At 40.7% G+C, this 72,089-nt stretch overlaps 2 protein-coding genes across 2 annotated transcripts in view; both read right to left on the reverse strand.

Moving 5' to 3' along the window:
- Positions 1 to 219: 219 nt before the first annotated feature.
- LOC133507380 (immunoglobulin-like and fibronectin type III domain-containing protein 1) lies at positions 220 to 26,916 on the reverse strand. The gene is given in 23 exon segments (XM_061832337.1): positions 220 to 318; positions 407 to 733; positions 797 to 1,093; positions 1,440 to 1,632; positions 1,728 to 1,813; positions 1,966 to 2,274; positions 2,364 to 2,492; positions 2,569 to 2,748; positions 4,462 to 4,755; positions 4,834 to 4,975; positions 5,052 to 5,191; positions 6,139 to 6,184; positions 11,766 to 11,917; positions 12,722 to 13,024; positions 14,028 to 14,139; positions 14,970 to 15,083; positions 15,972 to 16,148; positions 16,246 to 16,286; positions 17,506 to 17,623; positions 17,703 to 17,845; positions 17,919 to 18,038; positions 22,755 to 22,830; positions 26,814 to 26,916. Coding segments are annotated over 22 exon segments (3,477 nt in total). The 5' UTR covers positions 22,804 to 22,830; positions 26,814 to 26,916; the 3' UTR covers positions 220 to 313.
- A 32,541-nt stretch (positions 26,917 to 59,457) lies between these two features.
- LOC133507082 (metabotropic glutamate receptor 4-like) overlaps positions 59,458 to 72,089 on the reverse strand; it is a 149,158-nt gene continuing 136,526 nt past the window's right edge. The window contains exons 10-11 of the mRNA XM_061831697.1: positions 63,063 to 63,309; positions 59,458 to 59,866 (exon numbers count right to left, since the gene is read on the reverse strand). Of these exons, the coding sequence (XP_061687681.1) occupies positions 59,817 to 59,866; positions 63,063 to 63,309 (297 nt within the window). The 3' untranslated portion in view covers positions 59,458 to 59,816. The remainder of the gene's footprint in view (positions 59,867 to 63,062; positions 63,310 to 72,089) is intronic.

Raw genomic sequence — 72,089 nt, forward strand, 5'->3', positions numbered from 1 at the left:
TTTAATTTCTCCCGTGTGATGTTTGCTGTTAGACACACGTACTGTAACAACTTAAACGTTACTTTTTTTAATAATAGTATTATAATATAATATATAATTGTGTATGGTGCAATGATTTTTTTTTTTGCAATAAATAAATATCAAGTCAACATTTGTTGATCAAGTATTCAACATCACAAGGGGAAGATAATGTGCCAAAGAGGAGAGGGTTTTTTTTAATCACTGAAAATCAGCAGCAATGATTTGTGTGACAGCTTTACTTTTTTTGTGGTCAAAAGTCCTCCATCTTCTCCAGGTTTTTTTTTTACATTTTTTATTCTGAAATTTAAAAAAGGATGAGATATATGTAAATATTTTCATGACAGACTCACATACTGTATTGCCATCGCTACTGGTCAAGACTTACCCCTAACTGTCAACTTGGTGGAGCACTCTGCTCTCCCTCGGGGGTTTTCTGCCACCACCTTGTACTCTCCGGTGTCCTTGGGTCCGACCCTCAGTATGAGTAGAGAGCAGACTCCGCAGGTATTGGAGATGTAGTAGTTGGTGTTGGTATTCAGGCTTATGTTGTTGCGAAGCCACGTGACGTGAGGTGTCGGGTCACCCTTTAAAGCGCAACTCATGTAGCATTCGTATCCTTGGGGAGCGGTGTGCATTTTCAGCGGGACGAGGAACTTTGGGGGGCACTGGAGATCGCAGGTCTTGGATTCTGGTATATTCACTGTGAACTTCTCTGGAAAAAAAAGTGTGTATGTGAATTGTCTGATTTTGTGCAAAAAGCTGCTAGTGTACATACCTTTCTTGTTTGATACCAGCCACTTTGGTGATTCAGAGGGTTTGGAGGAGCCCATGTCATTCTTCGCGTAGACTCGGAACTGGTACTCGCAGCCCGGCATTATATTGCAGGCTGTGAACTTATTGTTAAAGATGTGATCTGCCACGGTCATCCATGTCCCCTTGCTGGAGTCTCTCTTCATAACCATGTAATGCAACCTGTCGTCACGTTTCTCATCTGGAGAAGGCGCCCATGAAATGGTCACCGTGCCTGGTACGTTTTCCTCGATTTCAACTGGACCTGGTGGCTTTGGTTCATCTAAAATTTAAAAAAAAACAAAACAAAAAAAAAAAAAAAAAACTTTTCTACTTTAATTACAACAGAAACTCTTTACAGGGTGTCCTTGTTTTCCTAAAACTGCGACATTTTGTGGTTACTAATTAGGTGCAGTAGACTAGTTTGTGCCTCTTGCTGTGTGAAGGCTAACTCCAGGAGTAAAGGTAAGACTTTTGTTCTTTTTCTTTTGTTTAAAATTTATACCCAAAACAGCAGTCCTTAACCCAGTTTTGAAGTAATAATTATAATCAAGTTTGTATTACATTTTCGTCATGGGAACAGAACTCCAACGTAAACTGAAGACACCCCCTAAATTACAAACACTCACCTGTGACTCTTATTTCAATGCTGAAGGTTTCTTGTCCCACAATGTTTTTGACAACAATGGTGTAGACACCGGAGTCTGAGCGCTCAGCGGAAGGAATCAGGAGCTGCGAAGTGCCTTCCGCATTGCTAATCGTCACTTTTTTAGTGACCGGCACGTCGTCTTTCAGCCACGTGACCTCGGGCCAGGGCGAGGCCTGCAGAGGATATAAAAAGATAATGAACATTAGATCACCCTGAATGAATGATTCCTGCTTTTCTCCCCCAAATGGTCCTCATTTAAGACAATTACCTCAAAGTTCATTGTAAGCCGTGCTGAATTTCCAGCTCGGACGACCATGAAGCTCTTGATTTTGGTGTCAGTGAAGCGTGGTCTCACTAGGTAAAAAAAAAAAAACAAAAATCCCAAATTATTATTTCTTTACAGAGACCGTCATTTTCCGAATGAAAGTCGTGCTTTGAATTTAGCGCAGCAGGCACGTCTTTTAAATTTAAACCAGTCTGACAAGAGGGAGAAAAAAGTTATTAACCGGGAGGCGGCATCGCAAGGACATAGTTATCCAGTTCCTGTGGTTCTCCCTCGCCGCCATCGTTGATCGCGATCACTCTCACCCAGTACATGGCCATTGACTTCATATTTTTCACCGTGTAGAAATTTGTGGTCACCAAGTTGGAATTGCAACGATTCCATTCTGTGCTCTCTGCGGGCCGGATCTCTACAAAGTAACCTTTGGCTTCATCCTGGACTTTCTCAATGTCCTTGGGTTTGGTCCAAGACAGGCATAGAGTTGTATAGCTGGAGTCTGTCACCTTCAAATCGATGACTTTTCCGGGAGGCTCTGAAAAGTATCATTTAATAATTAGGGTTCCAGTTTTCAGGATTGGCTTGATACTATAATTACCCTTAAATTTCCAATTTACCACTTACTTTTGGGATCTCTGGCAAAGACAAAATCGGAAGGTGTGCTGAATTCACCCGCTCCAGAGTTATTGATAGCTGACACACGAAATTCATATTCCATTCCCTCTACCACATCTTTAACAGCAAAGCCTTTCGCTGTGGGGGTGTAAAATGACAATTAAGAAGCAAACAAACATCAACACTTAATTTTCTTACAGACATATAAAGAAACCTCTTATCAACTCGTCTGGTGGGTTAACTTGACCCCACAGATTGCTTCCCTTTTTGCGCTTTTCAAGGTTGTATCCAAGAATATTGGTGCCTCCCGTATTGCCAGGAGGAGACCAAGAAAGGTTGATGCAGTCCTTGAAGGCACTGACAACCTTTGGTGTTGATGGAGGTCCAGGATATGCTGTGTACACAAACAATTCATACCGTTGTTAGAAATCTAATAGGTTTTCGCTTTGAATCCGTGTGCTATACACGAATCAACTGAACAAATTTAAGCATTTTACCTCCTCGCAGTCAAAGGGCGTAATTTATTGCAGGTTTGCACATCCAAAAATGGGAATGAACTTGGTAGCTCGCACAAACAGTGGATGGAAGCTGATGTGCAAACTGGGTGCACCCAGGACTGCATTGGTGAAATTCGCAAACATTTTGTGCAGTTAATTTAGCATGTTCTGGGATGAGTGTATATAATTAGATCAATTTACCACGCCATGTGTTTTCTCAAAGATATTACAAATTGTGATTGCTGAATTTACGTATATTAGATGCTGCATCTGAAAAGTTTCTCCAAACAGCAGTACCTTGTGTAATCTTGATGAAGAGGCACGGGCAAAATGTAGCTTTTCTATACATTTTTAACACCCAAAACAAAACATATATTTATTAAAATATTGTCTATACAACAGTGCAATTTCGGAGCTTCTGAATGATCTAAGGATTGACTTTTAGCCAGTCAACTATGACATATCTCCTGTCTCAAACGACCCAAGCCAGAGCAGTTTTTCAGGGGTGCAGTCTCAAGTTTTAAATACAGTTACACGTGTTTGGCACTAGTTATGAGCTAAATCAAACAAAAGTTGCCTTTTATGCTCTTGCTGGCTTCTCTAAAATTATTTGAGTGATAGATTTTTCTGTAATTCAATGGTTTGTCTTCCAGTAACACTACCAGTTCCATCACTTGAAGCTTCATATTGCTCTTATGCTGCCCTTCCAATTGTTCCATGGTGAAAGACATTAGTGCTACCTAGATCGTAAAAACCTGCTTTAAATACGCTTTTCTCTACCAGTTCTACGCCTGCTCTGAACAATTATTTTTATCCGATTTTATACACAAGCACATGAGGAAATATAAATGTTGTGTTGGAGGTTTTTATAAGTTGTTCACCACAGTAAAGCGCTTGCAATTACAAGTCCACCTAGTGTCTCCTGTCTTCTTCTACAACTGTATTTTCTCCCAGTCTGGATACCCTCTTGCACAAGTCTGCCCCTCACATGTCAGTCCCTGTACTACGACAGATATTATGGTATTTTTGTCGAATCACTGGTTTGTCTAGTTGTTTAAGTGAGAAACAGTTAAAAATTGTTGCATGTAGTGGATACGGATTTAACATATCCAACGATGGCATTACTTTACCTTTTGTCCCAGCTTGGATGTCCTCCGTTTCCATCAGCTCACTGGTGCCCATTTCAGTCTCCACTCTGATGCGGTAGCAGTACCTGCGGCCGTGGTCTACGTCAGGGTCCCGGTATTTCGCCAGCGGCCCGATAGGCCCAAGCTTCTTCCAAGTATTGCGTCCCACCTGTTGCCTCTCGAGAATATAGTTGCCTATGTTGCAGCCGCCGCTGTCTTTCGGTGGTCGCCATTTTATCTCGATTGCAGAGGAGGAAGCTTCCACGATCTCCACAGGTCCCATCGGGGGTGTGGGTTTATCTGTTCAGGAATGTTAGAGCCATTAGGTCGAAGTACTAAATACATTACAGTGGAATGTACAGTGTAACCATGGATGTTTAACGGCCCAGAAATCACACTATCGGGAGCTTTGACGTCAGAGGATGGATTGATTATAACTTTGGAGGCTTCACTGTATGTATTTTATTTCAATCCAGTACGTACCTAATACAATCAGTTCAGTTAAGGCCTCGGCAGCGCCAAACTCATTTTTGAGCTTCAGCTTGACTTCACCACTGTCCTTGCGCTGCAGCTTGATCAGAAGCAGACGTGTGCAGCCGTCCGAGGTTTCCAGCTTGATGTTGGCCTCGTCCGAAAGCTCTTCCCCTTCGAGGAACCACTGAACTTTTATAGGCTCCCGTCCCAGGTACGCTAACCTGAAGGTTGCTTTGTGCCCCTTTTTCACCATAACAGGATTGATAAAGGTTTCTAAGTCCTCTTGGTTGAATCTTGGGGGATCTAAAAATGTTTGTTTACACAGATATTTTAGGGAGTTTTGTTTTTTTAGTCCCATGACAACATTGTCTCTGGACTTACCTTCAACAACCACTAAGGCCTCCGTTTTCCGTCCGTCTGCTTCAAACTTATATTTTCCAGCAAATTCTTCCGGGACTTTGTGCAGTTTCAACTTATGGTAGCTTCCTTCTTTTATAATGGTCATAGCCTCTGTCGCCTTTATCTGGAAATAAATGCGGTCTCATTTGAAACTTAAGAAAAGAGATTAAAAACAATCATTAATTTCCAAAAGGATATACCTCTTCTCCATCTTTGTACCAGATGCCCTCACAGTCCTCGCTGCTGAGTTTACACATAAGCTCGGCCTCTTCCCCAATGATGGCTTTGCAGTCGGAGAGTCCGATGTGGAAGTGAACACCTGGGTCTGAAGATTAACCAACTTACAAGTTAGTGAAATAGACCCATCGGTGATGACCGTTGCATCTTGTGTTTATCTCACAGTACGTGTATATACGGTTGATAGTCACTCATGTGGTGGTGCATGCACATTTGAGCAGACTTACCTCATTACTCATTCAGTATTTCTATAAAATTTTGTTCTTCACACCAAAATTGAATTTTCATGTATTTGAAGAGGCTATGTTAGGCGTCTTGTCATTGTTTGGTTGGAAAGTGGCTGTCTTCATCCTTAAGATTCGAAAATGGCTTCCTTCTCTTCCTTAGTGGAAATTATAAACAACAAAAAAATAATCTCTTCTGAACAAAAACAGTTCAAGGGGCAGCTGAGTTGTCCTCCATCTTGAAATGATCAAAGAGCACGCCGGCACACAAGTGTTCCAGCTTCCGTCGAAAGAACACATGCCCGTTGGGTTCATTTGAGTCATCGCCCTCAACGCACTGACTCATCCGCAATTATGTTACGGAAAGCAAGCAAGATTGTTAACATGAATGCACAAAGAGCACAATTGTGCCCGCACTGTCTGCAAACACAGCACATGGATGAAATGGAGGTGAAAACACATACACATTAAACAGTACATTACCTCCCGTCATCCGGTCTAATTAAGACGCAGATGTATTGCGTGCCGCACGCGAGACCCCAATATGTTTTCATTCATTTGCCTATTAAGGCTGTAATTATATGGGGTGCCCTCACGAGTGCATCCAATTTGATTAGCATACCTCCAAGGCACTCAAAGGTGAAATGCACTCCTGTTGAGAAACAATGACTGGGAAAAGGTCATTTATTCAATTAGCGTTTGCACGCACACACTGCATTGTAAGGCCTCAAAGCACATTAAAAGTCATTTTCTTATCAAATGACTTCATCATAAAAATAAAAACTAATTCCCCATGCAGAAGGCACCGCGGTGCATGTCATCTTACCAATGATTGTGTCCTCGATCAGTGGGCCTTGCCTTACTCTGATGCGCTTGCCAGCTGCTGGCTCTGTCTCCTCTTCCTCACTCTCACCTGCATAGTCCAGTGCCCATATATCATAGTGTTTATTATTTTTTGCTTTTAGGTGACATCAAGGTCAGTACTGTCAGTCCAGTGTTTCTCATTGACTGCTGAGTATGCATCAAAACGAAACATTAACAACTATAATAATAGTGACAGTCAGGAGCAATGCAATGGCAATGCAACACCAGGAATTTAGTTAGCATAGCATATTTATATTTTATACAGACACACGTGTGTGTGTATATATATATATATATATACATTTACTAGAGAAAGGACCATCAGAAACAAACTGTTTCTACAGACCGTATTTCCACAAATAGTACTAGTGGAATAAATTAATTAACTGCATATGGAGGGAATTATTACATCCATCCATCTATCCATTTTCTTCGCCGCTTATCCTCACGAGGGTCGCGGGGAGTGCCGGAGCCTATCCCAGCTGTCAACGGGCAGGAGGCAGGGTTCAGTTTATTTTGGACTCAGTAGTTCTTAACATGTCTGTGTGTGAACAATAGCCATTGTGAGTTGACATTATTACAGGTTATACTCTTTATATATATATATCTATACTTTTTTCACCTTGATGCAATGTTTTAGGGACGCATTTATCTGTGAATGCCTATCTGGCTTTTTGTGAGATGGCTGCTAATTGAGTAAATACGGTCGTTCCATACACAAATAGACAATTCAGCCCCATGCTTAAATGCAAATTACCATTGGTACTTGAACTTAACTCCACTCATACTAAAAAAAAAAAAAAAAGTACACACAAAAAGCGCATGCCCAAATAACAAATTAGGTAGCAGTCGTTGGAGGTCACCATTTTCAAGAGTTCACAAACAATAATAATGATATGAGGCTTTTGCGATTATACCTTAAGTTGACCATGGCAAAGTACTTTGGGGACAAAAGCTATAATAAGATACTGTATAAAGGACAGTGTACAACCTCAGACATTTCTTACCAACATCAGCGTCTTTGTCGTCCACAATTTTCTCTTTGGGACAGTTTGTCCCAGACTTTTCACTGTTTTGCTCTGCAGTTTCTTCACCATGATCATTTCCTATTGGTGATAATAAATGGCATCTTTATCCAGATTATTGATTTGTTGATTGATATGCACTCAGACCAGAAATATTTCCAGGACAATACCTTCAGCTGTTAACGGCGCACTTATTGTTTCTTTGAAAAAATTCTGGACTTTGTTGATTAATTTAACCAACAATAGTGTTATATCCCGTTCATGAAACTATTTGAGAGCTTGATGTCAAATCGACCATAACAAAGTAGTAACGCAAGGTACAATTTTTTTTTAAAAGTTAAATGCTGCAGCTAAATGGGTACAAATATGAAGAGTTCCCCATTTACCACCCCATTTGACTGAAGGCTCTCTAAATGATCGCGACGTATTTTACAAGCTGTCATCTTATTTGCCTTGAGGATGCTCGTGGAAAAGTAGAGAGAAGGTCACAATGAGCTAAATTGTGTCTTTGTGGATCTATAGAAAGTCCATCACCGAGCACCAAGAGAGGAACTGTGGTACTGCATGTGTGAGTCTGATGTGGCGGAGAAATACAGTATGTTCGAATAGTACAGGACATGTATGAGGGCAGGAGAACAGTGGTGAGGTGTGACAGAAGAATTTAAAGTGGTGGTTGGACTGCATCATGGATCAACTCTGAGCCCCTTCCTGTTTGCTGAGGTAATGGATAGGCTAACAGATTAGGTTAGATTGAAATCCCCTTGGACCATGATGTTCGTAGATGACATTGTGATCTGCAGCGAAAGCAGGCAGCAGGTGGAGGATAAATTAGAAAGATGGAGGCATGCACTAGAAAGGAGAGGAATGAAGACTAGCTGAAGTAAAACAGAATGTGTGCACGGATGAGAGGGTGAAGGGGGAAGAGTGAGGGTCCAGAGAGAAGAGACAGCGAGGGTGCACAACTTCAAATACTTGGAGTCAGCAATCCAGAGCAATGGTGAGTGTGGTAAGGAAGTGAAGAAACGGGTCCAAGCAGGTTGGAACAGCTGGTGGAAGGTGTCTGGTGTGTTATGTGACAGAAGAGTTCTGATAGGATGAAGGGCAAAGTTTATAAAACAATGGTGAAGTGAGCCATGATGTACGAATGAGAGACAGTGGCACTGAAGAGACAACAGGAAGCAGAACTAGAGATGGCTGAAATGAAGATGCTGAAGTTCTCGCTAGGGGTAAGCAGGTTGGCTAGGATTAGAAATGAGCTCATTAGAGGGACAGCCAAAGGTGGATGTTCTAGAGACAAGGTTCGAGAGAGCAGATTTTGATGGTTTGGACATGTCCAGAGGCGAGAGAGCGAGTATATTGGTAGAAGGGTGCTGAGGAAGGAGCTGCCAGGCAAACGAGCAACCTGAAGACCACAGCCCTGAATTAAACACAATTTTAGCAAGTTTGGCTTCTAACAATCATGTAATCGAAACGTAGCCATCCCGTTTTCCAGATTTCGTCACTTGCCATTCCGCATTTTGTGGAATGGAAATCCGAAATGTTTTCACAGTCAAGAAAGTCTGAGCCACGGAGTATGTGAAGTGTGTGAACGAAATGATAGCCAATCAGGGAGCTTGCTGACTGAAACACAACGAGCAAATGTTTTCAGATTTTTGATTGGTTGACAGATTGAACGTGATGATTTTTCTTTCACAATATTAACTCATTATGTGCTTATCCCGCTTTTAGTCAGCATTTTCGCTGTTAAATGATTTATTGGTCATGAAAGTACCTATAGATGTTTTGTTACTAACAGCAGCGTCTTCCTCGTCCACAAATTTTTCATTTTTCCCCAGACTTTTCATTTTTTTTGGTTTGAGTTTCCTCTGCATGATCATTGTCTATTAGTTATATCTATTATTTATAAGCTCTCTTAATCACAAATCACAAAAACGCTCCAGTTGCACTTACAACCAGAAAACCAACAAATCTGTTGATTTGCTGAACAAATATGTCAGTTCTCAAACATTCTGTCCTTGAAGTAATATGAAGCCTTTGCGAAAATATTTCAAAATCAGTATGGTGGTCGACTTTGGAGTCAATACAGTGTACTGTATACCTACAGTGTATATATCATCAGTGCCACATTTATGTGAGTGTTTTTTTTTTTATTGTCAAATACTGTAGTTTAGCAGATATTTAATTATCTACAGGTGTTTCTTACCAGCAGCAGCATTTACAGCATCAGCAATTTTTACTTTGGGACGCTTTTCATTAGTCTCAGACTTTTCACTTTTTTTGCTTTGCTGTTTCCTCGCCATGATCATTTCCCGTTGGTGATGATGAATGGCAACTTCACGGCGAGAGGATGCTCTCGCATAGTGCTCGTTATGCACTTTGCTGTAAAAGAGACTCTTGGCATAGCTTCAACTGCTGAGCACAGCATCAGGACCATTTATTTCTGCTTTAGATTTAAGTATTTTTGAAAAAAAATCCATCAATTGCAGAATCAGGTGACTGACTTTTACCAGACAGTCTTTAAGGAGCCACATCCTAAAATTATTTAAGACTTTAAAATTCGACTTTGCAGACATTGCAGTGAATTGTTATGAAGTGTCGGGCCTGCATTAAACTCAGCCTTTCACAAACAATTTGTTGGCCGTGGAAAGCGTGCAACCTCAGAAATTTCTTACCGACAGCAGCGTCTTCGCCGTCCGTAATTTGGCTCGCAATCACTTCGGGAAGTGTTTCGTTTTTTCCAGACTTTTCATTTTCTGATTGTGAGGTTCCCTCGCCATGATCATTTCCTATTGGTGATAATCAGTGGGAGCTTTATGCAGAACATGATGTGTTGGTTAATATTTGCTCTCATATCTGTAATTAATATGCACTCTGGCTAAGAGTCACAAAAGATACTTACCTTTGACTTGTAACTGAGCGCCAGTTCCTCATTTTATTTTATCACATTTTTGGGTAAAAAAAAAAAAAATCAATCAATTTTTAGATACAATTGATTGATATTTTTTTCTCGGTTAAAAACATTTTTTTAGAACATGGATTGTTCTTTAAGGATAGTGCTGAAAATCCATGAAAAAGCATACAGTGTTATACGATAAGCATCATGATTATGCAACAGAAAGAGAAAACAACTTGAATCACAACAGTTGACATGAAGGAAGTACAATTTACAAAAAATGTACGGTAGATCATTTTGTAATAATCGCCATATTGCCAATTATTGCTGAGATAAACTATAATTTTTTTTTACTAGTTGTGTATAAATGAACTATCTTTAAGCTTATACTCAACTTAGTTTGTGATTTTTTTTTTTATTCCAGTTTTTCTTTTTTTTCAAGGGTTGAATGACATTCACTAGCAATAAAATTATTTTCTATAAGAATATGCAGGAACACGTCAAACGAGTGTGTTATGTGGCGTTTCGAGGATATTCAATAAAAATACACTAATGGAAAAGCATACTCGGACACGGTAGAACAAATTCAAAGGGGAATACAAAAAGAAATATGTGTGTCATGTTCGGTGTTGGGCATGATTAACCTCTGTGAAGCTCCTTTAAATTGTAAACTCTATATCCTTTTGAATATATATAGGTGGAATTTTGATAAACCAATACAATAATTTTCTCCATATTTGCGGTTCACGTTTCCCAAATTCGTCTGTTTGTGTTTTTTTTCCTGTGGGACCTGAAAAGACCTAAAATCTCACAAGTTGCCGGGAGGAAGGAAAGTAGTGTAGTAAAATAGTACAGTAATTGGTGTCAAATTAGTATGCTGAGGGGTTACATCTTAGCTGAGAAGACAAAATTTGCATTTTGGGGAGGAAGTTTTTTTTTTTTTTTTTTTAGCGGAAGTTACAGGGAGTGTTTGGCACACATTCCAGTTCAGTTTTTCACGATTAAATAAGCTATGTCAATTTTTAAAAAGAGGAATGTTGTACAATTAGTTTAGAAATTATATGAAACTTTTAATGGATCATAGTTTGTGGTTTAGTTACTAAACTACAGACATCAGCAATTCAAAATATTTTGTCTCAGGGGGTGTCAGTTATTTGCCTTTTTCTTTTTTTTTTTTTTTTGTCCGTTCATGGCGGGGCTTTTTTTCCCCCGTACTTTATTCCTGTATTATTATTATTATTATTTTTTTTTTACATGAAGCACATTTAATTTTGCTAGCCTAGGAGATGCTGTTAAATCTTCACATGATGTAGATTTTGGGTGAAAAAAAAAAAAAAATCATGTATTTTTGTACTTAAGAAACGTGTGCGTAAAATCCTTTCCAAACCAAAGTGTGTCTTCATAAATACCTTTACCTATGTCTTGCACATCTCCACCTATGACTTCATCTCCCTGAACCGATTCCATGAATAAGGAATTTTGCCCGGCTTCATTGTCTTCGCTCGGCTCTCCAAGGGCCACATCGGCAGCCTCTCCCGCTGCTTTGATGGAAGCTCTCCTCACAGGCTCTTCCACACTAGCTTCCATCTTTTTTGCACTGGCAGCCTTGGCCTCCGCGGACCGCTTTATAGCCGCTTGCGCTTCCTCAGCGGCGTCCCGCTCCGATTGAGCCTTCCTGGCAAGCTCCAGCTTCTCCTCCATTTCTTTCTGGTACCTTTCCTGCTGTTCCTTGGCAATCCTCAGCAAGTCTTCGTCATCACCACCCCCGGCCAAGGTATTTTTCCGAGCGGCTTTCGTTCCTTTGGTGCTACTCTCTTTATCCGCTGGAGGATTAAAATATAGACATGGATTTTACCTGGATGTTTTCTCAAGAGAATCCATTATTCGATAGAAAGGGGGGGAAAACCCCCAACAGCAACCAGTTCTATTCCGTGGAATCCAAAAATTGAAATATCTAATTTTTCCTTTTTAAGATCATGAAAAAAATGTCAGATTTTTCACATTTTATTTCAGGCTCTGATCAGAAACTGAAAATGGATCAACTGGCCACTGGACGGACTTGGGTTTTAGTTTGCAATTGGTTGGTTGGTTTACCTTGTCCAGACTTTTGATGACCAAAATTAGTTAAGATAAATTAACTTGTTTCCCACCACAATCGGTGTGGACCACAACCGTGATCCATCGAATGGTGCCTCAGCCATGTTGAATCAAGAACACGCGTTTCATGGGTGATGGTGATTGTTTTCATGTTTTATATCTGACATGATAGACCTGCTTAAATCGTTCTTTGTCCGTTTGCATACAGTATGGGGACTAGTAGACTTGGAACAAATCACTGCAACAGTAAAAGTCTCTTTTCATTCTTCTTTCAACTATTGCACAATGATACGTGTAGACCTGTGTTTTTGTCTTGGTTGACTTATTGATGCTGCCGACAAGCTAACTTGCTTTTTCCAAACATCCAGTTCGGCGACACAAGACCAATTGAATATTTAAATCAAACTCACTTTAGAATTGAAAAATCCGTATTTTTTCATTCATGTTTTAAGCTATATATATTTTTTATTTTGATTACTAAATGAAAATGAATTGGGGAAAAAAAATACAATACCATAATTGTTTCTCACCTTCAACCATAAGCCAGGCATTGCACGACTTGGCATCTGCCACAGCAGTGTAGGTTCCGGCGTCCAATGGCAGACAGTCATGCACGATCAGCTTGTGGATGAGCTTATCTTCCGAGACGGTGATTTCGAACTTTTCTCCATTTGACAGTGGGACATTCTTGCCCAACCACTTGATCTCATTCAGAGGCGCCGTCAGGATGCATGTAAACATTGCATCCTCTCTTTCGTCTGCCTTGACCTCTTGGATTTTGAGAGCAAAGTCGACATCAGGTGCTGCGGGATTATGCAAACACAGGAAACATTATTGTTATCAGTGCATCAGTTTATCAATTTGTATGTCATCGCAATTGAGTGATCTGTCAGCCTGGCTTCAGAGACAAGTTTGTTCTCTTTGTAAAATGCAATTATATGAATTAAAATGTTGGTTTTGGACTTCCTCTCTTAACATCTTGCATTTTACTATCTTTTTCCATTACTAATATTGATCTCATTAAGTAATGTCCATAGCAGGTCTTGTATTTGCAATCAAAGAACAGATTGCCTTTTGTTGGATTCTTTAGTCTCCTAAGAAAAAGAAGTTGGTGTATGATTCTAATGGTTATCTTACATACTAGATGTTCTTCAACCTTGGGCAAGTAAGTTCCTCAGTGCCGGTATTTGACAAGTCACTACCAAAATGTTTTGCATGTCACTATTTTCTCTCATTTGAAATGACAGTAATTACTTATATTGCAGTGTTTCTTTCTGAATTGCAATAATGTTTTTTTTTTTTTTTTTTTTTTTTTTTTACCAAGTCCACTGCAGAATTTCAGTTTGGCACTGATGGACAGTACCAAAACCTATGATTATAAATAATAGTTAAAATAAAATACTTTTCTTTGACTTTTGTAGCAACATAATAAAATGTAAAGGGAATCTGTGTAGCTGTTCCAGATGAATTTGTCCAATTCTATTAGACATTAGGCCCTAACAACGTCTATTTGCGTGTACAAACTGAGTACCAGCTCAACCTATCGGTGGTGCTGCTATAGTAAACTGACATCCATTTTTTTTCTCAACTGGTGGATCAACAGTGACTGAAAAGCCAAGCAATGATGGCAGTCACAAATATAAGGGGCAATATAAGATGACTGTCAGTTAATGGACTCATGGATTTTTAAAATCCAGGTGGGAAGCATTTCCTGGGTCAGAAATGTTGAATGGAAAGTTATGACTGCAATTATCTTAAATTGTACAATTACGACTACTATTCAGCAGCAGTAGCTCACCACCTGGTCGTAGATACATCACAGTCGTGAAAGCGTACCTTTAAAGTCGACAGTCGTATCCGTGGAGTAGAGCCCCGTGTCGTGTTTTTGCTTCAGAGAATATTTCATTTCGTCGCATTCTTCTTTTGTGTAGGCGACCATTTCGCCATCCTGCAATTATAACACACAAAGACACACGCATAGGCCAAGTGAGTTTGAAATTCTATTAACTCATTCAACTGGAATTCAACTATTTACTGCCACGACAAATTCATTTGTGAAGGAAGGCGTCGAAGAGAGTCTCGCCCAGGTTTGGTCAGCAACCGTAGTGACTAACGTATCCCATTGGATGGCAACGTCGTATCGATTTATGGTTCTAGCACAGCTTTTGAGTTGAAGATAAAAATTCGGGTAGCTTGTTGTCATTTGGAAATTGGCAACACGTTGGAAGTAGGGCAAGTTGAAGCATGTTACACTCAAACAAAGACTCTATGGTGTAAACGGAGTATGTGTCACGAAAATGAAAATGCCAGTGACGTTCAACTCGACACATGCGCTGAGTCACTGTCACTCACAGCGTGTTTCCTAGTTATATATATGTATAGATATGCCTATGAATTATTATTTTGCCGTCAAAAGCGCTTTCTCAGTCATTTTGTTTTATAGTTTGAAATGTCACAAAAATACTCGTGTCAAAGTCACTGTTCTGCACCACATTTCTTTCTACAAAAAGCTCATTTACTCAGCTTTTTGACAGAAAACAGGGGTTTTGATGCAACCAACCGATGTTCTAGTTTTGATTATCAAACAATGGAAAAAGAAAGAAGTCTACTCTTTCTTTTGGTAAGTTTGGTACTTGTATTCTCATAGAACAATCTTCTGTAGGTCTTGAAAGATCAGTGAAAATGCTTTGAAACAGTTGGCAACAAGGGGAACTCTGGCAGTGAATGAGTTAATGACTAAAGAATTCAACCTAAGCATTGCAGATCCTGGCATTTCACCTTATAACGGACTACTTTACTATTCAGTTCTCTGAGCTCCAAATCCAAGTCAATTGTAGCTTCACCGTCATCATCTTCCTCGATGTGTTTGCCATTATTCATGCGTGCAAGATACTATAGTACGAAAAAACAAGTCGTAATTAAAGCTGCAAGCGGATATGAATGGCCCCGTTGGACCCTTTTTTTATGGAAATGAAGTCTTGGAAATGATCATCCAAGTTTGACGCAACCCTCCGTCCATATTAAATGGCAAATGCAAAAAAAGTGTGGCAATTTAGCGTCATCTGTCAGTCTAGTACGGTGATTCCCAACCTTTGTGCCGAGGAAATGATCTTATTTTGATTATTTGGCCTGAATATCTCTGCCAGGTGTATATATCGTGACAGAAAGAACGAACAAATCACCTTCAACTAGATGGCAAAAGGCACACAATAATGTGTATTCAACCGAGATTCACACAGCAAAATAACTCATTCTTCAGACTGACAAGTGTATATCACATCATTGTTATTTCAGAATGTAGCATTTACTTTAATCACATTTTTGTTTAGTGGCCCTGACTTTTTTTTGTGCTAAATGTAAGTTAAAATGATTCACAATTATCATTGGCCTTGTATAGCTGATTCAGATTTGAGCCCATTTGGTGTGAATTTTCTGGTTGGAGGACTGGAATTCACCCAAAATGGCTGCTTCAACTCCAAACGACAGATGTCCTATCTAATTTTATCCACAGATGTAATTGGACACTTGCCGATGCAATTTCATACTGATTGGTGAATTTGCCATTTTTTAAAAATGTTCCAGATGGCATTATTGTGCGATTATGCAGGGTGTTGGACGCAGTACATATAATTTCACCAAGATGTGAGTATGTTGACAGGTCCATAAAAGGTGGAAGGATCATCACAAATGGAATTCCGCAGGGACAAATGAACCTAATCTATACAAAAATAAAAGACATCAGCAGTGTATTTAATGTCCAAGTAAATGAAGGCTTAATACCTCTGTAATATCTTCGCCGAGCTCTTGCTTCATCTTCTTCAGTTTCTTCAGCATCCCGCGGAAGTTGGTGATCCCGTATTCAGCACAGATGCGCTCGTAGTCTTTCTTATCGGCGCTCATGAGGATTTCCCACACCTTCTCCTCTGGCATCGCCATCTTTTCGTCTTGCACTCCCACCTGGGGAGTGCTATTGCGAGAAATCAACAATGAAACTTTTTTTTTTTTTTTTTAACGATATCATGAATATGAGTTTTTCATACGCAGACAAAGGTACCGACCGCTTTTTAAGCTTTTTCCGAAGAAAGTCTGGGATATCTGGACAGAAAAGGAAAGCAACAGAGATCACTCAGTCACGATTGTCTTTTCAAATAGACCAGACTTCGAATCTTTCTTTGTAAATAGTGGTTATGTGTGTGATGAGAAAATAGAGACGATAGAGAATAATCAATCCCCCGGCTATTCACAATTTGCTTTTCATAAATTCCCCGGTTTGTATTTTTAACCTCTTTGGAACCTCTCTTCAGGTATTAGCTGAAAAATTCAACGGCTCTTTCTGTGAAACCCCAACAGCTGCAAAGTGGTCCCCTGGCCGAAAGAAAATTCTAGACTTCTAGAATTCGTTTGTATTAGTAAGACATGGCCTTTGATTGGGGATAGCGAGGAGGACGAGAACCTAACTTGCTGCCTTTTGGTTTTGCGCACTGAAGATCTCCCACTTAAGGCAGCTTATATCCCGGATAGTGGAAGCAACAAAGAAACATATTTCTGAGTTACAGAATATAAATAGATCATAATTAGGGGTGAAGAAGCACCCTCATAAAAGCCAAGAGCTGTTTTGTCTACTGAAACGCTTTAATTGCGACAAATAATGTGTCTTTATTCAGCTTTCCTTGGCAGGTTTGACATAATTGCCACGGGATTGCCCATGCGTGGCGCTGACTACTTACATTTTGAAACATGACAAGAAATACCCAAAAATGACAGTCTGTCAAAATGCTGAGTGTGGTTGGGATGACAAGTTGTAGTTAAAAGTATCAATCGACCTGTCAAAATTACCATGACAAATGCTATCTCTTTTTCTAAACAATTCGACTTTAAAAGCGCAAAAGTCACATTATCTGTGAAAAGCGGGTATCATACGGTAGTCATCAATTAGTTATGTTTTATTGTCATCCATGTATTTGTTTTGGAGAATTTCAGAGTCCTCATTTCATGTGTATTTTTTTTTTTTTAGAAAATTTCATAAAGATGGTGGCCACTTGTCACGCTGTCATGAAAATGTGTTCATCAAATCATCAAAGCGAGCCCTAAAATTTAGTAATCTCTTCTTTAACAATTTGCAGCACGGACTAATCATTGCGATGTTTGTCCTGAAAAGGACACGAGTCATTTGTCATTTTTTTATGCCAACGTGCTGCAGTCTTACCGTCTCCAAATGTCTTTTGAAGTTCCTTGGTTTTAGAGAATCCCACTGTGAACAGATAATATATATATTTTTTTTCATTATCATAGTCACACAGGCTTCATAATTCACTTTCAATGTCCCAAATACCCTCAATAACGTTCAGGACGGCGGTGCAAACAGCTCTTCCGTAATCATTTGTTGCGTAACACTTGTAGGTGTCAGCATCCTCCGGAGCCACCTTGGGAAACTGATGAAAAGGCACTTTTTATTCTCGTCGAAAATTGTTTTGCTCTGGCCCCGTCCATACATTTTGATCAGCGCCGTACCTCCAGAGTATGCTCGTGAGAGGCTTCGCTGTAATTCTGCCGACAGGTGTCCGGGTGGAAAACGATGTCTCCATTTGCTCGCGTCCACGTGACTGTGGGTTTTGGATTCCCGATGACTATGGCTTTGAATAATGTACTCTTTCCTGGAACGTAGTATGACAAGCCATTAGTCAATATGATCGAGGCATTGTGTTTTGAGAAAGATCGAGCGCTAACCTTCTTGAATCGTGATCGCGATGGGTTTGCGGGAAAAATCCGGGGTTGTCATTCCCTCTGGAAGTTCCTCCTCAAACTGTGTTATCATTACACCCGGCACTTTGGACTTCTTCTTGATTCCTAATACCGTGGCGGAAAAAAAACAGTATTAAACAAGAGAAGTAGATTACTCACAAAAATCGAAGTACATTGGGCTATGGGGTGCTGTTTCAGGATGAACTTAAAATGGCACCATAATCTTTTACAGATGTATTAATTTGACATTTTTGAATGAACTGAAGCTTTTGAGACAAAGCTGACATCCCTTTTCTATGACTATCGTAAATTCTTCCAATTCTTAAGTAATTTAACTATCCGTCCGTCCATTTTCTTTGCCGCTTATCCTCACAAGGGTCACGGGAGTGCTGGAGCCTATCCCAGCCCTCTTCGGGCAGGAGAAAGGGTACACCCTGAACTGGTTGCCAGCCATTCGCAGGGCACGACAAACAGACGCACTCACAATCACGCCTAGGGGCTATTTAGAGTGTCAAATTAATGTTGCATGTTTTTGAGATATGGGAGGAAACCAGAGTGCCCACCCGGGGAAAACCCACCCAAGCACATGGAGAACATGCAAACTCCACACAGGCGGGTCCGGGATAGAACCCCGGGACCTCAGAACTGTGAGGCCAACGCTTAACCATCTGATCCACCGTGTCGCCCTAATTTACGGTAACTAATCTTTAGATTTTGTTTCCAATTTCAAGGTAATACGAACAAAAATTTTGAACAGGTGTGTGTTCTCAAACTGCAGTCGCTTGAATTAACTCGCCTTAACGAAATTTACAATGATTCTTCTTGCTACAAACACTTTAAAGAGAGAAACAAGTCCAATTGATTGGGCAGTCATTCATCGACTTAATCGTTGCAGACCTGATCACTACAAAGTACAGACCTACTTAAACAATAACATGAGGAATAAACACTGGCATCATGATTTTGAAAGTTTAGAGAAGCTCAAATTACACTTCCTGTAAAGTTTATTGAGCACTTTAGGTTTATCCTGAAATTTCACGTGAAAGGTGGATATCCCCTAGCATTTCGGGCCGCGTATGTGCAAAGAAAATCGTGGCAAGGGCTATAATTTAAAGACAAAGGGTGTAAACATTTGTGAGTTTAAATGTGGAAGCAGTTATAGGGGATAAAATGAGCCTTTTCTAAGAATGGCATTAATTACCATTTCAGCTGCCGGAAGGTTACAGTAAGTAGACAATTTATACAGGCTTTCTTCAAAAAAAAAAAAAAAAAAAAAGATCGACAGAAGAGACCAAATCTACACCCAAACTGATTTTCAAATATTACATTACTGGTGGCACGTCTTCATTTTGGAGGAATTCTCGTTGTCTTCTTTCAAAAACACACACACAAAAAAACAAGCATGTTAATTCACATTGAAACCACGCAACATGTCATTACAGCGCGGTGACAGCGCTGTGACCTCCCATCACATAATGAGCAATTCACTTTGTAAGGCCGACATCAGGGTCAAGAAATACTGTTTGTGCAGTATTTCTCCTGCATTATCATCATCATCTAGTTTTGGACTATGTTGTCTTATTTTGTGTAACATTTTATTTTAACAACAGTTAAAATAAAACTCTATTTCTCAACAAATCGCAGATGAGATTTGTTCATGGACATAAACATGCTAGTTTATGAGATATTTATAAGCACAGTTAGCTGCTTTGTTGTCTTACTATTATGTCGGTTTTGCAGACAGGGTGGGGTAACTGCATTGTTTTTTGGTAAAAAGGTAATTATAAGTGACTCTCAAAGTTTCCATAACTATAGCGCAGGTGCCTAACCTTGAGCAAAAAGTTGCTTTATTGTTTATATTCAGATATCAATTGTCGGTTGTGCACTGTAATCTAGTGAGTACCAAGTACTGTGCTGTGACAGATTATCAGCAGTGATGTGGGAAGTTATCTTTTGCTAAATCAGTCCAAAACATGTTTTTCCATTCATCTACGCCAAGCAAAATACAGTAACAGATGGAACAATTAAATACTCTTCCAGTAATTGGCAAAATGTACAATCATCCTGAAAAGGCACCTGTTGATGCCCTTCATAAAATAGAAGTATGAGTATCAGTTGCCATGATTCAAGAATATATTCTTTGCGATATTTAGACGGTGTGCTGTGATATTTTCCTCACGCAAAATACAACTCAATTAGCTTGGGAAACACTGCTTTGTTGTATCTTATTGCGTATCGCCAGCTGTTCGCACGCTGTGATTTCAAGTAGCACTGAGAGAATTAACAGGCTGCAAATTAATGTATATTACCGGGGAAATAGACAGTATGTCAACCTATTAATATAAACCGCCAGGCGAAGCCAGGTGTTATGTGAGTCACGGTCAAAAGACGTAATTGCCATACACTGAAATAGTTCCATCGTCTGTAAGCAGTTTAGTATGACTCATTTCAGGCTCTTGAAAAATTGAAATATGGCTGCTGAAATCATGTACACAAAGAGCCCAAGTCATTATTTAAAGTAGATGTGGTACCTTGTAGGGTTTCAAATGCTCCAGAAGTCATCAGAATACTTTGATTGATCGCTGGATGTAATTCGGTCATAGCTGCGCTTCAATTGTTATGGATATCTTAATATCGACGCTTTCCAATGACAATCACATCCCTCCATTTTTACGACAATTTCGAACTTTTTGAATGAAATGTGATTTCACTTCATTTACCAGCTTGTCATGTTGAAAATATTTGATAAAAACTTTTATAGTGTACTATATCTCGATTGGTGTCACTTTGTTTTATTGAACAAAATCTCAAAAACTTTTGTTGTTCACGTAAAGTGTGATTGAGAATAACCCTATGTACAGTATATCCCAAAACAAGAATGATTACATAAAATTTTGGAAGTCTGGAAACATGCAATTGTAGTTGTTTATGGTGTCTTTTTATGTAATATCTTGGTGTAAAAAAAAAAAAAAAAAATCCAAGAAAAATTTCCAGAATGCAGATTTCATCAGTTTATATACATATTTTATTTTAATTTGGATGATTATAGCTTTCATCATATGAAAACCTAAACTTCACCACCGTCATTAGAACATTACAATAAAAAAACAATCCAAATTCTTTTTGACAGTAGGAGGGAATTGACCTTCTCAAAAATATATGGCAATTTAATTAATCCTCATGTAATATGACATTACCTTCCTATAATAATGGCAATACTTTTTAAAAAATTGCCCCAATTGCTGAATATACAGTAATATACAGTATTTATTGTTAATTACAGTACAGTGTTTATTATTAATTTCATTTCAAGCTTATAATTGGACAATTTGTTCAACCGTGCACGTCAGCATTTTTAGCAGTGGTAGCCAGTATGATGAGATGATTAAGGCAAAATAATAATTTTGATAAAAAAAAAAAAAATACTTAGCTAGCTCGGCCCATCTTGTTTTTTTCAGGGAAATGACTGACCTTTTGAATTGAACTACTGAAATGAATGAACTTTTCTACCATGTTGAAATTTACTTCCATGATCTCAACATAAAAAGGAGAGAATTTAACTTAATTTCTATACCTCAACTTTGAGCATTGCAGCTTAATTTCACTGCTCATTAGTAGAAGGTATGGAGATCAAAAGCTGTCAAGATCTGCATCAGTCTTGAGGGCCTTCTGAATCTGACAACTGATAAAAACCCAATGCTTGTTGCTGTAGTATGTCTGGAGGATTTAGAGAAATCATGCCACCTGTTTGCAATATCACCACACAGCTCAAATCCCCGTGACGGAAAAATGGCAGCCAACCACAGCACCCGCTAGCAGCCAGCAACAGCTTTTAGCTTTGAATTCATTCTGAGGTTGGCGGAGGTTTTGCAAAGGACAGACCACGCAAAGGAAAGACCACGTCATACATGCGACCAACCAACACGGAGTCATGCGCTTACACAGAGTGAATTGTTTGTAGAATTTCATTCGCCCTTTCACGGCGCGTACCTTTGTCATCCAGGTGACCTTCGTCAGAAACGGCGATTTAACACACGACTGGACCGCATTAAGAAGAACAGGACAATATAGTATGAATCCTGACAAAAAGTTCCCAACGTGGTAGGGCTTTGGCAGGATTTTGGACACAAACAACACAAAATTCCGTACGGTCCGATAATGGGAGTCACGGAAACAGAACACGTTATTCAGAGACCTCAGACGTACAATGGTTAGTCACAAAATGACGACCATGGTGTCAGTGGCATGGCTTTGGATGAATGCGATGTTCAGCATCACGCAGGATGATTTCTTGACGGCGCTTGAGAGAAAACGACGACTTACTTTGTGTAAAAAGCAAATTATGTAACTGCAATTTCCACCTCATCCATTGTTTTCTCCTAACACGCCAAACTTTATTCATCTCGCTTGGATTTGCTCTTCCTTCCCGTGATGAATTTTCTGCTTTCGGATAAAGATGAAGTTGTGTCTTTTCTGGAGACTTTTACAGTGTGCATTTATTGGAGATTCATTCTTGTTTGTGTAATGTCTTCAAATACCCAAAAATGGAATCACAGGTCTTCAACTTGTAGATGTAGGGTCTTCTTGGGGTTAGCCTTCATTTCTTGCGGAAACACAAGATCTTTCCCACTGATTTGTCCTCACTGGTGGGACAAGAGTGCTTTGACACATGAAAAAAGATCTGCATAGGTTTCAGAAAAGACCTCTTCAACTTTTACAATGATGAGATCCTGTGAAACATTAGTGAAAAGACAGACTAACGCTAACCAAACAGCTGGGACGTATCCAACCTCGGGTGGGTGTCCTCCGTTCTGCACTTACCCTTCCGCCCGGCGGCAGTTTGATCTGTCACCTTTGAGTTTTTCAACATCTTGCCGTTGAGACGTTTCGAAGGTTTCTGTCACCAAAAAGAAGACGGACATCGTCAGCATGTCATAATGTAAATACTGAGAATTTGTATTTCATTTGCAAATCGACTCTTACACCACTAAAAGTAATGAAATGAAAACTATTCAGTGTTGGGAAATTTGAATTGCCAAGATTTCATAAAACAAATAAATATAGCTACCCCAAAGAAACCCTGGTGTCTTTTAAAGTATTCACACCAGAAGAATTTTGGTATTTCTTATTTTAAGCGAAACTTATGGTAGGTAGAAATTTCTTGGCAGAACAATCATATTTTGCCTACATTTGGGATATTTGATCTTGGTTAGATTTTAGTTTTTTCAATGTAGAAATTAGGTGAGGTTCAAGGGGCAATAAAATCAGGAGGTTAACATTTGGAGATGGCCACTTCCACTCACGATTTCCCCCCAGTCAGGAGTGCGTTAATTTGGTGAGACACTTGTTGAGGCCTTAAATAAACAAGGTGAAGAGCTCCGAGGCTTAGTGTGGCAACACGGACGCTGTTAAAGCCTCATAATGTCAGTGCACTTGAGACCTAGATTCAATTTGACCACTGAATTTGTTGTCTGTGTTGCATCTAAATAGTCAGACGAATTTGTATCAGCATGTAATTCACAAATTTAAAGCAACGTTACATTTAAGGCAAGTCTGTCACGAAACAGCGCAAGTCGTGACTCTTTATTAGGGTTCGTGAAATCTTTTGAATCTCTTAGAGTGAGCGACCGTACCCTTCTCGCTGAAGTGTCATTCAAGAATAGTTGCAGCTCTATGTATAGCTTTGCAAAATAATTGATTATTTTCAGTTCAGTTGGTGAGTGAATGTGGAGTGTGGAATAATGTAACTAACATGGATATCTGTTGGTAATTACTCTGTTTTTGCCGCTAACCACTTTGTTTTACAGTGGTACCTTGACCATGTTTAATTTATTTATGGACTAAGCTTATAACTGCATTTAGTCATATCTCAAATGCTCAAATTGTGAGACATGAGATGGTAGGTAGATGTTGTGGTATTCCTGAAGCACACTCACACCTGTGCTATGCCGCTGTTCGGAGTAGTGAGTTCTTCTAAACTATGGGTGGAAAACCCGTGGCTCTCGAGCCGCATACAGCTCTCGTGGAGACACGAAAACATCAAAGTTCTGTTTTTTTTTTTTTTTCAATGTGCGTTCGCGCGCTTTGTTTGAGTTCATTACGGTAGTTGTGGTATTGTGACAGCAAGCTCAGTGTGTGTGGACATGTGCGTTGATGGGTGAGTGGGAGGGTGAGAATGGGAGAAAAAACGCGATGGAGACCAGGGAAGAGTAGCTTCAATGTTTCCACAACCCAACTCAGGCGTGCAACAAGAGAAGGGAGGACGACCTTGGCCCCAGTCAAAAGTCCAGAGACGAACGCTTGCATCATATTAAGTGGCTTGGAACATTTCAAGGGCCAAAAAGCCATACAATGAACTATAATTTATTAAAAAAAAAATGCCTTGGCTATGTCGCTGAAATGTTGTTTCCTGAAAACAAAAACCTTAAACAATTGGTATCAGACCTTCAACTGTTCCACCACACTTGACCCAGCTACTAAATATTGACATACTGTACAATAATTTCAATGGTAAAATCAAACAAAGATTTGCCATTATATCAAAGTGACATTTTTTTTTCTAAAGCAAATATGGGTTGTTGTTGACAAGTACATCATTACACAGTACCAACGTGTCAAATAAATTAGCTGCAACACATCTGGTGGCAACACAGCTCACCTTGGCTTAATTTCCGGGTGGACAAATGTGCAGTTTGAGTAGTGTACAATGTTGCAGCAATGCTGGTTCTTGTTGGGGAAAAAAAACATGTTTGATGAATACAAAACATCGCACTAGGAAGAAATATCTTGGCAGTGGGCCTCTTTTCATTATATACACTCCGCCTTTTTACATTTTAAGTGTTTGGCTGAGGCTTCCATCTTTTTTTTTTTTTTTTTTTTCAAACATATTTTTTTCGATGAAGAGTGCTTTGCAGACAAAAATATATGCCAGCCACTTTTGCTTTGAATCCAAAGAGGCAATTTATATCCCGTCTTACTTCTCCTATTATATTATAATGGAGCCAGAAACAATGCAGCGGAAACTGCAAAGTCAAAACGCTCCCTAAATTTTTATTCACAGCAACATTTTCTGGAAAATGCGCCTTTAGTCAGTCGGATAAAACCATCATCATGTGTGATGAAACATTTAAGGATTTCACTTTATTTCCCTTTGGCTTTTTGTTTTCTGCGCAATCCCACTGCGAAAACACACATTCCAGCGTTCCTCACATTACGTCGGGTGTCTTTAAAGCCAGCTTTGTTTTTGTATTTTAGTCTTATTTTACAGCCTTGAACTTCAATTTGTACCTGTTATGACAGTTACATATTTTCAGTAAAACCTCACCTTTACGCTGAGTTAAGGTTTTGTGATGGTGCCGTAAGGAATGTTTTTTATAGTGCCGATAAAGCACTTGACACATCTTTATCCTCATGTACTATACATAAAAAGTGTTTGAATTATCATGCCATTTGTGCAGTATATGTGGAATGTTAAACTACAGTCGTTTGCCTCCGTGTTAAATTTCTAGCGATAGCTTTTTCCAATTTGTCACTAATAGAACGATTCTGGCATTTGAAAGTTGCATCATTCAGTGACTTATTTTTCTATCCCTCGTTTACCCTCTGATTGACTTGCAACGAGTTCGTGGTGCACCGAGCTTCTCACCCAAAGTCTCACAAACGGTTCTAAACGGGAGAATCGGTACAGAAAAGGGATCCTTTGTTGCAGGTCGAAATGATTCTTAAAAATCTGGGGAAAAAATACTTTCGAAAAGTAATGTTTTCTTTTCATTTTCTCATTAGTGTAATAATACAGTGCATAACTGCGAGAGAAAAAAAAAACATGAGAAATCGTAGCACTTGCACTGAATGTTGCCTTGAAAGTTACGAAAAGTGTTGTTTTGCATAAAGTTTACACAGTCACATTTACGAGACAACGATTATTTGCAGATGAGAATATATTTTATGACGTTTGTGGAAACACTGCCCCTCAGACGTCCAAACAATATGTAATGTCTTTGGCTCTCTCTACGTGACAAGTGCCATTGGTTCGGCCACCTGGTGACCGGAGCCCTGACCGCAAACGCTTGACACAGCATCTGCGGCGTCTCAAATGTCCAACAGCGCATTTCTTGGCTCGACGGAACTTGGCCTGGTGACAAGATGTCGCGGTGGTAAAGGAGCACTAATGGGTATTTTTTAGCTTCCCGGAGGATTTCCACATTTGGTTAATTGCGGAGGGCTGACAGACCGATCCAATGAGGACCACTTCGAACTGAGCGGAAAAAGCATGTTTTTTTTTTCTTTGTGGCTGTGAACTCCTGGCTTTGCTTTCAGAATGATGTTTGACTCCAGACCCAGTATTAGAACGCAACGTGCTTCATGTTTGCAACATCGGTGGTGTGAAAAGTATCAGCTGCTTGTTTGTTTTCGGTGCGCATCCCAACTCTAACCCTCCTCTCTGAAGGCCACGAATCAATTTGATACCGCCGTCTAAAGTTCATCAAGCCCTAACACCCTCGCAGCTCCTGACTGTCACACTCTCCGTTGCCTGGAAGCAATTTACCAGATTAGAAAGCGTGACATTCAATGTGTGAAAGACTGTGCGCATTTTTGTATTGATTTCACATTAAATCCATATAAAAAATCCTACCCTGAGTGTACATCGAAATGATCTCTCCGGGACCTGAAAGTCAATGTGCAGTATCACATAAAAACACTATGTAAATACTGCGAGTAGCTTTATTGGTCTTTTAAGATCAAGCGCCAGCTCGTATTCATCATCCAAGTGTTTTACAATGCAAGCTGTTTACGATGCCTATTTGTATACCTGCTGGACAAAACCCAGAAATGAAAAGCTAAGGTGCATTCTTCCCCAGCTTCACGTCGAAGGACACCTACCTGCTCACAATCCTTGCCGCTTCCAGCAAAGTTGCCCTCTGCTAATTTTTCACCGTAATAGATTCCCCCCCCCCGCCCTTGTTGGAGGCGGTGTGCTGCTCTGCGCTTGATCCTTCTGTTCCTGCCCACTGCCGCAAAGTCTTCAACCTTTTTTTGTATTTACTCCGGCAGAGGTAGACCGAGGTTGGCTGGGCGGCCATGCGGTGGGGAGGGGAACGCCCGTGAAAGGGCGGGTCAAAGAGCAAATTATACACCTCTTATGGAATCGTTTGTCCGATATGACCAACACACAAATGAAGGTGATCCCGTTTCCTCACCGGTATGTACCCTGTATTTGGGCACATTTTTAAACCGTACCGTACCGGAAGACACAAATTGAGTTCAGTTCATTCAAATTATTTTAAGATACTGTAGGGTTTGCTACATTAACTGGCAAATGCCAGAATTTGTCGCTAACTGTGTAGGATGTACAGGATAGTTAGGATAGGGTGAATTCCCTTGGAGGAGAATTTCCAAGTGCAACCACTGGAATCGGCCCACAATGGCAAAAAAACAAGCTCATCTGCATACATTTGTTTTGCTCAATCAATATTAGCGGTTTGGACTAAAATACATATGTATTAAGCGGTAAAACATGACCAACAAAACCAGAGAAAAAAACCAAACCAAAATGACCAACTTCCTGTTCAGTCTTGGTTGTGGGTCCTTGAGACATTTTCATGTGTCCTGTTATGTTCTATGTGTCGACCCAATTTTGTGTTGATCAATCAAACCTTCCACAGGGTGATACTGCATGAGTTTCTGGGAGTTGGGTTCGGAACCCCTATCTTTCAATGAAAAATAATACAGTACAGTATATGTGTGGTGTCAAAATCTTTCTGATAAGAATACCAGGGGATGCAGTTTTTTCTTCACATCGAGTCGGTATGTGTGCAAGGATCATTTGCCTGGCGTGTGGGTGTGAGTCGACAACTGTAATTTGTTTGTGATTACCCAGTTTTCTTGTGTTTGGCCATGTCTCTTGAGATGCTGTCGGCCTTACTTACTAAGTACATAGAAATATCTCCAAGATGCACATTCCTAATTTTTATATGACACGTAGAGGCCCCAACTGAAAGGTTATTCATTTGTCTAAAAAGATAATATTGCACACAGCTATTCCAAGAGGGCCTTTTGCTAAGACCCGAAACCTTAATTTTACAAAAAAGCACCACCTTTGCAATACTGATCCCTCCCAACATCCTTTATATAGCATATCTGGGGCATGGAGATCCCAGACGCCCTGCGGAGGCAGCTCATTTTGACCGCTTGTGTCTGTAATCTGGGCTCTTCCTTAGAGATAGGGTGAGAAGCTTGGTCATCCGGGAGGGGCTCGGTGTCGAGCCGCTGCTCCTCCGCATTGAGAGGAGCCAGATGAGGTGGCTTGGGCATCTGATCTGGATGCATCCCTGGTGAAGTGTTCCTGGTATGTCCCTCCGGAAAGAGACCCCGGGGACGACCCAGGACACGCCGGAGATGCTATGTCTCTGGGCTGGCCTGGGAACGCCTCGGGATCCCTCCAGAAGAGCTGGAAGAAGTGGCCGGGGAAAGGAAAGTCTGGCTATCCCTGCTGAAGCTACTTCCCCCTGCGACCCAACCCGGAGAAGCGGTAGAAAATGGATGGATGGATCTGGGGAATGCCATGCCGACCCTAATTAGAATGCATGCTGTGTAAAATGATGCCGTGACTTTTGCTCAGGGAGTAGGGTTCCCATTAACTCCTAACAAAACAACGGACTGCTCCAGATTTGAACTGGCATCACAACTATACACCTGTAAATCTGGGTTCAACGCTTCAACGTATTTTATTGCAGACTGTTAATCCATTTGGATGTTGAGCGTTGTCATGTATTATTTTTAGCAAGCTTTGCTCAGCATTGTCTGGAGACGCCAAGGTCCATATTGTTCTCAGCGGTGCAGCTGTTGAGGTTTTAGTCCTACGAACGTCTGAATTATGCTTGACAGCTAGCCAACTGTGGATATTGGCAACAAAAAAAAAAGGTCACAAATATACACGAGCAGATGAGTCTATTAGAGAATAGAATTCTAGAAATCACCCCTTCTTAAAGTTCCAATCTGGGTACGTGTTTTTCAGTAGCGAGCCCGCAAGCGCCTCGTCGAAATTGGCTAGTTAGCCAACAGTTCTCAGGCTGCTACTTGCCAACGCTTCCAGTTTTCCCTCAAGACTGTTTGGTTTTGGAGCCAAGTTGAGTTGGACTCATCGTCATTAAATGGATCAAAAGCGGCTGCACAAAATTATCTAGTGAGCTAACTGGCCCGTATTTGCCTACTCTCACAAATGTGTTGACATATTTATATATTTCAGTTTGCCTGTGATTTTTTTAAATAGCCACTTGTTTAGAATGAGAAGTTGTGATTATTTTTAACATTCCGATTTCTCCCCGAGCAATAATACGGTTAGACCAGATACTTAACCTAATCCCGGAAGAACTCACCACTCATAAACTTTTTCATAGACATCCATCCATTTTTTGAACCGCTTATCCTCACTACGGTCGTGGGAGTGCTGGAGCCTCTCCCAACTATTGGTTACCAGCCAATCCCAGGGCACTTTTTCATAAACACTGGTGTGTATATGTCATCAATTGATGTACAGTAATCCCTCATTTTTTTTTCAGTTTTGTTTGAATGTCCAATGTAAGTAGAATCTTGATATTTTAGCTACAGTTTATTTGATACACAACAGTACTGTAGTAAAAACACGCATCGTAGGAGCCTCCTGGATCGTAAGCGCCTAATGCTTGAGCATAAATGCATTTTCACCAGCTGCTTATCTGGCTCGCCCGCACGGAAAGTTGACCCCTCAGGCATGCGGGGCTTTGTTGGCCGCTTCCAAGCGGCCGTCACTCGATCAGCTCGGTGTCTGCATGGGATCCCGTTGGCGGAGGCCGGCATAAAAACAAGCTCATCTGCATACATTTGTTTTGCTCATATTAGCGGTTTGGACTAAAATACATATGTATTAAGCGGTAAAACATGACCAACAAAACCAGAGAAAAGTTTGAATTGAATTTCTCACGTGGAGGACTTTATATTGTACAACAGGAAACAACAGAGGGTGCAAAAATGAATTAAAAAACAAACGATAAACAGTCGCAAGGCTGTTTACCTTCCTGTTTTTTCTCCCCTGAAGTCAGTTTGTCTACTGATAGTTGACCCAAAAATGTCTTCTTTGGATTCAGTTACCTTTTGCTGACTCTCTCAAAAGAATATGAAGGAATAAATCAATACATGTGTTTAATGATGTGCTTTTTCTTCGGTGAAATGGTGAAAAGCATCCGCTTAAAAGTGATTTAAGATATTTTGTTATACCCGATTTGGGTTTTGTTCATTACACGCTCTTCAGAATCCAATTTGAATACTCATAGCGTTGTCTTTTTAACGATTGTTGAAAGATTTTAAGGTTCGGTGTAAATCAATCCAAAGAAAAGTTGATTAATTACTGGTGCAGAATTAGTTATGTATACGTATATTAAATGAGTTTTTCACAATGGAAGATGTTGCAGCCTTTTTCACAACTTGTCTTATATTCACATCATTGTACTGGATATTAATGATTTATTCAACTATGATCATACCAATTTAAATTAGAATTACAATATCTGTTCTTTTAATCTTGTTTTCATATCAATTTTATTGGAATAATCTTTTTTGTTCAATAATATTTTTTTGCATTTTTTAAAAAAATGAAAATGTAGCAGCACTTTTGAATTTTCTACATAGTTTTCCTTTCGTAGATTGGTTTGAAACGGTCCCATGCGGAAGTTTCCGCTTACTTTGAGAATTGAAGTCGTCCACAGAGACACATCGTAACATAACTGCAGATCCTTGTCAGCTCCACTGATGGACGACTTTTTCACAGCCAGCACTGAATCCTACACTAAATGTACGCTACATTCATTCGTATAGGCTTACATCCACTTTACAGATATTCTTTCCCCCGCCAAAGTAGCTGGAATTGTTTTACCGACTGATCGAATCCTTCACACTTGACCTCGTCCGGCTTCATGTTGCCTCAATACCTGCCAGCTTCTTGCACAAAAGAGTTCTTGACCCATTTTGCCCGAGCGAGACATTTCTCCTTGTCTCAGGTGCCAGCATCATTTTTATTTGGGTTGCGATGCTCGTATCAGATTCATAGGACATTTTTACCCACAGCGGTTGATGCTGAAGCTCATAAATCATTAAAATTAACCCATGAGTTGCCAATTCGTTTTTTTTTCCAACGGACCTAGTTCAAACAGGACACTGAAGTTGAGAACGGGCATTAGCTTGATCTACTGTAGTATATATCACATCAGCTGCACGCTTGTAACTATGTCTGACTCCATTGTTACTGACAAATCAATAGACATAATGCTCGTACATAAAGACATACATATTTGTTATTGTCAGCTAAACTAACTCATGTCCAATACTAAAATCTAAATAAAACGGAATAATTGTCTTGGCAGATAAAGAACAAGCACATCAACACCTTTTTTTTTTTTTTTTTGAAGCAGTTGATTTGAAAGAAAAAAATATTCTTCAAGCAAATATGCATGAACGCCATGATTTTTTTTTTATTGTATGCAGTGTAGATGTCACACAACAACAGATTCATTAACAATATTAAAATGGAAGCAAAAATCTACAATTTACACTTCAGCATCTAACAAGTCCTGCAAGTGGTACAAAAAGATGAAGGATTCGACGTGCTGGGGTACATTTGACGGGGTGTCGCGTCACGTGGTCTCACACGAGCGGATTGTATTCCCTCAGCCTCGCGTCGGTCCAGATGTGAGCAGCATGTTCCACGCGGTATTACTGGGCCCCGCTGATAAGGCCGACTTCCCCTGCGATACGATATTAAAGCAGAGACCAGGATCTTACCCGCCGGCTGCTGTTTATGTGTGACATACATGGATGCACACGTTCTTTTTTTGGGAGTCGGTTTTAAAGTCTTTTTGTTGTTGTTGTTGTTGTTTTAGTAAGATACAGGGACAATCTGTATAGCTAAGATTCTTAAATAAAATGACGACAGTAATCATCATCTTATTCACGTGTTTAAAAAAAAAAAAAATTAGGTAAACATGAATTTGAGTTCATCTGTTCACCGAGCTACGGTTTTTGGGTAATCTTTGTTTTATTCACCCTGCATTTCAAAAGCAAATTAAATATCACTTTACAGATTGATGATGAAAAACATTTTCCAGAAGTGAGCGTTGCAGATCCGGTAACGACACTGCAAATACCACCAACGACCCAGGCTAAACGCAGCTCTTCTCCGATCCGATTTAGAGTTTGCTCTCACTCAGGCTGTATCATTACAAGATACTTCTTTGACACCAATTCTCATTTAGACAGGTCGTTGGTGACATTGTGTGGAAATTCCTGGTACTAATAATTTGTTAAAGAACTTTGGATTGTTCCACTGATTCGAGACAACCGAGCAGATGGATCGTTACTGAAAAACTGAGAAAGACAATATATGTTGGTAACAAAGCATTTATTAATCAAACATAAAGGAAATAAAAAATGGCATCTCCTCAAATTTATGATTGAGTCTACTACATGTTTTTTTTAAGGGGAATGCAACATCCACTCACAACCTCCTTGAGATGGCCTTCGTCAGTTCGTCATGTTGTTTCACCCAATTGTATTATATGTCACTAATCGGCCATGATGATAATCTCATATTCACAGACAAAATATATATATTGTGTGGGGTATTTTTGTGTGTGTGTCAATGTAGTTAGCCCAATACTGTAATTACCTATTATTTTTAAATATTTTGAGACAATAAGAAACAAACAAGAACCAAGAATTGTCAAGTTATCCCAATTCAAGCTTTGCTGATTGGACCTAGAAGACGTTGAATGTACACAGACATTAATAAGAAACTTTTTTTAGCAAGCGCTTTGGTAGTTTGTACGGCTTATTAAAATAACTGAGTAATGACTTGGCAAAATAATGGCAATTAAGCTACTAGAATAAGAATTTGGGAAATTTTTTTGTGACATTAGCGCCAGTACACTTCACTCCCCGGACTTTTTTACAATGTGTGACGTTGACTATTTTCTAATTTAAAAGTCTGAAGAAGTCAATTGGATGTACTGTTGAATCAGAAGTAATGATGACGGAGCTTTTCCTACATCTGACCGACATTTGGCAAACATTCATATTTGTGCATGTTGTCCGTCACAGTCGGGGAGGCGAAGTTGTTAAAATGCAAGAATAACTTTCCATTTCACAGATTTTGCACAGAGGTGGATTCAACGCGCTCGCCGCGGTACGTTTACACGCGGGTTCTTCACGCTAATTTCACGGGACACTCGCAAAGATTTCATAGCTCGAGCGTCGCTCGGGATTATTTCGAGGTTTCATAGCCAAGGTCCTTCGGTGCTTCGGAAGGAGCACGGGGTCGAGATTTCGTGCGGCCTCCATGGAATTCACGTTTCATCATGTGCTCTAGAGGGATATGTAGGAACGTCGCTATTTTAAGCCAGGGAACATCCGGTGCCGTTTCCTCGTACCCTTATGCAGATAAGCGCTGCGCACGACTCATTCTAGTAAGTGTTTCTTATATTTTCTGTAAATGTTTTTCGCCTTCGCGCACTTTCACCATTACTCTCTCGTCTGATATTCAACTCATGTCGCCTTTGCCCTCGCCGCCGTCTCCCCTTGTAGGTGGTCATAAAGCGATGGCTGACGCCGTCACGCAAATCTCAGGGGAAGCTGATAAAGGTGCCACCTGTTGCTTGTGCGTGTCGAGACGCTACTTGGGATAGTGCAAACGTGGCCCTGCTCGGCCAATCCGCCGCTCCCACGCAGCCTGGGATCTTTTTACAAAGTGCTGTTGAAAAATAGTCAACCGGCTGTAATCGGGATCAACTATCATGGCTTGGCGTCTTCTACGGTCCCGTAGAACCTTCTAGATTGGACAAAAGCCCGATTCAGGTCCATTTGATACCTCATTTTCAAAGGGCAGAGGTTTTTCGGTTTCAGGGAGCCCTGACCCTCCACACAAGAATACCGCTCATCATGCTAACGATTAACCATTTAAAGTCGCATATTTTTAACCAAAAATTAATGTCATATCTCTGGAGAAAAAGTAAAAAAAGAGAGAAAGCCAAAGCTGTGTTGTCGTTTTAAATACGCAATGCGTAACTCTTTGTTTTATGCTTAATTTGACAATAAACTCAACCTTGGAGCGGCTTCAAACATATTGAAGCCTCTTTTTGGAAGAAATGTTCACCAGCTGCAGAAGTCATTAGTCATTGGAACCATGCAGAACTCATATCTCAAAATTTAGCTCGCAAGCCGAGACACAAAAAAAAACCCAAAAATTCTGAAAGATGGCTCAGATCCCGGAATCACAATAATGGTGGAGCTTTTCTTCGTCCCAAAGAAAAGGTAGGGAATTCGAATTGTTGTCTTTCGATGGCAGACAATTTGCAAATGGTGGTATGCAGTTTTGAAAATGATAAGTCATAATAATTTATTGTGAATGGTTCATTACCTCAAGCTATGAGCTATATAAGCCAGGGCATTTTAAGATCTGCGTGCTCTTCCTCAGGACTGGTTTCATCCACGGTCCTCGCTTCATATGGATACTTGGACAGATGTAATCACACTGCGGTTTCAGCAGTATTTTATTCAAATGCCCGTTTCAGGCTGATGACATTTCATCACCCGTGTTTGCTTTCATCCTCGTCCTGACCGAGGTCTCAATGCAGTCTTGATCGCAATTAAAATCTGCTTTAGCGCAGTTTCTTGCTCCGTCAGCTTGTATAAGTACCCGGCTGTTTTTGGAGCGCTTCAGTGTGGGGTAATCCACAGCAGGAGTGTTCGCCTCACAAGGGTACTCCAGCTTCTGTGCTGCATACACAAACAATGAACTATTTCACCTATTTCTCCTAAAAAGAACACAAACATGAGAAGATTATTTTCAGGAAATGTATACCTTAATTGTTGTAATTCATAATTTTGGCATGTAAAATATCCTGTAAATTAGTCTAAGACCTGAATGAAACATCAGAGAGACGCTGTTAAGGTTAGGTTCACTTTTCATTTTCCCTCTGAAGAAGTTCTTGATTGACCACCACTCATCCTTTTCTGTTTCAGGATACCGTTGAGCTAATTTGTTGATGTTTGAAGTGAGAATTTAAGGCTACTTGTACGCTAGCTTTTGCGTGTGCCTCTTCAGGTGGGTGTACAGAGCGCTCGTCCAGTTCCTATATTTAAAAGTGGACTTGCCACTTTTGCAAGTGATCATGCTACCGGTCTTATTTTTAGTAAATTATTTCCTCACGCTCGAGCCGCTGCCCTTTGGCGACTCCGACGGACTACCTGTCGATTTCAGGGAAGTGTCCGTGTTGTTAACCAACTTCAAGAGCTAACAGTCATTGCAGATTAGCAAAGTCCCCGCGTCTGCTAACCATTTTTTTTTTTTCAAACATTATAATAAATGTGTTAAAATACGACTTTAAGCATTGCCTTTGAATGGTCGAGTGATGGTAAGCGCAATAGGGAATTTTTATTTTCAAAGTGAACCAAATTGGTAGTTGACAGAACAAATTGCAGTGGACCTTTTGAAGCACCACTTTAACCATTTATATTCACACAAAAGGACAATTTAGCAGTAACAAAGAGTGGAAGCAGGAGTACCTTGAGAAAACCCACAAAGGCACAAAAGCGAAGTTCACGGAGAAAAGCCAGAGCCGAGATCGGAACCCAGAACCTCAGAACTGTGAGGCAGACCGTACTCTGCTGCCCAACTGTAGATCCAGTTCCTCCATTTGCCCATGCTAAAAAAATAAGAGGGAGGGAAGGGAATTGGCACTTCGCCGTGTGCCAGATTTCTCAAACATTAAACAATGAGCAATAAAAAGAAGAAACAAAGCCAACTGTTTGAGGATTTTTCTGGTTTGAACCTCACAAATGTTGTCCCATTATACCCCTAAGTATGAATTTTTAATTAGAGAGTACCACATTTTTGTCTCTCCGTGTTGATGTAAGAATAAAAGCCTCTTGTCAATGTATGAAGACCTCACAGCTTTCTGTTGACACAACAAGCATTGTTGATCTTTCTCATTGACTCGGTCCTCTGCGCCACTAATTGCAGCTGATTCCGTCATCATTATAAGCGTATTTACGACCGTCGTCGACCTCCCGGCCCCAAACAACTCATTCACCGAGGGCGAAATCCTTCTCCCCGCCGCTGATGATCATCGACGGCAAAATGTTTGCGTTTCGTCCTCGCCTGCCCGCTCGATGATGGGTGACTCGGCGGTCCAAAGGGTCTGACCCACTTCAACCTGACTCCCGCGTTACACCCGACAGCGTCGCCTTTTGACATTTGAGCTGGCGGTGCATTCAGACGCAGGCGACCTCCATTTTGTTTGAAGACCCCGCGACAGTGTTTCCACTTTGCATCCAACAAATAAATCCTTTTGGATACACGAACGTTCACGTCCCGCACGTCTCCTCCGTCAGGGATAAATAGACATGTAAGTCCATACTAGCTGGCTGTGTTGGACAGTTCACCTAAAATAGAAAAATAGGGAACGGGAAAACCCTGCAAGGTTCCGTTTTATCCTGTTGAGTTTAGCTTTGTGCTAAGTACTCATCGATCTGGCAGATTAAAATGGGAAATCCAAAGTCAAACTCACCAAAACTAGTCAAATTTGGTGAATCAGTCAGACATTTTCACGTGGGAAATTTTGTGAGAATGAACCTCATTGATCATCTAGCAGCGGGATCTAACGTGTATACCTCAAGGTCTGCTTCATGGAATATGGTTGCCTTCAGAGCTCTGTTATGCAAAGCATACAACCATCCATTTTCTTAGCTGCTTATTCTCACGAGGGTCGCAGGAGTGCTGCAGCCGATCCCAACTGTCAACGGGCAGGAGGCAGGGTACACCCTGAACTGGTTGGCAGCCAATCGGAGGGCACATGGAGACGGGCAAGTCGCACTCTCAATCACACCTCGGGGCAATGTAGAGTCTCCAATTAATGTTGTATGTTTTTGGGACGTGGGAGGAAACTGGAGTGTCTGGAGAAAACCCATGCAGAGGTTATGTTAAAACCCATGCATGGGTTTTCTCCGGGGAGAACATACAAACTCCACGTAGGCGAGACCAGGATTGAACCCTGGACCTCAGAACTGTGAGGCCAAGGCAAACCGCCCCCAACCTCCAAATCTTGTCTGTGCCACGGACCTGTTTCACTCAGACATATCTAACTGGTCAGGCATAGAAAAAAAAATGGAAGTGACGGCGTCATTCGTCACCTTCCATACATCAAACGCAAGGAAGAGGAGCTGCTGAGGTGTTAAGAAAGCGTGACGACGCTCTCTTTATTCTTGGCTTATTTGATGAAAGACAAGTCATGTTGATCGCCGATGGGCCGACAGTTGCTTTCATCAGCGGCAAATATGGCCACCCGAACCGGCACGTACAAGATATCTATCACCACCAGAAATGAGATGTGTATACGCTTTGTTTGTGTGTGCGCGCGCATGTGTTTGTGGCCGGCATGGTTTAAAATAGCCCTGAAACCGATGGCGGGGAGAAGCGGAGACTCGGATTCCTTCTCAGACAAAATGACGACAAGATTTTTATGAATGTACAGTGTTTTTAATTCTCTACTGATGCCACAAAATGGTACTCGGCCATATTTTTGGTGTATTAAATGAGGCTAAGACCAGACGAATGGAATATGCTCTCCTTGGTTTGACATTGCCCTTTGCCCTCAAAGCAATGTTGCTATTTTAGCCACAGCCTGAGTGGAAGAACAGCAAATAGGTGACTTTTTCTTTCAATGACGGAGGATAGCTGCGCCAAAACGATGCAAATTGATTAATTTGTGAGGATTCAGTGTAGCTCAGCATCATCTGGACTTTTTAAGTTTTAGATCAATCCTATTTTTTTTCAAATATTGGGGTGGGAGTTTGGGGGACTCAACAGCCACCTGACCTCGCAAATTCTTACAAACACTTTTATATTACGAATACTAACACTAATACTGATTGGACACACGCTCACAAAAAATGAATGCTACTTTTTTCATCATCTTTGTTGTGCAAACAACTAACTGTAACAATTTGAAGCCACGGAAATATCTGTTGTTTGCCTCCGTCGTTGGGGAGCCACACCATGACGAAGCCCCAGTCCATACGCTGACTGACAAATCAGACTTTTAAAAATATACCTTTACCCCTGCACATCGTTCTGCCTTTCTCTGAGTGGCGCTGACAACGAGGCGCTCTAAAGTGGTCACGGTAGGCATCCGTGGCGAGCTAGCTGCACGTCACATTTGCACCGGATAACCGCTGAAGCGGACGAAGGAGCTCAAGGTCTTATTTGGTGGGGGGGCGTGTGACTCGTGCCAGGCCCCTCATCCGGCCCTGTTTTAGCCCAAAAGAATGAGAAAAAATGAAATGGTGAAAAACAGTTGAAATGCTCTCCACAGGTCAGAACTCCGTGGTTCTCAATCTTTGCATGTTTTCAGAAGTTATCTCCAAACATGTGTGATGGATTTAGAAGCATGTCTTTGAATTGAATACGCCCTCAAACAAGTCACCTAGTGAGGGTCAGATTTCATCTTGGACAAAGCAACAGACACGTTGCAATCTGGACTCAGAATCATCTGATTATTATTATTATTATTGTTTTTTTTTTTTTTTTTTTTACATTTTACCTAGCCCCAATGGCCATCTCGCCATTCCTCGCCCATGACGTTTGACTCGGTTTCTCCACTGAAAGGCCACGTTTGGTTTCGTCCAGCCGCCAGATGGCACTGTGTCACTTGTGTGCCGCGTGTCAAGCGTTCATCACAGGCACAGATTAATACCTCAACATATCTAAAGTGCTGCAGGCGTGTGGAACTCCCGACGCCACCCCCTTGGATTTACAGAAACTGGATTAAGACGAGACTTTCTTTTGAGCCCTGTTGTGTTGACGTAGTCACCGCGACCGTGAAGTATTGATTGCATTATGAAATGTACTTGCATCACATCGCATGGCGTCTTGACGTATGATGATTCATGGACATAAAGACCTCCATTGCTTAATTGCAATGCTCTCTATAGTGCATTGTGTGAAGGGCCGAAATTGGATCGCATCGCCAAAGGGGGATGAGATTTTTTTTTTTTTTTTTCCTCCAGCCCTCTTGGAGAAGCAAACACACTTACCTCTTTGTGACTTTTGTACTTTCAATAGTAACCATTTTTGTGTGGATAATTAACAGGATGTGCCATTGAATACAGTCTATCGATTACAGTGGTGTTATTGAAAAGTTATCAATGTCGTGATCATTCAAAAGTTATTACAAGTTTCAAACAAGAGTGCAGGGATGACTGAATATTCTCATTCATCAAGGTCATTTCATTCTCAGGTTACTGAATAAGATTTTTTTTTCAATACTCATATGCAAAAATAAATGTATTATACCTTTGGATAGCCTTACATCCACTGATGTATTGGCTTAGTGTGTTAAATATATGAATTGCCTCCTTCAATTTTCTGTATGTGATGTTAAGTTTGGACGCCCTTGATTTAGTGTGACAGTTTAAGGATGATGTTTCATCTTTGAATTTTCATCTCAGCGTTCCTGTTGTAATATACAGAAAAAAAATATTTATCTGTATTAGTTAAAGCACGGCACGGTGGATCAGCTTTAAAGCGTTGGCCTCACAGTTCTGAAGTCCCAGGTTCAATCCTAGACCCACCAGTGTGGAGTTTACATGTTCTCCCCATGCTTGTGTGGGTTTTCTCCGGGTATTCCGGTTTCCTCCCACATCCCAAAAACATCCGTTAATTGGAGACTCTAATTTGTCCCGAGGTGTGATTGTGAGTGTGGTTGTTTGTCTCTATGTGCCCTGTGATTGGCTGGCGACCAGTTCAGGGTGTACCCCGCAGCTGGGATAGGCTCCAGCACTCCCACGACCCTCGTGAGGATAAACGGCGAAGAAAATGGATGGATGGATATTATTTAAAATACAAATTCTTGCACGCACACAAAAATAAGTTTTCATTTGTGTGAATGATTGGGCCCTCGCACCTTTTTGAATCATCGAAATGATCATAAAAATTTAGGGGCTAAGCAATAAAGCTTTATCATTTAGCATGGACCATCTGTCTCAGATACTTGGTTCTGATTGGGGTACATTTGGCCAAATTTTCTAGAAGGATGACTTTGTAGAGGTTCAAACAAAGATAGTTGACTTGTCATTCACTTTTTTGTGCGTCTTAGTATGCTATATGATACAGATACATAAACTAGCGTCAGGGCACGGCTCTACACTAACTTTTGCAATAGTAACATGATTTAGTCGCCCCATTTTTTTTTTTTTTTATTTTTTTTTTTGCAGCGGTTCAGCACGACCATGGCGTGCGATAATTTCAGTTGACAATGACTCGAGATATATTTGCCAAATATGTTATGTGGACAAGATGTCTGCAAGAAGCAGTAGCCGACAAAACAGATCAACAATAACAATATTCCTGCCACAACTTTATTTTTATTTGATAGTTTGTTCAGATTTCAGTGTTCATTAACATGGATTCCCCCCTCCCTGGAAAGTTATTAGCCGTCAATGCCAATTTCATTGTCGATTATAGCGGGATACAGAGAAAAGTCTCAAGGACCCTTGGTTGAAATTAAACATAATTTTGGGCAACTATCCAATTATTTTCTGCTGCCCCGACTTGGTGAACGTATCCTGGTGACACTCAATTACGAAGCTTTTATGCCGATGCCATTTCATGTTGACAAAGGATTGCGTCTAATTTTGATCATTTTGAGGAAAATGAATACATAACTAAAGGTTTATAAAACTCAAAACCTATCCCCAACATGCTCTTCTCTTTTGCCACTCCCTCTTTTCAGCCTCGGCACAGCCCGGTCCAAAAACCCGGCTAACAAACAAGCGGCAGGCGGGCTGTAATTCATCAACCAATGCCGTGGCGTTATTAATCTCTGTGTCTCAACCATCATAACTCTTCCTTATAGTAGCCATTTGAGTAGTGCAGTGTTGCCAGGGACAGGAGCGATAACTCTGCTGTAATAATGGACCTCAGCGCAGCCCGTCCTGATGGATGACGCTCCCTCGTTGGGAATGTGTTGGTGTTAAAAACACTTCTTTAATGAAAATTCCTTTCAGTTGAAAAAATGAGAACACCCCAAGCGTCCTTTAAACAGCCCCCGGGTATCACTGTGGAAAAGAATTTATCCAGAGGCTCTTGGGAAAAGACCAAAATGTGTTTGACACCCCCATGTGGGAGGCAAATCTCACCCTGAGTGTTTGCGTTTCGCATGCAAGACCTTTGTATTTCGACAGGATAAATACCTTAAAGTCATGCTCGTTCCAGGATGCTGCACTTTCTCTCCGCTCGCGTTAACGGTTTATCAAGCTAACATTAGCTGGAGGGTCAGTGGAGTTGCGGCACTCCTGCTGTGCCGGATGGATTCATTTAAGAGTTTGAAATCAAGCCATTTGAGAAGCATGGCTCGTTTGGATAAGTCAAAACAACATTTTGTCCCCCCCCCCCTCCCAAATAAAAAACAAAAAACTGTTAAACCCTCTGTGGCTATCATCCACCTTTCTTCCTATTTTGCAACCAATTAAATTGTACAACCCTTATTGTTTTCGGACGATTCAGGGAAAAAAAACCTGCACGTTGTACTCTTATATATTTTGTCATTCGGTCCATATATAGGCAATGTTGCATTTCCGATTTTGCATCTTGACCTTTGACGCAGTTCCACCGTTGGTTGCTTCGCGCTGGACACCACATTTCTACGAACAACGCTATCGATTATACGGGGAGTCCTCGGTCTACGACTGAGATCCGTTCCTACAGTCGCTACTTAAGTCGGATTACTCCATTAAAGTCAGAATTTACATCAAAATAGTTTGTATAAAAAAAAAAACAAATACATTGAAATAAATAAGATGATGTACTTACTTAGCATTACTGCTGAGAAGTGGATGGAGAAGAAGAAGAAGGGGAGGCTGTGCTTAGCTATTGCGAAGGAACCTGGTCCTCAATCCTCTCCGTCTCCATCTTGACAAGTATCAAAGAACCTTGTTTTTTGATCATTGTATCCGACATAGGAACGGAACCCTTCACATGTGCTAAAATACAGCCTTCGTCTTTGATAATTGTCACCACGGTCGAGCGACTGAAGCCTTGGTGGTGTTGATGTTTTCCTATTTCCAATCGTTTTATGATCTCGAGCTTCGTTTCCATGGCAATGGATTTTTTCTTGGCTACAGAAGCATTTCTAAAAGACACAGCTTTCTTCTTTGGGGGTGGTAATGTCTAAAAAGGAGGGCAAAAAATACGAAAATACTCCCGGCGCACAAACACGGACAAGCAATAGCCAGACAAAATGGCGGCCAGGGACGAGCGTTGTAAAGTCGAAACGTCTTAGCTCGAGACCGTTTTGACCCGAGGACTCCCTGTATTGGCCTTTGCAGGCTTAGTATCTTTGCTGTTCGCCATGACTATTGGCGATGTAAGCAAAATGTTTCCACATCTCCTCCTGTTCCTCTTTTTCCTCAGGCGAGTTCGAAAAAGTGACTGCCCACTGCAGACAGGGCAGACGCAACTGCTGCATGGTCCTGGGAAAAAAGAAACCAAAAACTTTTTTTGTTGTTTTTTTACATTATCTGTCCCGATATCCAATCATTTGATAGGATCATGACATCTCTAGCTTTCAAAAGCGGAATAAAAAAATCCACTCCCTCGTTTTAAATGAGGTCGAGCAGAGTATGATCAAAGTCTGAAAATACTGACGTCACCCATGCAGACCGTTTGACGGTTTGGCCAAACTCTAAATTTGACGACCTTTAAGGCGTTCCGCCTTTGAGGTAGCGTTGTTGTCCAATATCTGAACGCTCCTCAGGTTTTTGCGCTAAATGCCATCTGTCTGGTTGTTTCTGACGAGCGTGCCGATAAGCAGGAAAATAATAAGGCAGGTGGACACTTTGCCATCTCGCTCCTGATCAGGTGGAGAAAAGGGCAATTGGAATCTGACTGAGAAATTAGATGGCCTTTTGTTACTTGACCTGTGGTACCCATCCAACAGTTGAGTCACGTGAGAGTTTGAGTGGAGAACTTATGCAAATGCGTTGTGACGACGCTCGGTGACCCACGTGGTGTCTCGTTTCTTCTTTAAGTGCTCCTTCGCAACTGGAAATAAAGCGATAAGACAGAGGGGACTATTTGCACACGCAGCGGATCTCGGCGCACTGGTGGGTTGCCATTCGCAAATTCAAATTCTCGGAAAAACACATGTATTCATGATTTTCTGTACAGCTGTCTACAGTATGTATGATATTTCATTTTTCGTGTCATCTCTTAAATTGACAGCTGTCAGCTGTAACTGCAATTGTCAGTTTCCACCAAGCATTGAAGTTCTAGTCAGCTCGAGATGGCAGCATTTCCACTCAGATCCCAAAATACTGTTCCGTCCTGTTGTTGGCATCGGTTCTTTATTGTTTGTGCAATCCTGTCTGCTGATTGGTAGCCTACACATTTTAATTTTTTTGTGTTTCAATTGTGAAGAGTCCTAAAACAGCCAATGGTGCTGTACGCTTGGTACACTTATGAGCACATATTAGTGGACATACTGTATAATTGTCACTCCCACGTAACTTTGAATCTAAATTTATGATTGTTCTTATACATGAGATTGACGTTTCATCAGTTTTTCAAAATACTTATATGTAAACAATAGTTAATTGTCACTCCCGTGTTAAAATTGTAGCTGTTAATAGAACAAAAAACTGTTGATTGCATCCAATGTTGTCCTGTTCCATCTTTCGACGGGTGCTGCTAAGATTACAAATTGGATCAACAAAGCTAAACCGTGAATTTCTTAATCCATCTGGCTCGCATTGTTTCGTCACTTATGCACGTAAAACTGCATTAGCGTCATTAACTGTACAATACAACGGATTGGAGATTAGCGCCATTGTATCAAAACGGATACTATTTATGGGAATAATCCCCGAACTGCAACAGCACCAAAGGATTTTGTAGGCATACAAGCATCATTGCTAAAGTTATAATAAAAATATATATGTACTTATGTACAGTATTTTAACTGACTTCTGACTTAAAGAAATATCTTTCAAGAGTATTTTGTTTTGTAGAAATGAATCATCATCAACAACCAACCTGTCTTCTTTTTCGGATGACAGATTTTCCCAAGAATGATCGATAACTACGACATTCGTGCTTTGGGAGGTTCATCAAGTCAGGCTATTAGCACTTTTATTTTCTTAGCCAAAGCTCATTTCACGTTCTTTCTTTCTCCGTTTCCTTTTCGCTGCTCGCTCTGGCCAGGGAAACGGTCAAAAGGTGGTTTGGGTTTGGGGTGGTGAAAGAAGTGTTTGGACAGTCACGTTCAATCATAAAAGCTCTTTGTCAGGACAAATTTCACAGTATCAACTCAGCAGAACTTACTTGGAATCTTTAAGGAACACAGCGAATGTTGATTTTTCATTTACAAAAAAATTGCCGTCATTTTAGAGCATTTTGATTGGTCTTTCGAGAGCCACAGAATATGAGGCTCGTTAGCTTTTTTTCCCCCACATGGTGTCCTTCATTCTATCCATGAACGCCTTGTTTCTTACAATCGTGACACACACTCTTTCTATATCATTCCTATCCATAATTATATTTGAGCACGATTTAAAAAAAAATGTAATTTAATTTAAATTTGTCCCACTTCTAAAGTGTTGACATTTCTCTCCCTCTCACAAACCATGTGAATAGTCAATATTCACAACCTAATCTTTATCTTCTTCTTGAAGGCTGTGCGGCTCTCAAATCCAAAGCGGTGGAATGCCGCCATCTACAGCGATCTGTTCGTCATTCGTGTTTTCCAACCCTGAATTCACTGGGTGAGAATCTTTTCCATGGAAAAACATATTTGACAAAAAAAAAAAAACATACGTTCATGGCAGTAAATGCTTGAATTCCAGTTGATGACAATAAACTTTCTCTGCAGTGAATGAGCAAATGTACCCTGTGCCGTTTATTTATTTATTTTTTTCATCAAACAGTCAAAGTTGGAGAAATATTGAAACCTGTTTGAAAAATGTGTCCATCCTATATTATCCTGTAAATTTGGGGGATTCAATATCCCACCTCCTCCAAGCCCGGACCACGGGTAGTGCATTAGGCTAAAGAAGTATTCATGCGGTGCTGAAAATATTACCGCAGACTTATGAATGCTGTTATCATATATCATGTGTCCCCACCGCGCTCTCTCCCACTCTCCCAAAGAAGAAAATAGATCACTCCTGAGAGTAGAATTATCATATTCTACTGGGTGCCAGAAGTAACAGCATCCATCTCGGAGTCAAATAGACAATTTCCGATATTAAAGTAAAGTCGGCTCCAAGAATGCTATATTCTCCTCGCTGCTACCTTCTTGGCTGAATCAACGTAGCCATTAAATCAACAGTGTAGGAAAGTTGCACTTTGTCTCGGCAAGTCAAGTTTCCGCTTTCACTTTGCGGCTTATTACTCCCATACTGGGAACGGATTCAGTTTTGTTTGAAAGTCTTTGCGGGTTGGCCAAACAGTTTGTGGAGCAGTTGACACTACGTGAAGACGTAGATTGCTAGGTTAGCGTCTCCTGCTAACTCTTTTCTGTTCCTAAAACGATCTGGTTGTTTTCTTGGATGTTCCAAATCACGGGAATTGTTCAAATATATCCGAGGGATGACAGTGGTACAAACACATTGCACGTTGGCTTGCTGGAAATTTTTTAACGGTCGATAGATGTGAATGTTCTATACCCTCCAGCTGACCCGTAAATCTTGTAAGTAGCAGCGCTGCAGAGGATGTAATTCCTGCGACTTCTGAGGGACACACAGGAGCCGTTGAGGCATTTCTATACATCGAATCAGTCGTGTTCATCCATAACGATCTGGTTTGGTGCCGCCGTAAAAATGAAGAAACTCTGACTGCAACGGACAATCAAAAGTGCTGAAAAAATTGTTGGTACCCCACTGCCTGCCTTTCAAGACCGAGAACCAAGACAAGAGCATCCAGATGCTGGTCACCAACTCTTCCACCTCCTTCCCTCTTGTAGGCGCTATCGAGCAATGCTAATAAAAAACGAGCAAACATTCCAACATTTTCTTCCCTTTTGCCATGAACTTCTTAAGCATTTAACTTGCAATTCCATTGTAACACGACGGCAGTTTTTGTGTGGAAATTTTTTGTCGCATCTCTGTCGGGCCATTTCTCCAGAACTCCCTGCACCATTTGACTGATTTTACATTCTTCCAGATTATCACACTACTACTCACTTTGGACTGCGTGAATTTCTTGAAGTCTCTGCAGCTGATTCTTAGATCATTGCTGTATCAGTAATTTTAAACAGCTCTAAATTGCTAGAAGACTAAGTATCATTTGCACAGATGTCTAACAATAAAAGTGTATCGGCATTGCCACATTACTGGTAACCTTTAGTTGCTCAGTGACTCTTAATGCTTTTGTTTTTATATCTCAAAAGTACTTTCTTTCAAAAGGGTGTCCTTTGTTTTCCTAAGCCGCTCTAACTACATGAGACTAATTCTTTCTGTGTTTTTGACATACTTGACAAAGAAAGACGATTCTGAAAATGGATTAATGGATGGTTGTTTATCTTTATGTGTGTCCCAGAATAGGCTCCAGCTCACTTGAAGCATTTTCGAAACTAGGATGGATAGCCGTTGAGTTCTTTTCCACGTGAGCTTTCTACGTAAACTTGCCCAGACATCTCAGGGCCAGGGTCACCTCTTGGCTAAACACCCCAGGCTTGCGTCTTTATCAAGGCCAGCGTGATGATTATTTCTGCGGAAGGGACGATTTTACTCAATCCGTTTGGTCGCCTGCATTTAAAGACAGTTCGGTGAGGGCTACGAATGCGGGACAACGACAGCGGCCCTTCGTCCCTTCCCACGCTCTTTTCCTAGCGAAGCGGCTTGAATGGATGGCGTCAGCTTCGAGCGTCCGCCATTGTGCCGAATAGGGAACACACGCAGAGTTGTGTAAACAACGACAGGCTTGTTACAGCGATACACATCTTTTTTCCTTAGTCACAAACCCTTAAATCCTGCAAAGCCAACCCCACCCCACCCCTCCCTTCCCCTGTAAAAGATGGGAAAAAAACAGAGCGCTTGTGAATGATTTTCTTTTTGCCGTGCAGGTCAGCGGAAGCATTTTTTTTTTTGAATATCCAAAGGCCGCATGAACACGGCGTGTTCTTTGTAAAGGCTTTCAGCGCCTCTCTTTTTTGAAAAGCCTTGAACACCCTCACAATAGCCTTGGACACCTCCAATTCGAACTTCTGCTTGATAAGTATGAATTCAGCTGTTCATCTTGAAAAACATGCTTTCTTCTTCTATTTCATGTATCCGATCACAGGTTGGCGAACATTTAAACCAGCATGGAGCTGCTTTTATAATCATATCGTTCTTATCTATTTAATGGCTACTCTATACTTACTTGACTACAAGATAAGGGGTTGCTGTTCCCCCATATTTTTTTTTTAATTTACACATTGTTTTTTTTGTTTAGATTATTTATATGCCAGTAAATGACCCGTTTTCCAAACCGCTTATCCCCACAATGGTTGTGGGACATACCCTGAACACCTCACCAGGGTGTCTTCCGGAAGGCATCCGAATTAGGTGCCCCAGCCACCTCATCTAGCTCCTCTCAATGCGGAGGAGCAGCGACTCGACACTGAGCCCCTCCCTGATGACCGGGTTTCTCACCCGTTCTCTAAGGGAGAGCCCGGACACCCTGCGGAGGAAACTCATTTCGGCCTCTTGTATCCAGGATCTTGTTCTTTCGGTCACGACCCACAGCTCATGCCCATAGGTGAGAGTAGAAACGGAGATGGACTGGTAAATTGAGAGCTTCGCCTTTCGACTTAGCTCCCTCTTCACCACAAAGTCCACATCACTGCAGACCCTCCATCGATCCATTTGTCGAACTCCCGCTCCGTTCTTCCCTCCCTCGTGAACAAGACCCCAAGATACTTGAACTCCTCCACTTGGGGCAGGATCTCATCACTAACCCGGAGAGCGCACGCCACCCTTTTCCGACTAAGGACCATGGTCTCAGATTTGGAGATGCTGATTCTCATCGCAGTTTAATTTAGCCTATTTGTCTTTTAAAAACGTAAAACACCAACGACCAATCAAAAATATATGCCTGCAATTTGAGGATGCCTGACAACTACGTAACGTGGAGGGTTCAGAATAAGCATTTACGGAGGGACACTGTCACCTAGAGGCATTTTATAGGTATTGTGTGTTGGTCTTATGTCTCGGACGGTCTTTTTTTTTTGGTTTTGTTGAATTTAAACCTGCGGATTAAACCACTGCTGTACACTCAACTCGCCTGTTTGTGTTCGATTGGTTTGCTATTGCATTAGCTTTTCGGACAATGGTTGTGAAAAGGTTCCAAAGAATAAAAAAAGTAATTTCTGTTGGTAGTTTATAACAAAGTAGCATTTTGAAGTGATCCAGCTCAACAGGGACATGAGCTTTGTATCTGTGGGAGGAGCTAAGTTTAGCCCGGGTTGTTGACGGAAGAGGTTATATAGGTTAAAAAAAAATGAAAATCAGCTAAAAGCCATTTCTTTTTAACGGAAATTTTCCAAGAGAAGCTTGAAATGATGTTTTGATATCAGTTTGCGTTAATATTGGCAATTCTAAACATTTATTGGGTGCCCAGTCCCTGGTATTTTTGCCATATGAAAATACAAGTTAACCACTGTACATTTCAGACTTATGTCTGATATCAGTTTGTGTTAATATTGGCAATTCTAAACATTTATTGGGTGCCCAGTCCCTGGTATTTTTGCCATATGGAAATACAAGTTAACCACTGTACATTTCAGACTTATGTCAAAAAATCAAAATGAAAATTTTCTAAGGAAACAAAATAGTTCTTAGATTTGCTTTTTATCTCTCTAAATCAAACAAAATTTAAAATATTTTTTTTCCAAAATAAAAGAAATACTTTTTTTCCTTTACTGATTATCAAAATAAATACCAATGTTCAAATTATGGTATAAATATTGATGCATATTTTATCCAACCTGTGCATATTTTTAAAAAATGATTGAAGACAACTTTATTCATTATACCAAAATTAAGTGTATTTTGGGTATCTTTTCTTACATTCCGGAGTCAGTTTTGCCGTTTTCTTTTCTTTTGCTTCAGAGTATCACCAACAAAAATTAAATGTGATTTGTTGGCTCACGTACTTGAAAATGCTTTTTTTTTTTTTAAATCAGCGCTGCGCTGACCTTGAATGGGAAGTTAATTAATTAATGGTGCACTTGCCCCATTATGCCCGACACTGTAACTCATTTGTACTAATGCTACTCTCTGTATATTAATGTGCTTTAATGAAACATCAGCGCATTTAGAAAAGCCTTACAATGTGCTTTCCTGTAAAATGAGACACTCTTTGACTTCAAGCAGAATGAAGTAGTAGTAATAGTATCAGTAATCGCAAGAGTAGAAATTTGATGATGATGATTAGTTGTGGTTATGACAATCATAGTCGTAATAGTTGATGAAAGAATTGCAATATTGGGAATAATAATAGAAATCATTGTCATATTATTTGTCACAGTAGTAAAATTGGTAATAGTAGCAATGACAGCAGTTGTATGTGGCTTTTATAAGTCTGTGTGTGTGTGTGTGTGTATATATATATATATATATATACTTACATATATATGTATATATATATATATATATGTAAGTATATATATATATATATATACTTACATATATATGTATATATATGTAAGTATATATATATGTACATGTATGTATACACACATATATACACATATATGTAAGTATATGTATACATATATATGTATACATATATATATATATATATATATGTGTGTGTACATGTATATATGTATATATATACACACTTATAAAAGTCTTTGGATGTGACAAGACCACATACCAGTGACATGCGACTTTGTATTTTTTTGTGCGTAAACATCCCTCAAGGCCACTACTCCGACATTTTATGTTTGTTGATGAGCGTGGGGGCAGACCACGAGAAGACAGAAACTGTGATTTGTCATAGCTTGTTAACATACTGTACTTTATGTTTTGGTTGCATGTGGCTTCCATCTAGCGTACACTATGTTAAAGAAAAAAAATTTATTTATTCATCTGCCATCAACACTTAAAAACATCCGAGATGATGTCACTTTGGTTTGCGTTTGTCATGCACTCTGCTGGTGGACCATTGCGGAGTTTACATACTAAAACAGTAAATAAAGTCCGTGTTGAAAGGTCAGACGCTTCAGCGCTGATCTGAAAAGACAGTCGAGTATAGCACAAACTCACGAACAAAAGTTGGGAGTACTGTGTATCTTAAAACCGGCTCAGGCTGAAAACCGGGCTTCATAAAATGCATTGCATAACAATAGTAAAAACTGTTTGGTTTGGTCTACAAAAGGCAGCGGCGCTCACAAAATTCCATCCAACCATCTGTTTCCTTTGCCGCTTATCCTCACAAGTGCCACGGAGAGTGCTGGAGCCTATCCCAGCTGTCAATGGGCAGGAGGCAGGGTACACCCTGAACTGGTTGCCAGGGCACATGGAGACAGACAAGCAGCCTACACCCAGGGACAATTTAGAGTGTCCAGTTATTGTTGCATGTTTTGGGGAACGTGGGAGGTAAACGGAGTGCCCGGCGAAAAACCCACGCAGGCACGGGAAGAACATGCAAAACTCCACACAAGGGAGGGCTGGGATTGAACCTGGGTCCTCAGAACTGTGAGGCCAACGCTTTCCAGATGAGTCACCGTGCCGCCAAATCAAGATGAAGCTTTTTTTTTTTTTTTACGCTGTAGCACCGAGCCGCCATCTGCAAAAATACACCCCCGTGACATAAGCTTGGAAAAAAAAGATGAATTATTTATTATTGAAAAATCACTTCAGTTTACGTTTGGATAAATTTATTAAATTTCAATATTCAAATAAATTTTGAAAAAAAATTCAAAAATTTTAACTTCAGTTCAAAATATCTCAAGATTACAATTTAAAATCCTGACAAAGTACATTTTTGTTCTTCATGGGTCTCAAACTCACTCATACTTCCCGTGTGACTTTGAGGTAAATTATTTTCCCGTTTATGGGGTCCATTAGCGAATCTTCTGAACGAGCTTTTTTTTTTTTTTTTTTGGGATGCATTGACAAAGTTTGCCAAAGTATATTTCGATTTGAAAGTCAGTCCTTGGATGTTTTCTCCCGTATTAAAATTCACATCGCCGCTTGTTGAGATTTGGATCTGAGGCTTTGCATGCTGGGATTTCACCATACTTGCAGCGGCAGACAATCGAAACACTCGGGAGGTGTCTGGGGCTCAAATACAAGGACAAAGTGTCACAGAGGACATGACAGCAACCAATTTTTTGCGTGTTTATAATATCACTCGCAAATGGCAACATTTCTTGGAGGTTATAGATAATAATCCTAATTGGAATGACGGTTTAAGACCCAAATACTCGACCAGCCTTTCTGCTCATTGTGGTCTCGTCCCGATTGAGAGTGGACGCTCGGCTCCAAACATCTGTTATGTCGCTCCCGTTCTTTCAGTGACCCCAAACTTGTAGACGTATGAACAATTCACTTTTACCGACATTGCCCTTTCGTGTCACCACAAGCAGGCCAATAAATTACATTTTTTTTTCTTTTTTTTTCTTCTGAACACTCTTTCATGGATTGGGTTCACCACTTTGTTAACCCGACCCACTTCTGGGCGACGCCAATCCACACAAACGAACTTGTGCCGCTCACGTTTCCCTGGCGTCCATTTTGAGTTGAATTTGTTATGCGCACGCTCGCAAAAGTTCATTAGCAATTTTGTAAAATTTTATTTTCAAAATCATCTTGCTTTGAACCAGAATGCGCAGATGATACGCAACAAGTGCACTACAAATAGTTGAAGTTGTCCTTGGCGCTGCTGAATCAATAATTTCATTAGCAGATGTTGTCATATCAGGTGTTGGAGTAGCAGCTGGTAAAGCGTTGGCCTCACAGTTCCGAGGACCCGGGTTCGATCCCTGCCCCGCCTGTGTGGATTTTGCATGTTCTCCCCGTGCTTGCGTGGGTTTTCTCCAGGGTGGCACTCTGGTTTCCTCTCACATCCACAAAAAAACCTGCAACATTAATTGGACACCCTAAATTGCCCCTAGGTGTGATTGTGGGTGTGACTATTTGTCTCGATGTGCCCTGCGATTGGCTGGCAACCAGTTCAGGGTGTACCCCAGCCGCCTCCTGCCTGTTGACAGCTGGGATAGGCTACAGCATTCCCCGCGACCCTTGTGAGGATAAGCGGCTAAGGAAATGGATGGCTGGATAGTTGTAATATCACAAGGTGAAGTACCATTAGTGGTTGTCTAAGTACCCAAGTATTAATCTAATTGATAGTGCTAATTATATTATAGTCGTTAAAGTAATAGCAGTTGGATGTGTAGTAGTATTAGGAGTAGTAATATCAGTAGAAGTAATCATAATATGAGTCTAGTGATACTAATATTAGTGCTAGCATTGTTAGGGGTAGTATAAGTAGATGTAAAAGTACTGTAAATCATAGGACTGATATTATAATAGAAGTAGTGCCGTTAGATACGTAGTCACACTTATTGCAGTGATGGTTATAGCAGTAGAATTAGTACTAATACCAAGAACAAGTACATAAGTAGCTGTAATGGTGATCCCATAAAATTTGACCTAAATAGTAGTAATAATATCACAGTAGTCATCAAAATTGCATAAGTAGTCGTTAAACTATGAGTAGTAGTAGTAGAATGAATAGCAGCAGTAATTGTTGCTCTACTACTACTACTAGTAGAATTAGTAATGTAATCGCAGTAGTGTTAGTACTGTATAAGTAGTATTGGTAAATACAATAATAAGCAAATGTTTTAGTAGTCTTGAATGGGCCTTCACTTGTCGATAATGGATACAGGGTACCTCTACTTATGAAATTAATCCATTCCGGAAGTCGCTTCCTAACTTGAATTTTTCGTAAGTAGAAACGCATTTTCTATGTAAATAGCTTCATTGGTTCCAAGCCCTCCAGTAACCGCCACCGAAAATAAGTATTTAAAGTACATAATGAAAACAATATTAAAGAAAAAAATTGTTCATTTACCTTTGGCATTTGGCAACTATGTCCGCGGCTTCTGCCCGACGCTAGCGACCTGTATTTCTGTATGCTTACGAGCTACACTCGTTAAAAAGACATATTTAAATACTTCATAGGTAATTTTTTTTTGTTTTGTGATTATTTTCCATAAAAAAAGTGTAGGTTGAAAGTAAAATGCATGTATTTTAAGTAAGATGAGTATGAATAATTTAACAAAAAAATACAAATGATTTTCTCTTATGTATAGTCATTATCCCCAGTACTTACAAATATTATAACATAATATTAAAATATTGTCCATAGCATTATTTATTTTCTTCTGACAGCCGAGATTGAAAATAAGCAAGATTTAGATGAGTGAAAAAAAAATCATCATATTAATGTTCTGTCACTGTCTAGAATATGTAAAATATGTACATTACATTCTGCATTCTTTTTTAGCCTTAAAAACAGAAAGAAAATAGGATAGGATTGAAGACAAAAAAAAAAAATAAAATGAACATAATCCAGTATTAATCTAAATTTGTATTGTAAGTAAAAATCTACTTTTTGAGTCCTTTTAGTATTTTTCTGAGGGGACCGAAGAATTTCAATATTTTGCCATCTTTATGTGTTAACGTTCCTGTTGATCGTGAGCGTTGTTCATACAGAATATTCATGCCCTCCAGTTACTTAGCAACAGCGCGGCTTGTACACGAGACGTCTCTGATTATGCATACATCGCGACGTGAGACAAACGCCGAAATCTCGCGCAAGTCGGCTAACGTGCGTCAATCCCTACGTTGGCTTCAGGCCGTTCAGTCATGCGTCGGGCCGTAACGCCGCCTCTACATGCAGCCATTTTTTAATTTCTTCTCTTCTTCTCTGTTTATGAGCGCACTGAGAAACTGGTCCGAGAGCTCCTTCGAAGCACCCGCCAGCCACCCATGAACGCGATACGCGTTCTCCGTCCCGGGTAATGTTGGTGCTCGGGCTCGGACGGGTGCGCCGCCCGTGCCCCGATCTGTCACCCGAGGCCCGTTGCATTTACTTCAGGTGCGTGTTGGAAGAGGACATTTGTTTGTCGCTCGCTTTGGTCACCGCTCACGAGGTGGAGACGGCTTGTCCGCGCCAATGGCGGCGCAAGAAGTTTAATTGGATTCTGAAGTCAGGACTGATTAGGAGTAAACCTTTTTTTTTTTTTTTTTTTTTTTTCATGTGCATTTGCAACTTTCACCCGTGTAAAGTTGGGGAAAAAAAAAAAACATTCCTCCTGGCACATCGGCTTCACAGAACCGCATGGAATTGGATGGACAAGTCTGTCGTAACGCGGCCCATTCACCGGGATTCAATGGAATAAACATGGAAACCAGGAATGTACAAAATTGAAGGTTCATGGGTCTCTGATCACCTTTTTATGCAACTGCGTACATGTAGATGACATTTATGAGCACGTTTTTTCTTTTCTTAGTTCTCTGAGCAATAGAGGACAACAAATGGGTAATAAATAATCTTACCAATGCCTGGATATGGGGAATAAGACTGAAATAATACATGTTATTTGTCCGTCCATCCATTTTCTTAGCCGCTTATCCTCACAAGGGTCACAGGGAGCGCTGGAGTCTATCCCAGCTGTCGGGCTACACCCTGAACCGGTTTCCAGCCAATTTCAGGGCACATCGAGACAAACATCTGCACTCACAATCACACCTATGGGCAATTTAGAGTGTCCAATTGATGGTGCTTGTTTTTTGGGGTGTGGGAGGGTTTGGGGAGAACATGCAAACTCCACGTAGGCGGCTCTGGGATTGAACCCGGGACCCCAGAACTGTGAGGCGAAATGCTTTCCAGCTGATACATTGTGATGCTCATTTTATTTATGTATTTATTAATTCAATTTTAGTTATTTAAGTTCTTTTTAGCAATAACTGTGACTTAGTTGTAAATATTTTGGTCTGAGTTACATATTTAAGACTATTTCATTTTATTGGTTCCAGCACCTTGTGGAGAAACGCTCGTTATCTCGTTGTATGAGCAGTCATAAAATAACAATTACGGCTTTTGATTTGATTATTATCTAGGGTTTTTTTTTTTTTTTGCATGCAAAAAAGTCGAATATCAGGCAGGGCTGGGATCAAACCCGGGTCCTGAGAACTGTGAGGCTAATGTTTTTCAGCTGATCCCATTTTATGTATGTATTTATTAATTTAATTTTAGTTATTTAAGTTCTTTTTATCAATAAATGTGCCTTGTTTGTAAATATTTTCATCTGAGTTACTTCACCTGATACTTAAGACTATTTTATTTTATTGGTTCAAGCACTCGTTATCTCGTTGTATGCACAGTCATAAAATAACAATTAAGGCTTTGCATTTAATTGATTTTGATGATAATCTAGTTTTTTTTTTTTTTTTTTTTGGCATGCAAAGAAGTCAAATATGTATCTTTTTGTTGTCGAATTGTTACTCAACCCAAGGTTTTCTTCGTGAATAAAGCAAACACTCCGATATCGGTAAACACTTCACATTGTCATGAATTTGCACTCGTCCCGCCCCAAAACAATTCACAAATTTTAAACATCATTTTTTAGAATAAATACATAACAGCGGCTAATAAAGAAGATCTCGTTGTTGCGTTAAAATCTTTGGCGTCTGTAATTGGCTGGCGTCCAGTTGAGCGCGTCCCCCGTCCGTCAAAAAGCCAATCAGCATTCATGCATCCATTCGCAGCTCCCTTTAACATGTTTATTCATACATTTATTCACAAAAGTGGCATCAAAGAAGCAGCCGTGGTAACATGTTTGCATTTGTGCAGAAATATTCCATCTTTTGAGCCTCTTTTTCCTGCACTTTAAGACCTCGTCCTCGTCCCTGGACACAGTTGTGTATTCGGTCGTTGTGCTCTCCATCGAAGCAGGGAGAAGCCAGATGCTCGTGCAAGTCATTGTTTTGACATAATAAGCCACAATTAGCCACTTAGCGTCATGTTTTTCAAGATGATCGCCTCGAATGAAATATGAACGCAGAGTGTGAAAACTTCTTTTATCGCCAGGGATGGATGCAATACGAAATGCTGGTCCCCAGCTGTTCCCACGCTTCTTCCTGTTACCTAGCAACCGTGGCAGATGCAGATCTAGTCGATGTTAATCTAGAGATGTTCTTTGTGCTTGCGGAGCGTCCAACCTAACTCAGATCCCCGCTCATCTGTGTTGGAGAAGTAGGAATGTGGGCAAGAAGTCGTAGTAATCACGGGAGTAATTGTTGTAGTCGCCATAATCGTCAGAGTAGTAGTCCATTCATTCATTTTATTAGCCGCTTATCCTCATTATGGGTCACGGGGAATGCAGGCGCCTATCCCAGCTGTCAACGGGCAGGAGACGTGGTACACCCTGAACTGGAGCCGCGCTGGCAATCACACCTTGGGGCAATTTAGAGTCTCCAATTAATGTTGCAGGTTTTTTGGGATGTGGGATGTGGGAGGAAACTGGAGTGCCCACCCGGAGAAAATCCCTGCAGAGGTTGTGTTAAAACCCCTGCAGGGGTTTTCTTTGGGGAGAACATACAAACCCCACAGAGGCAAAGACCAGGATCGATCGCTGGACCTCAGAACTGTGAGGCCAACCCTTTCCAGCTGTATCACCGTGGTGCCGAAAACCATAAAAATACATCAATATAATGTGATGAATGTTGTCAGTCATTGTTTTTTTTTTTTTTGTTTGTTTTTTTTTTTTATGGTCATCACAGTACAGCGACCCCTGCCCCCAACCTCCAAATCTTGTCTGTCCCACGGACCTGTTTCGCTTGGACATATCTATCCTGTTGGTTGTCAGAAATGACCATCCACCCATCCGATTTTCCGAGCCACTTATCCTCACAAGTGTCACGGGGAGTGCTGGAGCCTATCCCAGCTGTCAACGGGCAGGAGGCGGGTGGGGTACACCCTAACCTGGTTGCCAGCCAATCGCAGGGCACATAGAGACAGAGACCCGCACTCACAATCACACCTACGGGCAATTTAGAGTGTCCAATTAATGTTGCATGTTTTTGGGATGTGAGAGGAAACCAGAGTGCTTGGAGAAAACCCACGCAGGCACGGGGAGAACATACAAACTCTACACAGGCGGGGCCGGGATCGAACCCGGGTCCTCGGAACTGTGAGGCCAACAGTTTTCCAGCTGACTCACCATGCCGCTAGGAGTAGTATAGCATTTATTTATTTTTTCTGAGTCACTGGAACCCGTTCCTATAAACGCGAACAGTTTCCGCACTGTGCAATTTACAATTTTGCCGGAACCGATTCCGTATTTATTTATTACCGGTATTTTGGAAAAGGTCAAGAAAAGAGCGACATAGTACAACTGGATTGTGTCTGTCTGAACGCCAAACTGCAGCGATTACGGACATTACAGTCGTAATAATAATGATAACAGTTATTGTGTTAGGTTTAGTTGGAGTAGTAGTTACTGTATAATAGTTGCATAGTAGATATTAGTAGTCATAGTAGCAACAGTAACAGTAGTTGTAGTCTCAGTAGTTTTTGTTGTAGTCGCACTAACAGTTGAAGTCATAGAAGTAGAAGTAGTACTTCAAACAAGGTGCAAATGTTTTAGTTTTTTGGAGAATTTTCATCAAATGTGAGGTTGGAAACCTCGTTGAGCTCACCGAAAATGGAACTCCAAAACATTTAAGTTGTGTTCAAATGGATGAAGAGTTGAAAGCTTGGATTTAACTGCGTCTTGTACCAGTTGAACTTTCGGTGCAAGCTCCGTCATATTTTTTGAAGCAAACTTGGTTGTCAGGTTGAAGGAGGCGTGGCGCCGGGCAACCCTGACGACTCGTCTCACATTTAAGTGCGGGCCAGGCATTCGTTTGCGGTCGTTTCCCTCCAGCGCCGCGCTGGCCTTTATGCGCCATTATCACGGCGGTTGTGGCGACGGGTCACGATGACGCGAGGAGCTCAAAACGCAAACAAATTAAGCGCATGTGCCAAAGTTGCCTTCCAAGTTGTTCTCATTTTAAAGCGATTGCAGGAGAAAAGCTTCACGGAAAAACACGCATGTATTTTTTTTTTAAGTCGACAATTTTTCGGGGCTTTTCAGATGTGTTTTCCTGTTTTAGTCGCAATGCCTTGAAGCCAAAGTTTTTTTTGTTACTTTTGAGGAATCTTTTTACAAATAACTTTGGTTAAACTGCCAAGTTTTAGTTTAACTTTTGAGGCAATTAATTATCCCGAGGAGTGACTGCACACGAAACGGCTCGTGTTCATTTTCAGCTGATCAAATATGACCATAAATAAATAAAAAGGCAGCGGCTGTGAGTTTCAAAACATTTTAATAGAAATAAAATTTGGTATAAAAAAAATAAACATGCTTCACACACTTTAGTATTATTAATATGATTTTTTTTTTTTTTTACAAATACATAATCAGATAAGCCAGGCACTGTTTTTTTTGTACATTTTTTTTTCTTCTTTTATATGTTGTGAAGACAGAAAGCAGACGTCACCAATCTATTGAATCACATTGAGTCGAGTCCGCCGAAACAAACGCCGCGGGGCGAGCGGGACGTAAAAAGCGACACATAAACGACGACCCCCTCCCCCAACTCCACCACACACACGTGATGCCCCCCACCCCCAAGACACCTGACGGCTTTTATACCTCTCTATTCATCTGTTACTTGATAGATAAATCATTTTCTCTCTGATATATATATTTATAAACCCGCAACATCCTTGCCTTCCCCACTTTATCACCGGAGCGCCCATGGAGGGCATCGAGCCTTTCGGAATGAATTTTTGTAAGTATGGGTCCCCATTAGGGATATATGGAGATCACCTTCAGGGGCGTATGGAGGGGCTGCACTCAAGGGCATGCTTCATCTTAATTCCCCCTCTTAATGGATCTGTACAGTGAAGAATTATTATTATTATTATTATTATTTTTTTTTACCCTCCTCGGGGAAATGGCTGTCGGCAGTGATGGTGGCCGGGTTGGGGGCTGTTGGGTAGGCTCGACCCCTTCTGTAAAGGTTTTTCCGGTCGAATAAAGCACACACAATGAGGGCAAGGTGGGAGTCGGGAACTCTCGGAAGGGTGTGTGTGTGTGGGGGGGGGGGGGGGTAGCTGCTTGATACGTACACAAACAGTCACTCACGAGACCATTTTGAATGTACCCCCCCAAACTAGATAAAACGCATTCCGAATATACAGCAACAATACAACACATGATGTCAAAACTATCATGCACGACACACTCGGTCCAAAAGAGCTCAGCAAATTAACAAGTGGGGGGGGGGGTCTTTTAATGCAGATTTGGTGCATGGATGACTCAGACCGGAATAAAAGCAGCAGGAATCCCCCCCCCCCACCACCACCACCACCCACCCGCGATTTTTTTTGCCGTTGATTGCCCCATTTTGAAAATTCCGACGACAGCACATTTGAGCACATTTTTCGGCATCCGAGTTCACCGTCACCCAGTCACTACGCGGATGAATCAAAGAAAAATAACGTCCGTTTTTCAGTTTCCAGGTAACTTTCATGCAGTATTTTATTTTATTTTATTTTATTTTTTTTTAACAAGACATGATGATACCTCACCCCCACCACACACACACAAGTGCTTTCCTGCAGTCACTGCTGTGTTCGGAAGAAACACGCTCCCATGATTTCCATCCGTGTGAAAATGACACTCCTGACAAACCGATCAGGTGGAAATCCTGAATTTGAAAGATGGAGACTTGAGCTTGGCTTGCAGGCGTCGGTTAGATAGCGTGGTTGCTGTAGCTGATGTACGTTTGCTTTGTGGAGAAACCTAAAAAAAGGACAAGGAAAGGGGATGTTTTTTTTGTTTGTTTTTTTAGGGCCAGTCAATAGAACAACATACAGTAAGGTTCTACTCAAATCTACCAAATATAAATGTTAGTATCTTAATGGATGTTTGTTTTTTTTTTTTTTTTTATTAATGTGAAAGACCTCACATGCCGTAGAGTAAAAATGGAAATTGTAGAAGAAGAACACAACGCTTGGGTGTTAGCCTATCTTGGAACGACATCAGGGTTGCAAAATCTTCTCCCTACTGTACTGTTTACTGTGCTAAACGAATTACGAGACAAATTATACCAACACTCAAGAACCAGTTGCAATTTTATGATTTCTTAGTAGATCGTAATAGATTGAATTACTTGTAGGACAGCTCACAGCACAGGATAATTGCACAGGATAGTCTTCCACAAACATTTGATCATTGCTGACTTTTATTACAAATTCTGCTTCAATATTGGGATTTGCGTTGCTTAAATATTTGACTTTTGTGTCACAATTAAGTCTTCAGCTCAGCCAAACTTGGTGTTGACCAAACACTTAAACGGATTTACGATTAAAAATATAGAACAAGTTCATTTTTTTTTTTAATGTGTCCGCCCCGTAGCATTTTCTGAGCTCAATAAGGCGGGATAAATCCCTTTTAAGACACCCTACAACAGGGTCATTGATCAGGTATTCAGGCTGACCATTGCGGACTTTGATTGGAAGAAGGAAGAAAATGCTCACCTACAAGCCTGATTGTTGGTGTGCAATTAAGTCTCATGTGCAATATAGATTTCTTTGTTGAAATGTCATTAAAAATCAAGGAAGGGTGCATATTATGCAAAAATTCAACCAGGAAGGGGGAATTTTGGTGGTACCTATTATACTCAAGTGCGTATTATACACGAGAAAATATGGTAACTGCATATTATACACAAGAAAATACAGTAGTTGCCGCTCAACTTGGTATTAGCCACACCAATGAGGATTTTCGATTGTGAGTATTGAGCAGGTTTCATATTTCTCATTATTGACGTTGACTTTGTTTCTGAGTAGATCAGGGAGGAAACAGCATTTTTAGCACACTTCAACCACAGGATAATCACATCGGATAATGCTTTAGAGCAGGGGTCACCAACGGGGTGCCCGCGGGCGAATGGTAGCCCGTGAGGACCATGTAAGGCGCCCGCGAGGTATGTTCTAAAAAAAAAAAACATAGGCCACAAATCGTTACTATTATTTGTGCTTTAAATTCTGAATTCTGATTTGCTTACGTGAATTAAAATTTTGAAATACCTGTAACGTCATTTACTACAATAAATTAAAAGAACAATATTTTATGTACGCGGAATGAACTGAGTCTGAAATTTGCCGCAAACAGGTCACGTAGCCTTTCATACGATCGGTGCTCACGAAGTCGCCCACAGCCTCAAAAAGGTTGCTGAGCCCTGCTTTAGAGACATCCAATATGTAGACTTCGATTGCAAAGGATTGAGAATGGTCAAATTTTGGTTCAATTTTGGGTGTTTTTCCCCTGCTTTACCCACACAGGATAGTTGATTGTGGCGACCCCCCACGCCCCACTCCCACAATTCCCGTACCACCGCCATTTCCCCTCGTGCCCCCAGACAGCATTAGCCGAGCGGTGGATGTGGCGCAGATATATCCAGACTCTGCACACGCTCACAGCGCTTTGCCAATAGCCACCCTGCGGCGACAGAGAATTTTCCAATTCTATCAAGTCGGAAATCGGCGCTCGCAATGACAATGATGAATGGCGCTTATTCAAATAACTGCGCACTGCACAGACCCCAGCAACAGCAATCCCACCGGGATAAATTGCTTCTGGCAATCAGTTGGCCACGGTAGGCCCAGTTACCCATTAAATTAGCGTAAATGTCTCTTTAAAAAAAAAAAAAAAAAAAAAAAACGACAACCGATGTTTGAGATCTTTGTTTTGTGTTTATTTTTGTTTTTCAATGCTTCGTTATTAATTTATTCACGTTTTTTTCCTATTGAAACTTCCTTTAGTCTTTTTGTGGTCTTCCTTTTTTGATGCCAAAAGACGTAGCCAAAGCTCTGCCTATGAGGAAAGTGGTACTGCAATTACTTGCGTATAATACGCTCAAGTATAATGCACACCCCTACAATTGCCACCAAAATTCAGAAAAACCCTTCTTCCTATGTATAATGCATGCCCACGTCTTTCTATCCATTGATATATTTGCAACGAATGTTACTGGTGATCCCCTCCCAATTTGTTTTTCTCATAAAGTTGGATCAATATTATTATTAATAATGAGTTTGAGTTGGTCTTTAGTAATGTATATATTATTATGGTGGACCCTTTGCAAAGAAATTTTCCACCAAAAAAGTGTCATCATTGCCAGATTACTAGCAGCCGTTCTTGCTCTGTAACAGCGCGATATTTTCACGTGTCAATTGTAAAAATGATATCAAAAATAACTGGTATCTTTTCTAAAGGATATTTCTCCTATACCTCATTATTGTGGGGAGGAATTTTCCAAATATTACTATACCCATGCATAGTAAACAATATTGACTTTTAAAGATTTTGTTGGGAGAAAAATTCCACACGGGAAATTATTGTAATCGTCAAAATATTTTTTAAGTGGTACATATGCACTAAAAGGCTTGATATTTGTATGTTGAGGAAAAGATAAGTTTAGCCTGGGTTGTTATTTGGAAGTTGAGGAGATTCTTCAGTGCATATGCTTGTAGATGAGTACTTGCAATGCATTTTATTGAAATCCATATATCTAAGACATTTATTTTTACGGGTAATGATGTAAGATCAGCTTGAAATGATGACGTCTTTGGGGATCACACTTGTGATGTGGTATATTTACACTTTAAACTATTATCTTGAGAAATTTCAGGGGTGTCAAGTACTTGTTTTTTTTTTTTTTCTTACTTGGTCTCGATCCCCCCTGCAAATAGGAGCGGTTTACTGTAACAAGATTATGTGAGTTGGAAGTTTAGTGGGCCTATCGAACATGCTCGGTGTTAACAACTGCAATCTGTCCTTGCAATGTCTTGAAAAACCACGACTAAATTAACAATGGTGGCAGTTTAGCGGAGTCGCTCAAGTATTAAATAACTTCCTTCCTTCCTATTTACGCATCAATTTGATTCACATTCTGAAGGACAAAAACGAGGAAAGAAACCACCCGAGCGCTTACTTTGCGTTTCCAGGCTTTCGCACAGCTCCGTCTTGGCCTCGCCGTTGGGCCTGAGTCCGGCCTTGGGGTTGAATTTATTGGACATGGTGGCGGCGGTGACCACGGCCTTGAGGCTGCGCGTGCGCTTGGGCACGTTCTGCTCGGGGTGGAAGAGAACCACGTAGACCTTGGGCATGTAGAGCAGGCCCAGGGACACGGAGGCGCTCAGGCTCACCGAGATGGTCAGCGTGGTGGTCTGGATGTACATCTGCGGGGGCGAGAAGCAGACACACGCCCGCATTAACCCCTTTAGCTCACTTCGCTCGCGTATCGGGAACGTTTCCGGAGGCCGAGTGGCCTGCGCGGCGCGTGCGACAGCTGCTGTGTTGGATTCTCATTAGTGCGTCCAATGACCCGTTAGTCAGGCAAGCTGTTGTTGGAGTCGTTTCCGCCACGATGGATTGACAAAGGCAAACCAGCCGGGACTTCCTCCTTTGCTTCACTTTTCTAAACTAACACTAGTCGTTCGGTTGTATTAGGACTCCGGCAGCAAAAAAAAAAAAAAAAAAACACTCTTGCACAAAAAAATTATCAGTAAAACAAGTTGTTTGCTCAAGGGCAGCACGGTGAACCAACGCATATGGCTGATAATTCCTGGGCTCCCGCTTTAATGAATGGATGTTCTCGACGTAGTTGTGAGGTTTCTCCCTCCGCATTTCAAGAAACGTGCATGCAAGACTCTAATTTGTCCGTAGGTGTGAACGTGAATGATTGTTTCTCTATATGTGCCCTGCGATTGAGTCAAGAGTCTCAAATTTTGTCTGGCACGGTAGTTCCGCTGGTAAATCGTTAGCCTCACAGTTCTGAGGTCCCGGGTTCAATCCCGGACTCGCTTGTGTGGAGTTTTGCATGTTCTCCCCGTGCCTGCGTGGGTTTCCTCCCAGCACTCCGGTTTCCTCCCACATTCCAAAAACATGCAACATTCATTAATTGGACACTCTAAATTGCCCATAGGTGTGATTGTGAGTGCGGGTCTTTGTCTCTATGTGCCCTGCGATTGGCTGGCAACCAGTTCAGGGTGTATCCCGCCTCCGGCCCTTTGAAAGCTGGGGTAGGCTCCAGTACTCCCTTCGACCCTCGTAAGGATAAGCAGCAAAGAAAATGGATGGATGGATAATTGTGATGTCAAATTATCATACTGCTTTATCTTTTTTAGGATCCAAAAAGTAAGCCTTCTTCCAAAATGGGTGATTTTTTTTTTTTTTTTTTTTTTTTTTTTCCCCCCATCGCACACATCGTAATGTCAAAATTACTTTATGGATGCAGCACTGGGCGACATTACCGCAACAATTTTTTTTTTCTTTGCAACCGACCAACCAGGTTGGATAAGTAGATGGCAGCCAATTTTTTTTTTTACATCTCTCATTTTTAATCAGATTCAAGTCCGGGCAAACGAATTACATCCACACTTGTCCTGCAGCGGCTCCTTTTGACATCTTTGTTTTTTTAATAAGGCTTGCAAAATCTGCCCCCCAATTTTTTTTTCCCACATTTTGGAATAAGGCTCTAACGTGACAAAATATGAACGCTGTGAAGACTTTGTTTGTGTTTTATAAAGCATAAACAAACTACAGTTATGTGCTTGTCAAACGGTTATATGTCTGTCCTTATGCTAGTACTATTGCATACTTGCACACATATATGTATATATATATATTATAGATATATATATATGCTTTGTACCATGATGTGTAAATATTTTATCAGGTTTTGCCTTTAAAGTGGGAGCTCTTCCTCCTCACTGGGTACCCCCCCCCCTCCCCATGTACCCCTTCATCAAAGCCGCGGCAACATTTAAACCCCCACATGAGCGCTCGGCTTTAATGTTTTCTTCTGACGAGCCGGTCTCGCCGAGTGGCCGGGCTTCCTCGCCGCGGCACGTGTCGAAAGGCGGCAAGGTGCTGAAGCGGCGCGTGGGCCGTATGGGCGGCGGACAAAGCAGCTGCGGCGTTCCCTTGACAGATGTCGGGGACGGCCCGCGGACCGCTTTACTGGTGCCTTAGGGACTCGCACTGTTGAATTCAAGCTGCTCATCCCATAAACGGAGATAGTCTTTAACTTGAAAGCTAGTAAAGAGAAGAGAAAGATGCTTACTTGTCTTGCGTCTTTTGTATGCTTACATTTTGCTTTTTTTTCCCCTTTCAGCTTCAAAGTGTTCATCTCATTCAGGACTTGTTGGGAACTATTTTTTTCTACTACTTTTTCTACTTTCTATTTTTTTTTACCAACTATGCCGCATTTTTCATGACAACATTGCCAAATCAATGGATATATTTTGCAAAGTAATTTCCCCATAATACATTTCTTGACTGATGAAAAACATTCCATCTTCAAACTATTAACTTTATCTAAAAGTCATACAAAAGCTCACATTTTTAATGCAATTCTCAAATGTTTAGAGTTCAAATATTTTCCCTCGTCATTCATATTTCACGTGCCCAATAGCATAATCGCCTCTTCCATTATCAGTAACAAAATACTGTTTTTTTTTTTTGTTTTTTGTTTTTACTTTGTTTGGATAACAATATTTGTCAAGGTCCTGTTAATTTAACGGGGCCAACTGGACTCGTCCATGGAATTTGTTGCATTTTTTTTTCTCGTTTTCTGAAAATGTTCAAAAATTGCTCGAGAAATTATGGTGTTAGGCTCGTGATTTCTTCACATTGTCAGTTTGAGCCCAGCTGATTTCACAAAGAGTGGCTACACTCGTTCATGATGTACCACAAGGGTGCCTGGACTTTTTTTTTTTTTTTACCCGAAGATCTACTTTTCAAGCGACCAGCCTCTCGGGAGCTACCAACGACGACGGGAAAGGGGGATGGCGGGGGGGATGACGATGATGCTCCCAAACCATTTTAAGGTTGATGTTATGTTGCCTCCTATATTTAAAATACAGAATTAGCTTTTTGTGCACTGTATTGTCTGTGCTTTCATCCTGCTCGTTCTACTTTGGGTTCAGCCCAGACCTTTCCCGCTCGAAAAAGAGAAACTCTCGTCCAGTTTAACCACTTTTTCTTGGATTTATTCACATACTACGACAGTCATTGCGTCTTAAAACAACAGCATTTCCTTTTTAACTTCCTCCATTGATATCGAAAGTAAACATAAGCAGCATGTCTAGCTCGTCTTTGCTCTGCGTTGCCCAGACTGTGTTGCTAACTAAAGCAGCGGTGGTGGTGGACGCTGTCATTATAAAACACATTGATGGGCTGTGTAAGTACTGTAACATTTTTTTTATTATGAGTGTACGTCTTTTTGTCAGGTAAACTAGGAAAAAGAGAGTGTGGCGGAGCACCAGTCAATCATTTTAAGATCATGAAATTGCATCATTTCCATTGGCAGGTGTCTCAAGGCACTTGAACGAACGCACAGTGGCTCGGAATCAATCCCTAGACGGACGGGTGATGCTAAATAGTGACATTTTTTGTCTGTGCCGACTTCTGTGGGTGCAGCACGGTGTTAAAGTTTCTTTCCAGGATTCACCACAAAAAACGGAGTACGAGGCTCCAAACATTGCGGCTCGAACCTTTTCATTTGGCATGGAAATTAGCATTAATAATGGACTTACGGCTACGGCCGCCACCCAATTTGGATCCGCATACATCATCAATTAACAGTTTTGCAAAACACATTTCAACTGTAACTCATCAACTCAAGCATATCATTTATCCATAACTTCTGCCACTCAGTTTATTAAACTAAAGTAATTTACTGTTGGCCATAACTGTGTTGCGGAGGCTATTGATTTTGAGCGATATTGATTTGAACGATATCTGACAAGCCAACTGCTCGATTTTCGACTGGTTGTTAAAGTGTAGGGAATTATGACTGCTTTGCGTGTATGTGTTGCAATAATCCTATTGATTATTAACACCGGGGTACTTTGGTCACATACTGCAGTACGTAAAGGTTTCCTTCCCATAGGCTTCTCAGGGTGAAGCCATATTGTTTCCCGTAAACATCCTTGTACACAGCATTACCTTAATTGTTAACGGAAGGACATGGATTTGCATACTAAAATACACTGAAGAAAATAAGTATTTGAACACCCTGCTATATTGCAAGTTCTCCCACTTATAAATCATGCAGGGGTCTGAAATTTTCAGCGTAGAAAAGTTTGACCTCTGTGATTGCAAAAGGCTACTGTACCAAATATTAACATTGGTTTTCTCAGGTGTTCAAATACTTATTTGCAGCTGTATCACACAAATTGTTTAAAACAAAATCACACATTTTTCTTTTTAGATTATCTCTGTCACAGCGGACATGCACCTACGATGAAAATTTCAGACCCCTCCATGATTTCTAAGTGGGAGAACTTGCAATACAGCGGCTTGTGTTCAAATACTTATTTTCTTCACTGTAACTGCTGCCCACTTTGGATTAGTTAGGACCACTTGTCACATGAAAATTATTCTAGAGATGAAAATTTGAATGACATGTTTCTATGGTATTTACTCAAAAAAGCGTTCTCTGTTGACGATAGCGTTCCTAATGTTAGCATTTGATAGCTTCTCATTAAAAACAAAACTGGAGCACGTGGCGTAATTTAAAACTTTTTCTGTTTTGTCCTCCCATTGCTCTTTTGCTATGTTAGCACACCTGTTAGCATTTAATCTGTTTTCAAGAGAAATAAGATCAGAATACAGGATAACCCTTATCAATTTGCTTTAGCATTTTTTTCCACTTGTGTGTCATGTTATGTTAGCATATCAACTAACATTTTATCATTTGATCGATTCTTATAATAAATAGCTCCTGAATTCAGGGAAATATATACTGTAAAACCCTCATCAATCCACCGTACATTTTTTTTGTTCTCCTGTTGCTATCTCGGTATTTGTGAGAATACCAATTACTTGAATTTCATCCGTTCCCATTAGAAATTGTCCCAGATGATTCCTAAAAATCCCAAACCCATAACAAGTTTTCTATTCAGGTTGCTATCCGACTAAATCAGGGGTGTCGAACTCATTTTTGTCGCGGGCCATATTGTAGTTACGGTTTCCCTCTGAGGGCCGTTATGAATGTGAAACCATGAAAATCTTTCACATCATATTTACAAATGGAATTTATGAGCTAGTTTTGTAATAACAAATCAAGGGTAATGTTTTTTTTTTTTTTTTTTAACTGTTACTGTTGTTTAGGCACAGAATATTGCTGGCAATACCGCAATGTTGACGATTTGAAACTTTAGTACTGATTTTTTTTTTTTTTAATCATGGACGTTGATTCTCATAATTTTCCTTCGAGGGCCACATAAAATCACGCAACAGGCCAGATTTGGCCCCCGGGGCTTTAGTTTGACACCCATGGACTAAATGCTCTCATCCCGACTGCTTGCTTGTGAGCATTTTAGCGCCTCTCATTAGAAATAGTACCAGAATACCGATAAAGATGTAAAACCTTATCAAATCCACCTTAGCACTTTTTCTATTTGCATTTCTTTCGAGCTATTTGTTCGCATATGTTAGCATGCTGATAGCCTTTGCAAAATGCAGCTATAGTTATACGGTTAAAAAATTTCAATTAATTCAACTTCTTTTCGGTTCAGCATCCGCTCCTCGCCATCCACATGCAATTTCGACATAATCCTCGTTTAATATTGTATGAGTCTGTGAAACGTCAGCCGTCTTTTCCCGACGTTGATAAGGGCACACGAAAGAACAATTGCGGTTTTTTCCCCCCCCGGATAATAACAAACTAAAGCAAAACACACAACTCAAGAGATGGGAAAGTAAACAACAGGAGGTCAATCCCCTGCTTGTGTGAAATTCCCTCATTAGCGTCCTCCTGAGCGTGGCATCACAAAAAAAAACAAAAAACAAACATCAGCTAGCTAATTTGAGCTTAATTTGAGAATTGTACACAGACGCTATTTTCACCGAGGACCCGAGAGAGTATCTCAAAAAAACCATCAGATGATTTCCAAACCTGTCCCGCCACGTTGTTTCGCAACACGTTGCGGCGCCAGAGAGGAGTTGCGGCACTGAACATCCTCCACAGCGGTGCTCTCATTAAGCTAATAAACAAATAGAAGCCATTTGTAAAGATCGCAGTCCCTTTAGCCTTGAGGTGTTTAACGGCCTGTTCACCCTTGACTGGAGCACTCGACGGGGATTGTTGGCCCAAAGTCTCCAGATGTGGGTTATGGAGGAGGTGGGTTGTCTTGCACCCGTGGGGGGGCGACCAATGAATGCAACAACTGCTCTCGAAAAATAAACAAACAAACAAACAAACAAAAAAAAAAAACGGAATATGTCGCTCTGCTTTTTTGCGCTTGCCCACATCAATCTTCATTACGCATGATTGGGCCGCCGGGACATTCCGCTGAATAATGCCGTGCATGGCATTGCTGGAAATAGTCAAAGTGAGGCCGGAAGAGCTGGTGGCAATACGGGCACACGATGAATTTGTGTAGGATGCTACACGCGATACACGTGTGGATATGATAATTGATTTGTTTCCCCCCCCCAAGAAGTACATAATGAAAATCCGCATAGCGATGACACTTGCAAATGAATTCAGTTACAAAATTTACATGCAATTCTGCTGAATATTCTTGCTGGCTTTTTGCTCATATCCACATCTATATAATGTATGTCATATTCATTCCCTCTATATCTGTAACAACAATCTACATGTATTGCTGCCTTTTTACTCACATTTGCATCAATTTACTCTACGTCGCCCGCTGTTACCCTTCAAATCTATCTATCTATCTATCTATATATCTATCTATCTATCTATCTATATATCTATCTATCTATCTTCTATCTATCTATCTATCTATCTATATCTATCTATCTATCTATCTATCTATCTATCTATCTATCTATCTATCTATCTATCTATCATCTAGTCGATAATTTTTATGTCTCTCTCTATCGTTTAGTCCATAGTTTCTATCTATCTATCTATCTATCTATCTATCTATCTATCTATCTATCTATCTATCTATCTATCTATCTATCTATCTATCTATCTCTATCTATCTATCTATCTATCTATCTATCTATCTATCTATCTATCTATCTATCTATCTATCTATCCTATCTATCTATCTATCCTATCTATCTATCTATCTATCTATCTATCTATCTATCTATCTATCTATCTCTATCTATCTATCTAATCCATAATTGACATAAAATGGTACAACTCTTCCTGTTACCTTTTTAAGCACGTTCATACATACGTCGCACACACTTCCCATTCACTAGTATTCTACTTACAGTATGCAATATTTACTCAAATTCAGTAACACAATCATACCGCTAAATACTGTTGGCGCCCTTTTATAATTGTCATTCATGTTCAGCTGCGTCGTTATTTTTCAAACGATTGACCAGTTTAAAGTGTTGGGCTTACTCAAATTTAAAATGCAATGTTTGGGTTTTGGAGATGCGAGGATTCCGTTCCACGTCGTCGTAATACAGTAAAGCACTGCATTAGAATTCAATCCAGTGATCTACAGAATACACTTTTGTCTTTGTAATCTAGTTATTCAATTCTTGAACAATCCCCATTCAATGCTGCTGATTATGCTTGCTGCCATTTAATAACGAGCGACGTAATCCTCGTGACCTCTCTTTAAGGCTGTCGCTATTGAATCTTTTTCGATTTTTTTTTTTTTCTTTTTCAAACAAACACATTATTCTTCTTGATGAGGGATGGAGTTCCATAATTAAACCGCATATGTTGGTACTGAGGGGGGGTGGCACGGTGGAACAACCGGTTAGCGCGTTCACCTCAGAGTTGTGAGGACTGGGGTTCAAATCCCGGCCTGACCGGTGTGGAGTTTGCATGTGCTCCTCGTGGCCTGCGTGGATTTTCTTCGGGTGGGCACTCCGGTTTCTTCCCACATCCCAAAAACATGCAAAATTACTTGGACAATCTAAATTGCCCCTAGGTGTGATTGTGAGTGCAGCTGTTTGTCTCCATCCACCTTGCGATTGGCTGACGACCAGTTCCGGGTGTACCCCGCCTCCTGCCCGTTGATATCTGGGATAGGCTCCAGCATTTCCGTGACTATTGTGAGGATAAGCAGCACGGGAAATGAATAAATGTTGGTACTGAGAAGATAAATGAGTAGATAATATGAATTTGGTGTTGAGAATATGAGAGCAAAATGCTCAATGCTAAATCTTTCGCAATTGCAGTTAGCATTAGCAGGGCTAGCAGTTACCATTTCAAGAAAAAAAGACACTCATACATGTTTTATGCACATTGGACATCCAATATCATCTGAAAAATCACTTAGATGGTCGACTGTTGCTTTTGGCAAAGTTTTATCATTGGCCCAAGACTGTGCCGATCTGCAATTAATGTCCATGTGAAACATGCGTTCCGGCGGAACACACATGGTTCGAGGGAGAACGTTTCTTTTTTTTTTTTGTTTGTTTTGTTTTTCCGGTCCCAGCATAGCATCGCGCCAGAAATTCTGCGTCAACCCATTTTTCACTTTGTAGAATTCATGTAAAGATTCACGAATCCCATTTTTGTTTCAGTGAACGTCACCCAGAAACGGACAACACCGGCTCGACGCGTCGGTCCACTGACGACGACGGTTGGACTTCTTTGTGTGTTGTTGATCGAATTTGACTCCGTTGCGCTCGGCGCTTCTATCCCAAGCTTTTGTCCCGTGGCTCCTCATCCACTGACTACAGATTTAGGCCGTCGCGCTTCAGGTAAGTAGACGTCGTTGAACCTACTGTAACAAAAAAAAAAAAAACACTTACGACCAAGGCCATACGTCCCAATTTGAATGATGGAGAACGCCTCCCCGTGGCGTCCGGTTGGCCGTACTCTCAAGTGAAGTATGCAATTGTGGCAGAAATAAGTGGAGCGTTTAATTGGTCTGTAAGACGTGTCAATGTGTGTGTGCTGCTTTTACATTGCATGTTGTGGGCCGACGTTATGAGCAGCGTTTTTGCTTTAACACGAGATAAACCCCCCCCCCCCAAAAAAAAAAAAAAAAGAACCATG

The sequence above is a fragment of the Syngnathoides biaculeatus genome, chromosome 10, assembly GCF_019802595.1.
Source record: "Syngnathoides biaculeatus isolate LvHL_M chromosome 10, ASM1980259v1, whole genome shotgun sequence".
Taxonomy (NCBI): domain Eukaryota; kingdom Metazoa; phylum Chordata; class Actinopteri; order Syngnathiformes; family Syngnathidae; genus Syngnathoides; species Syngnathoides biaculeatus.